Below are 56983 nucleotides of genomic sequence, written 5' to 3'. Positions count from 1 at the left end.
TCATGTCAGCAGAAATTATGTTTTGACATCCTTGCCCTCTGCTTTTGTCATTTGATTGACACTGCACTTTTGGGCAGCTTGTGGTACTTCTAGCCTGCTGACACATTGCCTCAGGCTATAAGCTCATCAGGTGCCTCATGCTAAGAAAAGCATGGCCAGCTCCAAGTTTTGGTGGGGTGCTCTGCAAGGACAGCCCACACACAGCACAACTGTCCATGAAGCCTGTTGCCTTTTCACATCAGCGCTGGATAGTGTCTGGTCCCTCTGCCAAGGATGCAGTCACCTGCCCTCATGGCAAAGACTCAGTCCTTGCTGAAGTAGAGGATGGAGGGATTCCCAGTTTGGGTAACCACAGCACAGTTCCCTACAATTATTCTTTCTGTTGGATACCTGTGTTCCTGACTGTAAGTCACTGTTTTGCCATTTTAAGCAGTTAAACAGTTCCTCTGCAGCAAACTATTGTATTTTAGAGGTGGTTGTATACATACCAACCTTTCCAATTATGACTGATTACTTGGGATAAAAAGAGCTGTAAAAATGTAACATTACAGTGACATTGTATATTGGCTTATTTCTCTGCTCATTCCCAACTCTGTAAACTGGGGTAGAGTTGTGGTTCTGCAGGAACAGCTGTGAGCAGCTCTTTAATTGTCCAGCTGCCGTGACATCCCTTCCCTGTCATACCTGTATATGCACTTATAGAAATCCTTGGGAAGAAAATCTAATGGGGCTTAACAGCTCCAAACAGAATCTTTTGCTCTTAGCCCTGTATTAGTAAAGGAAGGCTGAGCTCGGTGGCAATGTCACAAATTCTCAGCTAAAACTCTTTGATGGCTCTAAAGTATTCTAAATGTAAACAATGAAACCTTCCCATTTTCTTTGCTTAGAGAGCCATTACTTATTATTTGCATGTTATTAAAGAACAGCTGCAATATGAACATGTTTTGAAACATGATTTCCTGTGACAATGTTTAACTATGTCTAACATTCTCAAAAACAAAATATTTAGGGCTTCTCTGGGCTTTGGAAAATCAGATGAGCATCAGCTCTTCCCTGACAATGTTAATGGATGAAGAAAAAGCTCCCTGTTGCCTAAGAACTTTCACAGAGACAAGAAAATCTTACTTAGTGGCTTGTCTATTTTAAGCATGGCTACTTGAAGAAATAATGCCATCTTTAAGGCCTGAGAAGTCCTTGCAGTGAAAGTATAGAACCAACTATGGAATGCAACTCTAAGTAAACTAGTGTAAGGTTGTTCTTACATATTAAGAATCCCTTACAAAAATAAGTGGGTCGTGTTCCTCTTCATATTATAGTGTTAGGCAGTCCTCAAAGCCTGCATGCAAAACCTCTTCATTGGATATCTTCAGAGAATATAGAGTTAAAAAATAAAGAGTCTCAAGTAATAAGGCAGAGGGAAGATATGAGAAAAGACTGTGTGAAATAGCATTTATCTTGTTTAAGAAATAGCCAACTCAAGGGAGACCATCACAGTCTGAAAATACTTGCAAGGAGACAGAATAAATGAATGAGGAGGCTCATTAACTATAAGGAAAGAGCTGGAGGAGAACAGACAGTCCTGGTGTGAAGGAAAGAAAAGCCAAGGTCAGAGATTAGGGCTCCTATCTTTACAACAGTAAGAAGAGAGCAATCAGAGAAAGCAGCCCCAGTGAGAGTGGAAGTGATTTGATGTGGTAAGAATGATGATGCACTGAGATCTGGCAGGTGGTAGGAGTGTGACAGCACAACTCAAGTTATCTTCATTGACTCTTGACTAAAATGACACAGGGAAAGCCCAGACTGGAAAAACACATTACTAATCACTTTCTGGAAGACAAAAATAGAAACCAAACCAAAACAAAACAAAGCTCCAGCAGAGCTGAAGCGGCTTTTCTCACTTGAAAAACAAATGATATTACAAGAAGGAGCTCAGAGCTGAATGGGTAGAAGTCATAAGTAGCAACAGCAGAATCTATATACTAACACTTTTCTCTGAGATTTTTAAAGACTAGCCAGAACTATTGTGGTTGGAATAATGCAGAGATCTACTTGTTCAAATAAATAATGGAGAAGAAAACTTAAAGCATGTATGGAGTCTGCATGCCCTGCTAGATATTTGAATTGATGGAAACACAATGTCAAACAACCTGTATTAACAAAGAGTAGGGTGTTCTCTAATAACTACATGTCCACATGTGGGTTCCCTCTGTTTTTCCAGATCTTTTCCAAAAAGCCAGAGGAATAATGAGCCCTTGGAGCTTGCCCCAAAAGTCAGAAAATATAGAATAATTTGTGCTTCAGGTCTCTTACAGAGCTTTCCAGCCAGCAGCCTCTTCTTCATTACACAGAAGAGGTTTTAGCATCAGCTGTCCTACTGACCCTAGCTGGCAAGTGATGTCAGAGCTCAGACAGGCCAGTCCCATAAGGCTTTGAAAGCCAGCATCTTCCAACCTCCCCAGATGTTTACAAATAAAAAAATACAAGCTCTTAAGTATTAGCGTCATCTGCATTTTGTACAGTGCCTCATTTGACATGTAGGCAGACACCTTAACAGCAGTTCCAGAATTAAAAAAATCAATTGAAGACATGCAGAGCACGCAACTTCAGTTCACTTACAAACTGGCAAAGGAGTGAATGACAGTAGCAAACACTGCATGTGAAAAAGAATTACTTTGAGATCAATGGAGATGGGAAAGTTTCATCCATCTGCTACCAATTTTTTACATGTTGCTGTTTTGACCTTTAACAGTTACCAGCTTAAATTTCCTATGATTACTGTACATCCACAGGCTTAGGGGAGTGCATAGCTTCTGGCACCTTTTTCAGTTGTTTTGCCCAGTGTATCTTTATCACCAGTCCTAGATTATTATCATGCCTGACTGGAAAAATTCCATTAGATGTCAGACCAGCCTTTCAGCTGCTAATGCTGCATAAGCAGAGGTGAAGACATGAACCTGTGTATCATCATTTTCTGAAAATACTATAGTTTGGTGGCCATCACTACACCCTGAAGGGTCTTATACCTGCACTGAGCAATGGGGTTAACACAGTGGACCTCACATGAGAATGCCCTAGGAATTAGCAAGCAACTGCTAAGTGCAGCTTTTTCCTGAAGGCTGTTATTAAGGAATGATATTTTCAGCCAGAACCGCTGGAGATCACAGATGAGCTTTATGGCCAGTGATAGAAAAAAACAGTGGACGCATCCAGCATCATCAGCCAGGACCCTTAATGGTTTGTGACTGCGTGGAGGACACTGTTAACCAGTACAACATGAACAGTTTTTGTAGGTCCAAATGTGATTTGCCAAAGTCAAGCAGATCCAAAAACTCCAGATGCTATGAAAGGTGCTTTGACAAAAATTTCTAAATAACATCAAATTTTCCTAAAGGAGAAAGCATTTCACTAGACAAGAACCAGCTAGCAGTCAATGATAAGATCAATGTTTTGAGCAATGGAAGTTCCTTCAAGGCTTGGAGAAACTGTCCCTCTAATATACTGACAACTTTCATAAGGAGATACCAGTTCTTTATTAGTCTTCACTGAGAGCTTGATTATTCAAGGTTGTCACTAGATCTTCTCCCAAAATCTCCAGTGCCCAGTTAAATAAAAGTGGTTCATACAACTGTGGGTCCTTCCAGCAGCATGTATTGATACTATGAATTTCTTCTCCAGAGAACACCTGTAACACTCAGTGAGAAGGATTTGACTGAGACAGCTTTGATTAAACAAGCTGTTTATTATGCTAAACAAAACTTGATTGAAATTTTGCAAGTGTTATTGTGAGGACAATCAATTTTTCCCTTTTCTTCGTGCAAATCCACACCACAGTGTATAAAAATGTTTTGGATCCATCTATTTATTTCTCTAAACTAGTAAGCACGAGACTGCAATTTTACCAGTGCTCTAGACATCTTCCTTTATATTTAAATTGTCACTAATCATCCAAGAAACAAACCAATCTGTGAATATGAAGCCGTGAAAGAAGGAACAAGGAAACAAAGCGGCTAACTGCAGAAAACAAAAAGTGGTAGCAAAGTACAAAGCCATCAGCCATATGGTTCATGAAGACCTAAAATCTCTTTAAAAACCTCTGGAAACTCCTGAGCCTCCATTAACTTCTGAAGATTAAACAAAAAACTAATATATTTCTCATCCCAAGAGAAAGCTGAACTTTCAAACCAAACTGCAAGATCCAATTGCTGACTCCAAGTATTTGATCTTAGCTCTCAGGTCTGAAGCATATTCTGGGTTATGAATTCAGCCCACAGCCACCTCAGATCACCCCATCGCTTCAGGGTAGTTATGCAATGTGAAACTGTTCAGAAATTTGTCTATATAAACAATGCAACTGGCAAGCAGTCAGCCTAGGCAGAGCCAATGCCCTGCAGCAAGAAATGCCATCAGAGATGCCATCAGGTCAGAAAGGAATTTTACTGTCCAGGCTGTCAACTGCACACTAAAAATCCCTAGCCCAAGCGTGGATCTTATACGTAACAGAAATTTTCTATCAGAGCCAGGTTTGGTGTAGAAGAACTCCTGTAATTAGGTTGGAGGCAAACACCACATCTCTCCCTTGATAATCTCTCTTTGACTGTATGCACTAAGTACTCATTTTGAACCAATTTGGCCAGACGTGGCCCACATCATCCAACCAGCTATTAGCATCTTGTGGGAAAGGACTAATTTAAGAGGAAGGTTTATTAGAGTATAAATTATGTTGAAGGGAGAAGAGTAGAAAAGTGAGTAATATGTGAAGGAGTGTGCCAATCCAGTCTACAAATTAAAGCATGATGTTGGACAAACTAAATACGAGCCTGCAGAAAAAAAAGGCATCACTTCAGACTGCATGTGAAGATGAACTTGGAATAAAAAAATTATAAAACTTTTCTATGGTGCTCTGATGCAATAAAGACATAGAATATTATATTCAGCTCTGCCTTCATTAGTCAAGCAGACTGAGTTCACAGAAAAGCCATAAATTATTAAGAAGCTGAAAAATGGATTTGTAAGAGGAAGAAATGGTTATATTTGCCCAGTTTAGGTAATTACAACCAAAGTGAATGTGAGGAAAATGTGATGACAATCTAATATGTATATATTGGAGGATGGGAGAAATAATTCTCTGGATTGGATAAACAGTCAGTAACTGGAAATAAAGAGTTCAATTTAAGAAAAGGAAATCACAAGTTAAAATTTCAGGAGATACTTCCAAATAGCAGTTCTTTCACTATTAAACTGTAGGATAAGCTTACACTGGAAAAGCTGGAATCTTCATGACTAGCAAGCTGTAAACTGAAGAGAGTAAAATGCAGTGGATAGGGAACAACCTGATATTGCTAGAACAGCGGGAAAAAATAAACTAGAGAAGCTGCCACTTTTTACCAAGACAACTAAAGCCACAGGTAATACCAAGTATATAACTTAAGTCAAGAGGGAGCCAGATACTGATCTTACTCAGCTGGAATTTCTTTATATGGTTATGACACTTTTCTATTCTGAGTTGCACTTCATGCCATCTCAGGTGGGTTGAAAATATTAGTACCATAGGGTTTTATTCAATGGAAGTAAATTGAAATACAAATAATTGGTCAAATAAAATAATTTTATATAGGTGGTATGTGTTGAAAGAGGCATAAAACACAGTGTTTTGGTCTTCTTTTTATAAGCGTGGGATTAGAGCATGATTCCCATATAGCTTCTGTTTGTAAATGCTACAACTACTACTGACAGAAGGCAGAAAACTTAACAATTTTACATTCCTAAAGTATTTTTCCATTCAGTAACAAGTTATAATAATCTTTCTCAGCATTTCAATATGACTAAGAGATATCCAAACTTCTTGTGTTGTTAGCCTCTTTCACCCTTTCAAGCACTTCCAGAATGACCACTGTGTATGTAGGTAGACTGAGGAAAACGTGTCTATATTTCCATCTAATCCGTATTTTCTTTCCCTCAGAATGAACTGTTAGGTATGCTAAGTCCTCATAATACCATTTTGAGACAGTGAGAAACACCACCAATTCAGAATCTCTGGAAATATTGGGGACATTAAAGACAAGTTACATAAATACATGCAAACTGAGATGTAATAATAGATTTAAGACCACTTTCTAATAATTCTGAAATTGTTTTAGGGGGTTCTTTCTTCCCTTCTCTACTCTTGCTCCCTCTCCCTCCAAATCTAAGAGAGGGAAATACTTTTCATAAAACATAACAGGTCATTTGGAAAAAACATAGGTGGAAGAAATGGGACACTATCTCAGTATCTGGAAAACACTAAGGAGGAGAAAGTAGCCATTTCATTAGCTCAGTTATTATTATTCATGAATCAACCAGAATGACTTTTCATGCTTATTTGATAAAATTTACTTACTGAAACCCCAGTGGAAATCTAACCAATACATAATTTATGTTTCCATCCAAGCCCAAAATCAAGGATTACACTGAAGTCAAAGTGTTAAGAGGCTCTATGGATTTTCAATCCCCATAGGCATTAGAAGCATCACTCTGGTGATCAGAAGTTTCTAGTGCTACATCACAAAAAGTAATCCCTTTGCAGTTAAGTAGCTAAATGTCAGATCCTCCTAACAAATGTGAATTTGGGGTGGAATGTTAAATCACTTGGGTAACATAGGTGCATAAGTAGCAAGACTGTGTTCCTGCAGTTTCTTCCAGACATACAAAAATTCCACTCATTAATGCATTATAAATTACAGTGCTATCTGAGAGAATTACAAATATGTAAACTGTCTCAAAAATCAAGTCCTTATAAAAACAAATCCTGTTCCCTGCCCCTTTTCACCTCAGGCTTTGACAAATCCATGCGTTTCTCTAGCAAAATTTTGCAAAGTGTGTAAATACATATAAACAAGCAGGACAGAAAGTACATGGATGAAGAGACAGTAACGAAAATACGTTCAGTCCTGCTAGCTGCAGAGCACTGTAGCTCAATCTAGGAAAAAAGATTTAAACATATGTTTAGCTTCAAGCATAGACATAGTCCCGTTAACTACAGTTGAACTACTCACATGCTTAATTTTAGTCACATGTTTCTGAGCTGTGTTGATTAGGCTACGTTACTCAATGTCTTCCAGGACTGCAATCAGCATATTTTTTTGATTTCAAATATAGTAACTTTTTAGATATGAAAGCATAACACAAGATAAGCCCCACGGCTTTTGACCCCAGTTTCATATGTTGCATTACCACTGTGTCATGAACAGGCTTACAAGCTGAAGAGGAAAGGGACATGTGGGAACATAAAATAATACACGTGTAGGCAAGACAGATGTCTGCTTATACTGCAAAGGTTTTTATGTCTGCAACACAGCCAGCTAACACTCTCTCCATTCCTCTAGCCTTATCAGCCATGAGATATTTACAAAATTTTCCCTGTATAGAGAGAGATGATGAGTTTGAAGTCCCCTATATCTTTTCCTGCCAGTTTCACAAACTGTAAGGAACCTGCATCTATACTAACTTGTGGAATTATACTAGGGGCAATTAACCCAGTGAGTGAACAGCTTCATTTATTCAAATGAAACAAAATGAAAGTTAGTATAACGGCATAGACATTCAACCTTAAGAAAATCCAGCGCCAGACCCATGACAACTCACAGCCATGACTTGTAGTAAATGCCAGTATTGAAATTCTCATGTGAGAAGCTTAAAGTACTTCATAATAGGGAGCAAGTGTTGTTTTTCTCATTTTACAGCTGAGAAGATCAAAGTGTCTTGCCCAAGGTGAGACAAGGAGCAGAGCCTGGGGCCATCTCAATTCCAACCATATGTTATTGTTTAAATTATTACATGCAGCAGCAGCAATGTGGGTGCCAAGTGCTTTTGAGCTGGGTGCAATTTGCAGGATTAAAGCCATGAACATAGACCTAGAGCATATGCTTTGGCCAGAGGGGAACGGGGAAATAGCAAGCACTCAATGAGGGCAGCAAGTCAGTTATCTCTACCATGAAGATACATTTCAGCTTGTACATCTAGATCAAATGGGAAAAAGTAATCATCATAGTTAAAAATACAGTGTTCAGATTTCTAATGAGAAGCCTGGAAAACAGGTTTAGGACATTATGTATGTGGTTAGCTACCTTAAAATGTATTTTCATGCATCTGTGAGAAAATCCTTCATAACATTTCTGTTCAGTATCCTTTTTCTTTCTACCTTTGTTCCTCTTCTCCTTTACTAACAGCTGTCGCCTACTCACATATAAATTTCATGGAATTTTCTTCATCTTTTTTCCACTTTCATCTCCTCAAATTGCTGAGATTTTAGGTGTCAGCCATATGGCCACCAGTTACTCTCTCAAAGTTCTCCTATTTTATCTTCTACCTGATGTGATTGTTTAGGCTAGGAAAAAGGGAGGAAAAATTACAGTGCATTGAGAACAGTGTATGATTTAAAACATACATTTTGTCATGTTAAGAAAATACTGTACATCAATTGCAATTACTAAAACAAGATTGAGAGCAGACATTACACATCAGAAAAAAATCACATGTAAATCAAGATCTTCTATGAGATTAAAGAGACCAGACCAAACCTCAAAAAAATAAAAAAAACCCAAAGCATATGTTAGACATGTCACTGCTAATGATACAACCTGTTGGACATTAAGTGTGAACATAATTGCCAATATCAATTTCATGCAATTACGAGCACTCAGGTTAAAGCAGTTCTGACCTGAAGCTTGGATACCATGGAAATGCATGGGAAGAATTCAGGAAGAGTTGAGTGTTGCTATATTTGGTCTCCTTCCAAATAGAAATAATGTCAGGCAAATAGAGGCTTATTTTTAATCACATTTATATTTTCAAAGGGGCCTAACATGAATGCAGTAGCCCATTTACTCAAAAACGATGCGGAACTGATCTTACATTAAAACAGGATGTGAAAAGGGAATTATCCAAGCATTCCCAAAGTTAAGCTAAGTTTTGGAGAACAAAGGATCATTTTCCTCCCTTCTTCACATTAATGTGAGATGCTGCCAGTGGTCTACAATTATCATCATTATTTTTAAGAAGTAGTAGTGAATCCTTACAGGGTTACTGAATGCTTGGTTGTTACTGCACTAGCTGCCAGTACAGTTAGATGTAGTAATCATACAGGTACTCCCCTAAGGTGTTCATCCATGGGAAAACAGATACTTTAACAGAATGGAACAGGAAAAGTGATACTGAGAAGTAATCTCACCCCCAGTAACTCACGATCTTTATTTTATTGGAGTTCATGTGCTTCCACTCACCCAATTAAGCCCACTGATAAACTAACCATCTTTACATCAGATGGCCTTAGTGTCTCAGATTTATAGGCGTTTAGGTGCTGGAGAAGCAAGGGAACTTGAGGGGGAAAAAAAAAAAAAAAAAAAAGAAAGGCCTTAGTAACTCCAATAATGCTTAATGCTTCCTATAGTGTTACCGGCTCCAGTGTCAGGCAGAGGCGGTACATCATTCTGTTTCCTCTAACACCACTGTTTTAAGCCTCTCTGGGGAAAAAAAAATGAACACGGCAACATTTTTGATGTGCAGGGAAGTCTCATCTCTCTGTATCCCAGCCTTTCAAAGAAATAGATCATTTGGCTTCGGCTGCGTGGCATACGTTCAGAAAGCTAAGCTTTACCTGGAACCATTAGAAACCAGCAAAGGCCATTGGTATATCCATGCACCAACATCTCACTCTGAATGGCATCACCTCTCTGTGACTAATGTGTTGCTGCCACAGACCACATGCACTAGCACGTTAGACCCTCTGGGCAGTTCACCTCTCTGCTTCTGTTCCACCTTGGACTGGCCACGGCTCGTATTATATCTCTGGTAGTTTTTCAGTGTTCAGGTGATAATCTTCAAGCTCAGAGTTGCCTTACTTGTGCAATTAGTGTGGAAATAAATGTTTTCAAACTTTTAGGCTATTTCGCACGCAATTGATGTCAGCAACCCACATTCAGAGTGCTCTCAGAAAGCATTATCCTGTAAGTATGCTGCAAGCTAATTCCACAGTCAGTGATGGGATATTGAACAGTGAGATGGGATAGTGAATTTCAATTTGATGAAAAGATTATCCTTTCCTGAATTCTGACCATATTTGGACATGTTGCATAACACCATCATTTACATGGGTGACAACACTTGAAGAAAATAAAAGGTACAAAAGAAAGCACTTTAAGGATTGGAATGCAAGCAATTAGCTTGGATAGGACACAGATTTTGTGACCCTGCAATATTTCATGTATTGTTATATATGCATCCAGCAGCTAATACTGATAGTCTACTCATCCTCAGATTGGTCCCTTGTTATCTGTAAATTATGTCTTTCACATGAAGGTCACAATCCCTCTTCTCCATGGTAAGCAATGCTCTAATTCTTGCGGTCTGTTTTGGTGTGTCATGGCTGTGACTTCCTCCCTTTCATCCAAGATTCTGCTGTCCTGACCACTCATCCTGAGACTTGGGAACACCATGATCATACCAAAACTGACTCAAGTGAATTTCATTTTGTAGCAAGTAAAGATTCACTTTATTTATTTAAGTACATTTGAAAAACTACTAGTGACACTGCTGTTAGCTTCTGGCTGGAAAGTGATATCAGCATGAAACAATGAATAGGCATTAACATTCACTCTGGGTAAAATGGCTTTCCTAGTGTCTACTCACATTTCACACTCTCCACACTAAACACTGCTCATCTCACAGAATAATCATTCCATTGAGTTCTTTGCCTCTGGCAAATACAGAACAAATTCTATCTGGTACAGCAATACTTTCTACCAAACAACCCCCCCCCTTTTTTTTTTTTTTTTTTAATTAGAAGTTTTAGGGACATCAACATGAAAAAATGGTATTTGCATTTGCTGAGCTAAGTATTCTCTGAGGAGATGCTGTTTCATCTTCACTTACTCAGGAGCTCTCTGTTAGTCTCTTCCTGTATCACAGAAGATGGAGCAGTTCTGGCTGCCTATAGGAGATTCTGCTTCATCAGCATGAGGTGATGGGACCACTCATCAAAGCTGGGGTCCTCCTTCCTGTACAGACAACCCAAAACAATCCAGAACAAGGGGAAGAGGGTAAAGGAAAATATCTTCCCCATCCCCACAGTCCTCAGAATATTTCCACAGTGTTTGAGGCTCACCAAAAAATGAATGCTACGACTAATGCTGTAAAACACTAAGCTTCCAGCCAAAATACATTTTCATTTCCAATAAAAACATGGGAGTTTTCCATTGAAAACATATAAATTTTCCAAACAGTCCTATCTATTAAAAAACAATAAACACTGGTTTTCTGTCCTGGAAGTTGTCTGCTATTGGATTTCTCTGTCCTGGTAAATTTAAGTGTCCTATAAGAAAACTTACTATTGTTATGGAAAAAGGTAAAATTGCCTAAGTGGGCATGGTGAGAGGCATTCCAGCTCCATTAAACTAACTCAGTTAATTTAATCACAATAAAAACAAGAAGAGAACAATCCTCTTTTGGCCCTGAAAAGCCCCACTTCCTCCATTTCTTAGAATTAGTTAGTTGCAAAAGAAATCTTCATGCTGGTACTGCTCTATTACAAGATGGAAATTACAGAGCTGCACTACAGAATGGCAAAAGCATTTCACAAAAATTTCTGTTGAGTGATTAGAAAAAAAGCCAGATGTATTCCTCTCATATCATGATAACAGCTTGATTTCTACTTCAAACAGTAATTTGGGACATTTTAAACAAGTTATTAAACATTCTTAAGTCAGCAAGTCTGAACAAATTGTGTGAAATGCATTAAAACTATGGTTTCTCATTGTATAGAAACCCATCAAATTATCTTCTAGTGTCATCCTAAGATGAGCATAAAATTGGTTCTCGATCTTAACGTTATTTAACATTATTCTTAATAATTGGAATAAAACATAAAATTACTGATAAAAACTACAGGTGACAAAATCTGGAGAGGGGAAGCAGGCCGAAAGGAATCAGTCTGATCACTTATCAAAACCGATTTGTCTTGTTTTCTGGTTGCAAACTGTGTTCAAAAGAGTGTGGAAATATACTTACTGGACAGTGGTCCACTAACCTCAGAAGCAGCAGATCCAAAGATGATTTAGACTTCCAATCTGATGCCAGGGCCAAGATTGCTATAAAAATGAGGCAAGAGTAGCAGTAGGAAGGGTTAGATATTCTAGAGATCTTTTAGCAATCTTGTTTTGCTTTGAGCATTTGTGGTCCAATTAAAAAATGCATTTAAATAATTTAAAAGGATCCAAAGAAGAGTCCTGCAGATGAATAAAGGATGGAAAAGAACTAAGAGCTTAATCAGTTACTTTAACAAAGAAAGCTGAGGAATGACTTGCTCAGTTTATAAATGCCTACAGTGAAAACAGCGATGTCACAGCATGCAATTCAGTTTAGCAGACAAAAGGCAAAAGATCCAACAGCTGGATACTGAAAGCAGACAAATTCAGGCTTAATAGAAGAGGCACATTTTTAACAATTTGGGTGGATTCTTCATCACTAGGAGTTTTCAAATCAAGACTGGGTTTCTTCTAAATACATGCTTTATTTCAAACAAGAATTTGAGGATGTCTCAGAAACTGTGCTCTACGAGAGAGCAGACTAAACACTCAGTGGTTTCTTTCTTCCTTCAGAATCAGATTACAAGAATTTACTTTGGAAAAGTTATGTCTGTCTCATGGACATACCTTAAAGCAGGGATTAGAATCTTCCCTTAAAAAGGGATTAGAATTTACATATGCTTCGAATCATGCAATACAGTTGTGGGCTACACAACTGCATTACATAGCTCAGCATATACCCCTGCCTGAAAGGTGGCATCATCTAGACACAGCCAGAGTGTAACACTGTAGGAACGCCCTCCACCCCATTTCTGTGACAGGAATCATCAGAAAGCAAACTATAGCAGCCAGCTACACTTACCTTAGTGAATGACAAACTTTGCCTGCCAGGAGATGCGTCAGCCCAAGTCTGGGTGGGGTTCTGCTCCCTTTGGGCTGTTCAAGTCACACAAGGAAAGAAAAACATGACAGACAGTGCACCTGAAAGCAGCAATCTGCCTTTTCGGCTTCAGTAAAATAAGGGTGAATAGGCCTGACATCATGCAGACAGACTTCATGAAAGCTAGCCAGAAGACAGTGAGATGATCTTGGTGGAAAATTTCCTTCTGGAATTGTACCCATATCCTTTAGGAATAAAAGATTTACAAACACTGAGATTCCCATTCCAGAATAAAAAGACTTCAACTGAAGGCACTCATTTTGAATGTTAAACAATTAGATTCAAGTTCTTGCTCTGTCTGATTCAAAGAAAGAACTTTAACCAGAATCTCCTGCATCTTAGCATGGGATCTCCATCCACAAGGCTTCTGGGCATTCTGGGAACGACTGACTAGTTCTCACTGTAAATTTGATCTTTAAACAAAGAAAAGACCATGAAGAGACCGAAACATTTTGAAAAATGTGTTTTACTGAGAAGTTGTTATACAGATTTAGTTGAGAATGTCCTCCTTCAAGAGAAAGGGTAGAATTTTTCACTCAGAAATAATTCTTTCAGTAGCCAAGATACCTATATCCTCACCTCACAATGTAAAACTGCATATCTGGCTGACAGGATTAAGATACAGTGTAGGAGTTTACTTTGCACAGACTGTGAGCGTGATGTACAGTCATCACACAAAGATAACAGTTAAGAGATGGAAAAATTCTTCCAGGTTGTCATGACAGATCTATGGCAATGGTCACCCACTATAATTTATTTTTAGTTTTCTGTATAGCCCACCTTTATTTTGTGCTTCTCCTAGAAAACCTTTAATTCATACACAGGTCACTGTTGAAGTTCACTTGACTGTTAAAGCTCACATGACACTCTTCACAGAGTTGTATCATACCATCGCTTTTTCATTTGCAGTCTCCCACTTTTCTCGTGGCGTTGTATGTAAAGCATGCTTTGGGATTGAGGACTCTGCAGTGTAACAACATCAGAATAAGCCACATACTTTTCAAGTATATACTTTATTTCATTCATATTTCATAGTCTATTCCTGTAAAATTTTAGCAAAAAGGTCATGTTCTGTAATGGAGTTCTTAGACTACTGTATTCAGAGTTGGCAATGGACTGAAATGTACAGAAAATGTTTACATTCCAACTAGAGCAGTAGAATTAAAAAAAATACATTGTAAGAGTAATCAAAAATACCAACATCTATTAAAACTTAATAGAAGAACAGGATTCTGTCTGACCCATCAAGCTACCCTGTCTTCTAGTTGTCAGCAGCAACTGAAGCCACAGCATGCAATCTGAAAGACTTTTCAGACCAGTACAGTTGTGTCCAGGCTAGCTTGTTAACGCAAAGGTCAAACAAAAATCTGTAAGTTCAGTGCTTACAGGTTTCCAATCAAAGAGGCTAATGTTTCTCCTCAGCTCTGTTAGGCCACTTCCAGATCCTGTTCAGGGTCAGGATCTATTCTGGTCCTAATCTAGTCAACTAATTCTCTCAACACAGCTCCAAGCTAACCCATTTTATTTATTTGCTGCCAATAAAGCTCTTATTGTTTAAAGCTTTAACAGGGCTTCCAAGAATAAAGGCAGCTAAGAGAAACTGAACAAAAAGGTATTTGAAGACATACCTATCATTAAGGTCCTTCAACATCCTTCATTATAAATGTTGCATCAAGATTTGTAATTACTTAGGGATATGTTCCCTAAGGGGTCCCAGATTTATAATAGCTCTACATTGGATTTTTCTAGTTTGGTAAATACTGGACTGATGCCCAGTAACAGATTTCTAACCCCAGCTGCTGGACTTCATTCACAGTTTTATTGAATATATATTTATACAAATTACACCAGCTGGAAAGGCCCATCAGCTATAAGCTCACCCACTTCAGCCCACCCTTAGTGCTGTCAGGGGAAAGAATACATGTGGGCTATGAGTGATTCCTGTCAGCTAGAGTCCCCATACGTCGGAGAACAGTATAGCCTGCAAGGCCAGCTTTGCTTTCCCTTTGCTTTATCAGAGCAAAGAAAAACAGATACCCTAAATGTTTTTCAACACCTCATCTCTAGGCCTATTGCAGGTATCTGATCAAGGCAACTGTCTCCTACCATTTCCTCTCCTTCCTGTAAGGAGATCAGAAGAAACACTCCTGCCTTTCGGACACCTTTCACTAATAGCCCAAGGTACTGTCACATCTGTCCTGCCAAATGCCATTCAGTGCAGAGACATCACATCCAAAAGAGCAAGATCAGATATGGGCAACATTACACTGTAGTAAGCTGCCTTCTGGCTTCTCTGGTCAGATTTTGATATTGCTGTGCTGTGAATTATGAGATGTCTATAATCCATAATAGTAGCAGGTGTATTTAAAAACTCATGACAGGGCACAGCCCACGAAAAGTTTAACTGAATTCATGTACTGCTCTAATCTTCAGCAGGTGGGCAGGATAGCATGAAAGGCATTGCTATTAGCTTGCTACTGCTCAACTAGGGGTTTAGGGCAAATCCTGCTATGAAATTTCTTAGGCCCACAGCTAGTGCAAATATGACTCACATTTCTCCTCTTCTTGAGGCATGTATGGAACTTCTGTTCATGAGTCTAAAAAGGTGATCAAAAGGGAAATCCCCTTTTACAGTTTCTCTAATGCACATATTTTAGGAAGACTACAAAAACATTCTCAAAGGTCTTTTGCAATATTAATTCCTGACAGCCTCAGAAAAATGAAAGGGTCTAATCACAAATTAGCATGAAGAGATTCATTCTACTTTCAGGTTTCTTAAGAAACTGAAACAAATGATGGAGATGTCAGAGCATCAAAATATTTGGTCACCTAGGCTGCACAATTTTTTGAAAACATTTCAAGCAAAAAGGAACACACTGATCGTATCACCATAAAAAAACAGATTCCTTATCCTTCTTAGAGAAAGACATTCTAAGTCTTCTTACACACACTGCCTCTGAAAAAAAACCTTCAGATTGGAAGGACTGACATATAGTTAAGTGTCTAAATAAACCGAAATGAAATAAATGTCTGTAGAACAGCTTTTGCAACATGACCGCTGTGGATCTCTACTAGTAAGGCCTAACTTCTTATGCACACTGTGGCTATATTTCAAGGCAAGCAGACTATGAATGATATAAATTTAAGTGAAGGAGAATATTTTTGAAAAATTCAAATTCAGATAGATCAAATTTTTAAGAAGATTAACCAAACTGACATTTCTTTCCTTCTTTCTTTTAAAAACAGATGCACTCATCTGATTTCTCTAAATAAAAAAGAGAGGGAAGGGAGATGGGAGAAGGACCTGTTTCACCACAGGCCAGTATACTCCTTTTCTCTTCACCTCTCTCCATTTTTTACACTTAGCAAGCTGATTTCACAGCAAAAAAAGGAGTCTTGTAAGCTAAAGAGACATAGATTAAATAATGTTTAACTAGGCTTGCCAAATTTATCCTGGTGAATGAACACCTTCTTGTACCATATTAAAAACTTACTGCAGTCCTTTAAATAACAACAGTCAATGTTTAATCTATTAGCTACCAAAAAAAAAATCCAAAGCCACTTGCTTAGTGCACTTGCTAGTCATTAATGGGTAGGGCAAATAAAATATGGCTTTGAAACAAACACTTCCAGTGCCAGCCTCATGATTTTCATACACTCCGTTTTACAGATTTAAATCAAAAATAGACTCATAGACACAAGACGTTTCAGATGGGTCCTAAGACACTCATTGCTTTGGTCAAAGTCTGCAATGAATACAGAATGCTGCTTCAGCACAAGCAGATCTCCACTAATTCAAAAGTGTTATAAACCCAAAAGAAAGACTCTCTGCTACAACAAAGGACAGTGAATCAGTCTAAAGGTATCACCCCACCAACCTTTTTCCCCTCCTCACTCCAACTCCCTTCATCTACTTGCAACTGATGATGGCCCAATATTGGGGCCTGTCCTGCTGTCTCATTCTCAAAATCGGTCATCTGAAGACAGGAATGGAAAGATGCTTGCTTGAAGAATATTGCAAATGACTGTCTTTTCACAGCATGAATGGGAACATGCTAGCAGAGCACATCTAAGCTTCCCAAGTCCAAGGAAGTACACAGAGTTAACAAGGAGTTCAAGGTTACACTGAAGCAGTAGTACCCATTCTGTCAAGATCCCACCTGCTATTCCAGTCCCATAACTGACTCTGAAGACAAGCTGTTAATGGCATGTCACTTTGCAAGTTAGTTTTTAAGTCTCAGACTCAGAAAATGCTCAAGTAAAAGCTTGAGACAAGAAATCTGAGGCACAGGAATAACTTGAACAACAGCTATGTACCATTTTACTACATACTGGGATAAGTGGAATCTTCAGTGCTGCTATCAGACTTATCTGATCCTGTCAGAGATGCTTCTAGCTCTGCCCAAGACTGTGGAGCATTGTTCTTTATTGCCTCTATGAAAAGTTGCGTTTGGTGCTTTAGCCGATCCAGCTCAGCTTGAGTGACCTGGTTCTGATGAATGAGCTCCTTGGTTTTTAAGGTAATCTCCAGCAATCCTGACCTACGTAGCACAACCAGTGTATTCTGAAAGCGTCTGCACTTGCTTTGCTGTTGTAAGAGCAGCTCAGGGGTAGTGCAAATCTCCTCTGGTACCAATGGTGGGCTCCACACTGCAGACTGCATCATATGCTGTGCTGTAGTCTCAGGAGGGGTGTACTTTGTTGCCTGCAGGGTTCCAAAAGGCAAAAGGGGAGCCAGACCTGGGACTTTCTGTGTGTCAGTGGAAATACGATGAAAACTGGGAAGACCTGACACTTTTCCATTTGTCATCAGAGTTGAAGAACTTTGCTGGTTAGAATCCTGAGCAGACTTAAAGCTAACTGGTAGGTGGGCAAAAGGACCAGTGGGAAAACCCATGCTCCTTGACAGGGGAGAAGTCTCCATCTTGGCTGCTTCTGTGCAGAGGCGTTTATGGCAATTGGTTTCCTCACCTTCCTCTAGATCCAAGGAGTGATCTCTTTTGCAGGGCTGTGGTGCTATTTTGGGATAAGACTTCAGGATAGGCAGGTAATTAGCAGAGTCACTTCTCTTTTTCCCAATAGGGTGAGGGTTAATGGGAGGTGGGATTGGTGGGTGAAGAAACACTAGCTGAGGCTGAGCTGGAATCACTTCAAAGGATGGCTGGACAGTCCAAGACTGGAGCTGTGATGAACTCCCCTGGAAAGCACAAATGAGGAAACATGGAATTATTTTAACTACATGGTAGAAAAGGAGAAAAAAACCTCAAACAAAACAGATGATCTGTGTCAGTCCTTCACAATATTTGATACACACACTTCATTATAATGCATTTTGAACAGGTTTCCATCAAACTCATCTTTCCTTCCTCTGAAAACAGAATATAGCTCTAGAATCAAGGCCATAATCCATAATCCATTTATTATGTAAAGCAGAAACATTTAAAAACAATTACATTTGAATTTGTACATGTGAGGATTAAAGTGTATGCTTACATTCTACAATGCTGGTGTAGAATTATTACCAGACTTGGGGTAGAACAAGTGCACAGAAACCTTGAAAAATAACCACAACACTCAGTTATGGAATATTTTAATTGACTCAAAGAAATGCTGCACAGACATTTTAAGAACGATTCAAACTTCCTCTCTTTTGAAAGACAGCAACTCTAAACCTGTCATTTCTGTTCTTATAGCAAGCTTTTGAAATTGTTATTTAAAATAGATGACAGCTGCTTAGAAAGTCTTGCAGTCTTAAATACAATACACAGTTTCAATAAATTTAAAAGCATGAAGTTGAAGAAAAATGCTGAATATCAACCAGCCCAAGCAGAGCAGCCTGTTGTAAGCTTAGAGAAATTTAATTTCACACCTTTGGTAATACAGGGTGCATCGATAAGCCTTAAAAGCATTATATTTCAAGAAAAATGACTGAGCTTCTAGTCCTCCCTACGAGTCACATTCTTCAATGTAAGTGGACAGATCAATTTTACAAGATGTTACCTCCTCCTTCAATATATTACTAGGGATTGTCATCAGATTTCCTGGCTGATAAGTATGCCTGCTTTTTTCCAACCATATCAAATGGTCTAGTAAGAGATACTTTCTTCCTGAAAAAAAGTCTTACTTCTTGTATATTTAAGGCATCACCACTACAATTATACTAATAGAATCATAACATACTGTCAGCTGTTTCTCTAATTCCTAAAGCTTACTACTTAGAATGCTGCTGATAGGCTTGATAAAGGTACAGTTTTTAGCTAGCACTGAGACATTTTATTATTTCTGGCACTATACTGACTCATCTAAAACCCATCTCCGTTTCCCCAGTCTTATAGATTTTAAGCTGGCAAATAATAAAATGTTTTGCTGAAGTCCATTCCCCCCAGCAAAGGGCTAAAACTCATCAAAAGTAGATATGATCAACTGATTAACATACTGAGACTTGGAGATGAGATTCAGTTACCTACTCTGACACAGATCTGATTCCTTTGGTTCAGTGGGCAAGATGCTTATGGAATAGGGGTACAGAACAACAACCTGTGAAATGTTAGTATTATTTCCTTCTTTCACAGAAGGAAGGACAAACATATTTAGAAGAACAGTAGCTGGAGACTTTAGGAGTGGTACAGTAAATAAATACTTCAGCTGCGTAAACAGAGAACAGAACATGCAGTCTTAAGGAGAAAACTTTGGATCAGAAGTTCTCGTCTACTGTACATTTGCATGGTACCTAGGCACAGCAGAGCCCCAAACTTGTTGAAAAAGTGTTGTGATAACAGTGTAACCAAGCTGTTTGTCTTGCTCTTGTTTTTCCTTTCTCTGCTATCCATCTTCTTCTCCTTTCCACTCACGTTGTGTTCTGCTCTCTTTCTCCTACCCAGCATCTCATTTGAAGATACATTTATCCTATTAATTCTGCCTTTTTCTTTTTTTTTTTTTTTTTTTTTTTTTTTTTAAAGCTTACAATCTGCGGTTATCAGTGTCACTCGTCTACAATACCTTCCTACATATTAAGGACTTTTACAAGACTAATAGAAACCTTGCAACAAAGTTTATTATGTTTCAGAAAGTTAATCCCAGCTTGCTTTTTATTAACATTGTTGTTAGCTGTTTACACTCTGAAATCAGAGCAGCAAGTAAGCATTATTGTGCTGGATCACCGCGGTTCAGCAACCACTGTCATGCAAAACCAAAACAGAAGGATAATGCTGATTGAAATCGCAACTGGAATGAATAAACAGCAGTAACTGGGAATGTTGCATTATTTTTTGGTGCAGTGAGCCCAACTGAGCACTGTGTTGAAAAGACCATTTTAAAAAGATGTCCAATGTGACTACCTGGGGTAACTACGCCTAATAGAAAAGGGCAGATGCACACTTCATTATCATTCTGATCTAGACTTGCTGCTTTTGTTTACTGCAGTAAACATTCTTCAGTTTAACATGACTGCAACATGATCTACAGTTTAATATCAGACTACCATGGGAATCAGTGTTCCACTTTTAAGCTCCAGTTCGAAGACTATCAGTAGGTGAAGCTTGCCCATTCTCTACCAAATGTACCTTCAGCAGCTGTTTATAGAGTTTGTCCACACATCTGGGGACCTGGCTATAAACAAAATTTGTTTCTTGTCAAGATAAAGCACAACACAAATCAGAACTGTCTCCCCCACACATGCATAATCTGCCACATACTAACAGAAACCCATCTCTCTGTTAGCACTGATGCACTAACCATATTGAGTTCAATCAGTTTTGCCTGTTGTTGTAATAGATTCAAAAAAAAAAAGAATTAGGGCCTATATCCTTCCCACCCCACTGCATTCGCTGAAGTACTCTGGTCAGAAAAAAAGGCTGAAGAACTATTACTTTGCTCACAAAATATGAGCAAGTACAGAGCAAGAGGTCTTAAAATAAGACAATACTTTGGATTTGTACCTCTCTCATCTTCTGTTGAAGCTATTTTAAATGTTTTAAGTGTCTTATAGATATGCTACAGGAGCAACAAACATCATGATGTTAGAAGATCTAGTTAGGGAATACGTAATTGTTACAACATGAGCCATCACATGTAATTAAAAGAAACAACTACTGAAGTAAAAATACTATAGCCAAGTTTAGACAGAGATTTAAATTTTTTCATTTATAATATTTTGGATTAGGGTTTCCCATTGCATATAAAACACTTCTAGGACTTAAGAACTAGCAAGCAAAATGAATCACATGACTTTATTGTTTAAGCTCTCTAGCATCTAAGTACACAAAAAGAAAACACCAGCTTTCAAAAGGAGAAATATATTCATATTAAGTTTTTTGGCTTGATCTCTGGTGCTATTTACACAGCATTCTATAAGATCTATTTTGGGTGGGTCCCTTTGAGACAAAGAGGTTTAGCAGATGTAGTAGAACAACTACATTTCCCATTGTTCCATTTTAGTGATTTTAGCCGCCCTTCAAAAGGGCAGGCTCTCAGTAACAGAACTTTGAGTCACCAGTTACTTTCTGTACTGCAACTGTAACAACTTGCATCATTCTTTCTGAAAGGAAAATAGTAAAAAAAAAAAAAAAGAAAACAAAAAAACAAAAACCCCCACTTCTTTTCTGAAGAACATGTAGTGTTTTCCAATATATTATTTCTTCCCTACCTGTTTAACTAACACATTTTTCATTACGACCATAGGAGAAAGTGCAGGAAAGGAACTGTTTGTAGTCATTGGGCATGGCCAAGGCCCATCCTCTGTGTTCCAACACAGTGTGTTTAGCACGTCCTCCGAGTCCATCTGCTCCATAGCACTTGGGCACTCTGAGCTTCCATCTGCCAGGGGTAGAATGTGACTGTTAGTTGTTTTACACGCAGTATGCCTGCTAACTTCTTTCAGTTCTATTGTTCTGCTCCTGTTCAGTCAAGTCACAAAGAATAATAAAGTCTAATTCTAAAATATCATTAAAATTAGCCACACTATGACAGCTGTCAAATGCCCTTTAATAAAAGACTTTGTATTTCAGGCCAGTTCTTATGCAGATGCTTGCTCCCAAGCAAACTTTCTGTTCCTTTGCATTTAATCTCCAAGGGCCTGCATACTAGCATTAGAACAACTCTACAGCCAGATGCAGGAAAGAATTACAAGATTCTGCATTGCTATAGTCATAGTCTGTGCTGCAGTCATTGTGTCTTAAAATCTCTTGTCTACAAACCCAGGAAGTCAGGTATCTCTCACAAAAGCATTTTTATCTTTTAAAGGCAATCTTTGCATAGTTTTGTTGAGTATTAAGATGGAACACTGCTTCTACATTTTATTGATGTTATAAAAATTACTTTCTAGTTTATCAGGCTCTACTGATGATCTGATTGTATCCTAAGAGACATTAGACAGCATAATGCAGTAGTTCATTCATCACTGCAATGAACTAGAAGTGATCTTTCCACTCCTGCTTCTACACTCTGAAATATGAGATTCATCTATTAATTTCTTTATTAGGCATATTTTAAACTCTCATGCCATTCAAAATTCACAGGATGATCTTTGTAACTACATAAAGCTCCCCTCCAAAAATTTTGATGGTAGGATGATTTTTCAACCTGTACTGTGCACAAACGGGCTTCCAACAAACCAGATACAAGCAGCAAGGGTCTAAAGAGAGACAGACTTGTCAAATGTTACCAACAAAAGCAATCTCTGAGCAAGATAACAGAAAGAAAGGAAACAGTCTTTTTCTAAACCTGAGTATCCGGAGTCCTTGTCAGACTCAGCTGCTGCCATGCTGAAGCGATGGTTCAATCTCTTCATTTGCATCACTTTGCCCAATAGTTCCTTGAGGCTCTCAAGAGGTGACTATTTTCTCTCCATGCCTCCACAATGCTGGAGGCAGTTTTCAACACCTTTTTCATTGAGGAGCTATAAAAATAGTTAGAAACAGGAAGTGACTTCCCCTGAATCCAAAGAAGAAAGTTTCACCAGAATAAGATTACAGAGAAGGTTATGTTTGCCCTCAGAGTAATCTGGTTATCAAAGGTTTGTTAGACTTGATAAGCAATCTGGTTCTATTAAACTCTCAGCTTCACATTTGCTATCTTTATCATACAGTTAGGTTAGCAAGGGGCTGCCAATAAAACCACTGTCTATTCCCTGCAAAACTCTCAATGCATGTTTAATAACCCATTAGAGAGTGGATAAGATAGGCAACAATCCTTTGTATCAACTGATACATTACTACATAAAACTTTCTGCACTGATGCTTTCCATCTGCTCAGGTTGATTTTTTTTTAAGTGTCCAGAAAATTTCTATGATCCAATCTTTCAGTCCCCTGCACCAAGTACAAGGAAAGAATATCATATTAGACACGGATGTTGAGTTTTTAAGGGCAGCTTCAAAGAAAAAACTATGGCATAGGAAGGAAGAAATTAATTGAAGCAGAAATACGGTACAAATCTTCTATAATTCATTTTTACTACTGCTGTGAAAACCAATAAATCAAAGGTATTTTAGAAGTACTAAAGATACGGATGTGGTAGAAGAGCTAGAATTCACCTGCTCGGCTTCTTTCTTCAGTGGCTGAGCAAGTCAGAGCAGACAGCACAGGTCAGCCAATCTTTATGAATTTACCTGAAGTAGAATTGTTCCATACTTAAAATTACTGAGTAGTTTCTGATAGATTCATCCAGAAAGCACACACTGCACAAGTAACTTCTAACTCTATTAAGGATTCTACCAGACAAGCTAAAAATTCCTTATTGTGCACATAAAAGTTGGGAAATAGGAATATAATTTCTTGTATTGAACTGTCAAAAATGTAATGCCTAGTTCTACTTGATTGCTCTGAAGTTCAGGACCATGGGTGACCAAGATAAAATAGCAGTTGTCAAGCATACATTTGTTATCTGTAATTAAATCAATAATCCTTTAAGTGAAGTGGGACAGTTGTGTATTTTAAGGTTTTTTTTACATTGCTAGTGAATTAATTGAAGACCTTTCAGAAGTAGAAGCATCTCAAGTGATTCAAAGAATAAGATGTAGATAAAAAATTAATGCATTAGAGACATTTCTCTATCCAAAAAGGCAAAACAAACTAAAAGCTAAAAGCTATTCATAAAAAAAAATTTGCTCAAGAATTAAGGTTGCTCAGGCCATATCTGTCTTATAAACGTAGCTATCCTGGATAGATACTGCATCCCCAAACAGGTCAGCTGTGCTGGGGAAACCCCATACCATAAATACAGCTGAACCGCAAAGCTCTGCTTTTGCTAGTTTGTTTCACTCTCAGAGTGAGGTATATCTCGAGATCAGAGAACGTGCTGGGGCTAGGGAAATCCTTATTGCTAAATGTGCAACACATACTATACCCGCAAAGCACTCCTAGCTGGAGGTATGGCCTTAGAAATGCCTCTTCTTTCCATACTCTTTCAGAATGAGAATGCTGGAAGGCTAAAAAGCTAAAAGCTATGAAAACCAGAAAAACGTATAGTTACATTATGGCCTTCCATACCACGTACTCTTCACAACCTTCAGCTGCTTCCTAAGGTCTAGGCAGACTCTAACAAGGCAGAATAAAGTTTCTGCTTTTCTTAAAGAAGGTAGCTCAGACTTTGGCTACCTGGTTCATCCTGTCATCTTTCACAGAAATTAGGTCTAATACTATTTGTAGAAATTACTTTCCTCTAAAACAATCCTTTAAAATTGTGGTTCACGTTAGAACTATAAATTTAACTACAGGAACTCTGGAGTCCACATAATAGTCAGACCAGCAGTCCACTAATGGTGGTATCCAGTGCTAGATACTTCAAAGGATATTGCAGCAGACATTCTGGAACAATCTACCCCAAAAGATGAGCTTCTTCTTAAAATTAGAATTGTTAGAATTCTGCTCAAGTTCTTGAGACTTGACACCTCCAGGAATGAAGCCTGCACATTAGGTAACAGTACTAAGATGCTAGTATTACTGTCTGTAAAACTACAAGACAGACAGAATAATGCTCAACAAAAAAGAACTTCTTCAGTATTTCACCTCATTTCTGCTTTTTATCTCCAGTCACATCTGCTGATGTGGTAACAGAGACAGAGCCAACTATACTAGACCAATGTCTGGACTGGGCCAGAGCTATCCTGCTCTGTGTCCCATTAACAGAAGCATTTGATAAAGTCTTATCAAAGAATTTTGATTTCTGATGAGGAAATCCAGTAAGAAAAGTATATATTTGTATCATAGATTAAGTTACTGACACTTATATGTTTTAAGCAGCAAGCATTTTAACTGGATTAAAAAATATAAACCCTGCTTCACCATCTCTTATCACTAACAGAGCAGTTCTAATTGAATACTCATGGTACAGACAGGTTTAAGTGGAAGGTGAGGTTTAAGTCCCTCCCTTAGTTACTTATCCCTCTCCAAAACAAATAGTTTTTTAAAGAAAGGGGTATGTACCGATAATAATCTCTAAAGAGCAGAACTAAAACAGAACGTGGGCTAGAAATAAGCAAAATAAGAACGCACCATTTGTCAGCCTTGCATTTTAGGAAGGATTGGCACAGCTTTTCCCCCTTAAGAAAAAAACGGAACGAACCCCGGAAGGGCCGCCCCGGCGGGGCCGCCGCGGCCGCGGGGCAGCTGCTCGGCCGGCCCGCCCGGCCCGGCCCGGCCCGGCCGCCTCCCCGACTCCGCCTCCCGGCGCTCGCCCGCTGCCGCAGCCGGCGAGGGCCGATCCCCCGGGGCCGCCGGCGGGCAGGCAGGGCCCGCGGGGCGGAGGCGGCCGGCGTCAGCTCAGGGCCCCGCGCAGCCGCCCGGCCGGGGCGGCGCGACGAGCGACCCCGGCCGTCGGGCCCCAGCCGCCGCCCCGCACCACCGCCGCACGGCACGGCACGGCGGGCCGAGCGGCTCTCTAAGCCCCACAGCCCCCGCCGCCCTGCCCCCGGCCGGCCCAGGCCACCCCTCACCTGCGAACAAGCCGCCACAACCAGAGTGCCGCCTGGCCGCACATGCGCGCTGCCGCCACCATGGACACAAACCTACCCTCATCGCCTAGATAAACCCATCCCGGAAGAGGAAGGCTGCCCGACAGGACACCGCCTGTGCGCATGAGCACAGCGAGCTGCCTGCGCTCCGCGGGCGCGCTCGCCACTGGAGCCGGCGTGGCCTCGGCGCGCATGCGCCGCCTCGCGGCCGCCGGTAGACGGGAGAGGTGCCGCAGCTCGTGCCCGCGGCGCGCGCGCAGGCGTCGCTGTGGCGTCGCGCTGCGGCTCGTGGGAGGGAGAGCGGGGCGGGAGCCGTTGCCGCAGGCCTCCCGCGCTGGCGTGAGGCGGGGGCGGGGCGCTGCAGGTGCGCGAGCGGCGCGCGGCCGCCGGGAGGTGCCTGGGGGGACGTGGTGGAAAGGAGCCCCCTCACTGAAAGGCGGCCTGGGCAGCTCCCGCTGGCCTTCCGCCACCTGTTATGGCCTAGCCTGGCCTGCTGAAGGGGTGAGGCAGGGTGATTAAGGCCAGGAGCCTGGATGCTGCTGGCTTTTCCAGATATTGTGCAGAAGAATACAGTTCAACTCCCTCACAAGAGGTTAGGTTTTTCTAGAACCTGTTTGATGCCAAGAATGAGAGATGGCAGCAAAAGCGTTTAGACTGACAGCCACTTACAAAATGAGGAAAGTAGCACTAAAGAGGTCCAAAAGCTTTAGGCTTGTTTTCTCAAAGAGAGAAAGAATAGCAAAAGGAGGAGCTATCATAAGCAAATGAAGAGTAAAAGATACTCTTATTCTTCCATGTGGTTGGTAAATATGAGCTAGTGAAAAAAATGCATGGGTTTGCTTTCCATGAACTGCAGAAAAACAAGGCCCAGTAAGCAGGTGGAACTGGATCTTCTGGATTAATGTGTATGACAGGAATAGCTATTCTTGTTCTGAGAACTCCATAAACACCACCAGCACCCAGAAGTCTGTCAGGATATTTTGCATTTGGTCATGAAAAGCCATTTCATTAGAGGAAACAGGACTGAAGGGTTGAGCAAAGGACACAATGAATTCCCTGAATAGAAATGGATGAAAATAAATACTTTCATTGTTATGATGGTCTTGTTAAAGAACCTGAAGCATGCTTGTTAACAAAGGTCAACATGGTCAAATAAATTCCTGACTGGATAAGAAAAGGACTTTTTAATGTCAGCACAGTCTAGAACAGACCTATCACATGCAAAACAAACAAAAATGGGATTATTTGAAATGATGCTGTCATTTTGAAAATGCGACACAGAATGTGTTCCAGTCCTAATTTAAAGTGCTGTGAGAGAACGCTAGTTACAAATATTCTTAGAATGTAATTTTTGAGTATTTAAATACTAAAGTTGGCTCAGAGTTACATTTAAACAGTACTTTGAGATGTGTGATATCTAGACTGTGGATTTGTATCTCTTACCACTTATGAGGTTTGGGTTCTGAGGAAAAGCATGCTAAGAATGCTGTTGCATCATGATATGTGCTCAGGCATGGTGCTGGTTGCCTTATCCCCAGAAACAACCCTTACAGATCTCCACAGAGACCAAATTTCTAAGGATATGGAGTGCATGTGCGTGTTCACTGAAAACAGTTCATCAGAGACTGATTTGGGAAAGGCAATCTGCCATTCAATTGGGGTGATTCAGAGCAGAATTGGGACTGTATGATACCAGGCCTTCATCCAAGAGACAGCAGGTAGGAAAACTGAAATACTGTATTATAAATAGACACTTTTTCTTTGATAGTCTAGGTTAACCTCTGTTTTAAATAAATTACACCTTATCACCTGAATTCTCCCTGAATTCAGCTGAATTAAACCTTAAATTTAAATGTAACCCCATCATCTGAATTTTCCCTGCTCTTAAAATATGGGTTTTCTGTGTTTTAATAATATTGGTGTCATTTTCCCTCTCTCCCCTTTCCTTACAAGTGTTCTTTTCATTGATAAAAGGTTTCATTTACTGTGTGCTTTCTGTGATTACTGTCAGTGACAACAGTATGTTTTCCTTTTTTTCATATGTTGAGCAGTGGCTTGTTTATCCTGAAGGTGAGTGTTTTGGCAAATGAGTACTAGTTTTTCATTCATTTCCCTGTTTATTTTGGTCATACAAAAGGAGAAGAATTAAAAGAATATGCCTAAAGTATGGCTGTACGTTTACTGAGTTTAGGTGTTTCAGCATTTTTTATTTTAAAAAAAAAGGTGTTGAATCACTTCTTCCGGGAAAAGATGCGGCAATCAGCTTTCTGAGAATGACTTAAGAGGGACAAAAGCAAGTAGTTATCCTATGAGGCTGTTAAATAATAGGTCTTGTGTGGTTACTGAAGAATTAATAAAGGTGATGATGCATGGATGCCATAAACTCTTATAGGACAAAGAATCTTTTGTCCTCACACAACAGCAGAAAGAAATACTTGGCAAACTACAGAAGTAAAGCATAGCCAGGTCAGAGTAAGAACATGATTTCATAATACATTGGCTGAACTGGAGAGTTTAGGTGTTTGTCTGAAAACACTAAGCGCTCAGTCTTATTTCTATCCTGACCTATTTATTTTGCTGTCACTGTCAAAATATACTTCAATATGTACTGTATTACATTAAATTAGTCTGCAAATACATAGTTTTATACATCTCATTTTATTGAAGCAAAAATCTAACTTTTATGATATTTTGATCCTTTTAGTATTAATTTCTATAATTTTAATACATTAATAGAAGAATATTGCTCAAATGATGCCTCTGAGTTTTTGTTGGTCTTAACCAAAGAATGAATAGATGTGGATGAAGTATTTGCTTCACATTTCAGCAGAGGTGCACCAAATCTCAAACATATTTGTTTTTATGTTTGTGTTAGCTTTGTGGTTGTAGATTAAAACAACATTAAAACTCCAAATCTATTTAAAAAGACATTTCATATGTGGGTTTTGTTAGTAATTAATATCTTATTTAATAAATATCAAAGCCTGAAAGGGATACTGTGTGATCATCTGCTGGACCTGAACTATATCACAGGTCATAGAATTTCACCCAAAAGTTCAAGATTTTTTTTCTAGAGAAGATTTTTTAACACTGGCTTGTTCTTCTTCTGCATTTCACCTTTATCTAGTGACATTTTCTTTTCAGTATACACATCTTTCAGATTCATTTATCTATCTGCAAGTACATCTGTGATCTTTACCATAAATGTCTCCAAATTAAGGGAGGGCAGAATAAAGGTCATTTAACAACAAAAAATGATTAGCAGAGATGGCATACTGAGAATAAAACAAGAAACCAGTCTCTCTGATGCTCTTTACTCTTTTCTGTACTGTATTATGTTGAAGGAGAACAAAGGTGGCTGCAATACCATCTTTGCAACTCCTAGACTCTAGGGCCAATTGAAGATTTGGGTAAACTGTGTAAAAGAGCAGCCTCAGATACCGCTTTTAATCTGTGCAGCAACAGACTATTCCAGTAGTCCAGAGTATTTTGGAGGGCAGCATGTCCTTTTGTATGCCGTCGCTTCTCCTGCACAGTCCTCCCCTTATCTATCTGTATCTCCAGTATAGCCTCTGATAAGTGGAAGGCTATGAGGTGTAGAAGTATAGTTTTACTTAGTCAGTGCTATGCAGTCAGGGAGATCTCCTCATGATATTGTTATTTTCTAATGGGGAAATCTACAGGATTTATACTGTTGTCATGAAAGAGCTACTGTTTACCCCAAAGTGGAGTAGATGTCCTATTTTCCTGGAGACCAAAAATTATCTGGGTTTGTATTTTAAATGTTGGTGCCTGGGGTTTTTTTGTGTCACAAATATTGAGTCTGTTAAGGCCATCTTAACTGAGTCTTCAATATGGATTGTAACTTGTCTTCAGTTTTGCAGTTGCATCTTAATTTTGTGAACCTGAGAGTGGTGATCTATATCCTTGCATTATATACGGGTTTATGCATTCTGTATTATTATCTGGAATAGCCACTAGGTGTCGTGTGTCTCTTTGTATTAAGTATTATAGGGAAGGTCAAACTTGGTCCAATCAAGGACTGTCTATGGACATTTTTTCAGGATTAAATGGCTTTATCTAATTTACGTAAAATGACAATAAACAGCCCCAAATCTTACTTTATAACAATGTTATTTATATAGCAAGGGCAGCAAATACGAGGTAAGGGTACTACAAACAATAGCCTAATGCTGTACATGGTTTTGATTTATTACTAATACCATTTACACAGTCTATTGCATGACACATTGTTTAGTGGAAAAAAGCAAGATGTCACTAGGTAATTAAAGATAGGTTCATGACATAAATGCATGAGGTAGCAGAATTAAGGCTGCACTGGCCATCTCAAATCTGTAATTTCCTAATTGTTGAGAACACAAAACTACATTTGAGAATGTTTTTTGATACGATCTTGATCTGTTATTTCCTGTCGCTTTTAAAAGCAAATGAAAAGGCAAGAATTCATTTTTTTTATGTGCAAGGGTGACAAATGTATCTCTTGTGGAAGAGAATTTGAACCTGGAGCCTTCAGTGCAGACCTCTACTAGTGAAGATTAGAGGAATAGCTTCATTATTTTCACATAGAAGGGTGAAATTTTCTACATGCTAGTCAGTAGAGAAGTCATATGATGCAGTAACAATGATATATCCATGTACTATGCCTCATCTTACAGTACAGATAGAGGAGCCAAGGTTATGGACTGGACATAGGCTTTCCGAGAAGCTCAGATGCCACTGTGAGTCAGTTACTTTCCCTGTAGGCTTGTGATGTTAGATGGCAGAATTCGTCTGGGTTCTCTTAGTAGTGGTTGAGGCTTTGCTTAATAATATGATTGTGAAAAGTACAGAATTACTAGACCATTTAAAAGACAAATGTAGAACTGGCTCTTGGTTCCCAGGGCAAAGTATGTTCCCTTATGCCAAAAGACGACAGAAGGATACGTTTTACCTTTAATTTAGAAATCTACTCTGCACAGACTATTGCAGTAAAACACTGAACAATTTGTGTCCAAAGCTAAAGGAACTACGAGAGCTTACAGCAGCAGATCAAGACAAAAGCTGCTTAGTGCTGATTTTTCCAGTGGTTTATAATGTAACCAAATCTGAATGGATTTTTATGAGACCAGCAAAAGGCAATGCCTTGATTACAGTACTATCTTCAGGCCAGCTTTCAAAACTTACTGAGTATAACCTTCAGAAAAGGTTTTGAGCTCTACAGAAAAGGTCTTGTTGTACAGGAAAATGTTGGTATCTACTGGAAAGCAGATCAGTTGATCCGCAGTCAGTTATGTACCTTACTGAGCCTAATGGGTGTGTTTGCCAGCTTCTGTTGAGGGAGAAACTGTAAAATAGTTAGGATCCTTTTTCCAGTGAGATAATGGAATGGATAGAAGATACCACTTAGATCCCTAAACCACATGCAAGGCTGATTTCTGTTGTTGTAACTCAGGAAGAGCTATTGGTAAGTTCAGCACTTTTGAAAATGAGGCCACTTATTTAAAAGTCCTTGCATGTATTTGGGGAAATAAACAAAGATGCTTGAAAATTTTCTGATGATGTTTGTCTTTCAGACTGTTTTGATTTAACAAAAGTAAAACCTTTTAGACTAATGTGTAAGTTTTGCTGAAAGGTTTGCTGAAAAAATAACTGAATGTCTTGTTTTGACTTTTACGGTAGTAAATACAATGTTAATCAATATAAAACAAGAAACAAATAAAGTGGAAAACAAACTTGGTGATCTTCCATTTTGCTTTTTAAAATTGGTTTTAGTTGAAATTTTTAAAACTTGGAATTTCCTGAAATGCGGAAATACTCTTGCTCCTTATTTTACTAAAATTATTGTAGTGCCCTAGATTTCCAATGTTCTGGAACAGTTTTAAAACTTTTATCAAATTTCTCAAATGCTAATGTTATGGTGGTCAGATAAAATGGAGGATTGCATAGTGGGAACAGTAATGCCTGAAGAATGTAAATTTCTGATCCTGAGATAGCTTGCATAATTGGATTTGTGATACCCTTCTGTTACACTGTTTTCCTTTGTATCATTGCTGCATGGAATGAAACAGCATTGATATTAAACGTTTATATGTTCCTGCAGATCATAGAAGGAAACCTGTATTGGAACATCAGAAATGGCAAGCATAACCAAGCTGTCACACTCTTAGCTAGCTCTGCTTTGCCAACAAATACACTGCTTCAGTAGGGGAAAAGCAAAGTATACTGAAGATGGTAGAATATTTAACAGATGTTTATGGCATTTGTGGCTCCAGGACTAGCCCTGCATAGATGTAAGACTGAATTAGATGTTTTCGGTTTGCCAAGAGCAGGAAAAATGATATCCCCGAGCAAGAGTCTGGGAAGATGATTTTACAGTTTTAGGAGAGTCTCCACATGATGGCAGTAAAAAACCTCTGGAATTCAAAGATGGTTTATGTTTCACCTTCAAAAGCCAAAGGGAAAAAACAACCCAAGATGAAGAACTGAAATGTTGTGACTGAGCTTTTAGATTTCCCATTTTTCTCTTGGTAGCCCTTAAATTCCCCAGACAGTTTTCCAGACAACAAGGCTGCATGCAGCCTAGCACAAGGAGAATAGGTCACCCGTCACATTACACTATGGCACAGTGTCATTCATAGGCACAACTTCAAAAGATATTTTTGGTTTCTTATGCTGTGTATGAATGTGCAGAGGGAGAGGATAAGGAGAAAGGAGGTTGTTTTTAATCTTTATCCGAAAACTTGTCCTTACCCAAAGAACTTGGAGACTGTAACTCATCACTTAAAGCCACATAATGGAGGCCGCCAAAGGGCACTTGGATAAGGACCCGGTTTGCCCCAACTGGACATTTGACCAGCTTGGTTTGATTGCTGTAACAATGCCAGACAGAGATTAGTTGTGGAATGAGTTTGCAGTTGAGACTCAGCCTGTCTAGAGCACTTGGATAGCTTGGTGTATGGAAGCACTTAGAGGGGAGTGTATTTAAAGAACTCAGAGGCAGCTGTGTGGCTAAAATTAAAATGCGTTTTTCTTGTATTGTTTTTGCTTGGTTTCCTGTTGCACACTCTGGAACTGCCTTACGAGAGCAAATGGGCAAGGGAACGGGATGAGTCAAAGGGGTGTAACTGATCCTAGAAATTCCTGCTTTGCTTTTTACAGTTTGGCTGTGCCAGATATTTGACATGAAAAGGCCTGTGGCTAAAACAGTCTTTGAAAGTCTCCTCTTCATGATCATATGCCTTTCATTCCTTTCTTCATTCATTCAGGCCATAGATTTTCTTTTTGTGTGTGGGCACAGATTGCCACTGCATACCTTTCTCCCTGACTTTCCTCTCTAGAACCTAGGAGGTCTAATTCTACAATGAAACACACCAAAAGTAGTCATTTATAGCTGATCAAAACATGTGTAAAAACATAAAATATAAGTGGTAGAAAATTACATACATAAGTATCAGACCAAGATCTCTGATAAAGCAGAAAGTTAAAAATATAAATACGATTAGTCTATAGTTAGTCAATGCTAAACTGATGCTTTAGCAAAAAGATATTTTATTAATTAGAAGTCTCAGCATAAAAGACATTTAGCAATGAATTTATACTGGGACACTTCTGACATGGGTAATTATTACTCCAAAACAACACATGGGGAATTAGGAAACAAATTAAAAAATTTGGTCAAGGCCATATAGGAAGTCTGTGGTGGATTCAAAAATGGTAAGAGCAGTTTCTGTCCACAATTTTCTTCTTTGTGTGTGTGTCTACAATCTCTAAATCGTAGATCCTTGCTGTCAGACTAAGAACTGGCTTAATCTGGTGCCCTTTCTAACAGCTGCTTTGGAGGAATGTACAAAACTTTTAAGTTATAGGCAGTTTTGGTTATGATTCTATATGATCTTTTATTAAAAGAAACATTCATTTTTATGTCATGGTGAATGCAAAGGAGCTATTCAAAATACAAAAAAAAAGAAATCAATCAGTGCACTAACACTCCATCTGCTTAAAATGCTCTGTAAATCTTTTCTAATATATTTAAAAAAAAACTTTATGAATATTCATTAAGCCATACAGCTTTCCTATAGAGAAGGAGTATTAGTAAGGGGTGAGATTAAGTGGCTTCCCTAGCAAGCCACTGATAAATGGAAAAGCAAAATTCAGGTACATAACTCTCCAGTTTTTGAAACCGTAGGTTGATCAGAAGTAATAAGCAGAATTATATGTAGGTTATCCTTCCTTGGTTTAACGAACTTTACTTTCAAAAGGGATTACGTTTTGGTGTATATGTAGCATTCCTATTCAGGACAATGAGAGTTATATACCAAGGCCTGAACCTCCAAGTGAGCCGCACTGAAAGTGTCACATTAGCAGTTTGAACTCTGGCCATGTCAAGGGTACTCTAGAAACAATGAAACCAAAAAAGCAGAGGGTAGTCAACAGACTCTGAATAGAACAATAAATCTGAAACTATTACATTTCTAAATCTGCCTTCTTCATCAGCAATAGTTTTGGCCAGTATTTTGGGTGTTCTGCTGAAATCTCTCAGGGATGAAAGATTCAGCAACAGTAGCCTCATTAAACACTACTAAAGACTGAGGCTTTCATAAATGCCAGCTTTTCTTTCTTTTTTCTTTTCTTTTCTTTTCTTTTCTTTTCTTTTCTTTTCTTTTCTTTTTTTTTGTTCTATGAAGAATGCAGTTCTGATATCCTTGTACATTTTATACAAGAAGAAAGGATGGTGATTACATTTTCTGGTTTGTTTTTCTTCTTCAGAACTAGCTCAGTTGTGAATGACCCTGTGTGATGAGTAAGAGAAGTTCAGTATACAGTTTTGGTGCTACAAAAGGGCCTGTTGGTAATTTCAATGCATGTTTCCCAAATCCTCGGAAAGGTCATTGGGGGTCTCCATTACGTGCAGTCTAGAGCCTGCTACAATTTTCTCATACAATTTAATCTGATGCCTGGACGGCCTCCAGTGTACGAGCAACTGACAATCTACAATCTTTGGAATTGATTTCCTGGAATTGTGGAAGGCCTGCTTGGCCTCCAGATGACAGATGTGTGTTTGGAGCTCTCAGTGCAGCAAGATGCTTTACAGAGATGAGAGAAAATTTACCTCATTTCAGCATTTTCTCTAGGCTTTTAAATCTTCTTCTAGTGATTTTAGGGATAAAGTTATCGCCAAGATACTAGCACCATACTGAGTGGACATTATTAATAATAAGTCTTTGCTTTCTGTAGTACTTATCATCTGAGGATCTTAATGGATTTATAAATATTCCTTAATACAAACACCTCACTTATGAAGCAGACAACTTATTATAATCATTTTACAGCTGGGGATCTAAAAACTGAAGGACAGAGAAAAGTTCACACACCAAGGTAGTGTCATCACCAGAAAATAAGGTTTAGTTTTAATCTTAGAGTTTACTTCAACCACTTAACATGGCTTCATGCTATAACTCTCTTGTCTTCACTAGGATTATAGTCATATTAAGACAATACCTGTATAAATGGCAGAGCAGAGAAAATAACCTGAAATTTCTCATTTATTTCCCAACTTTAAGCACTGACATTCCTCCCTTTAATCTTCTGTATATAGCAAACGCTACTAAATCTGGAGTACTGAGGCCACTTCTCCTTGTAGTATATAGCAGCAAAAAATGTATCTCAGACCGACAGTCAGTAGAGGAAACCCTGATAGTGAATGCACAGCAGGAAAAGGCTTGTTTTTCATATGATTTGGATGTTTTATCTAACAGAACTGGGTAAAATTAGATAAAAGCTCTATTTCTATTCCACACAGAAGAAAAATATGAATAAAAACAGTTCCATGAGTGTAGGTGCTAATTTTCTCCCTTGATGTCAAAGCTAAGGAGGGAGTTTGAAGCCTGAATGGTCCGCTGTCTTTTCACATCTAGAAATGTCTCTTCAAAGGTAGGAGTCAGGTATATGAAGAGGGACAGAACAGGTGGAATTCTTAATAGAAAACTCCAACTCAACTGGCATAATAGTAGCTTGTTAGAATGGTTCATGTGACTAAAATATGAGTATAAGGGCATACATGGTGGCTTGTTCAGAAAGAGAAAGATGGCAGGAGACACTGTTTTATATTAAGGACATATGCACCTGTTCTGAGATCGGGGAGAGGGAGGTGGATGTATAGCCGTTGAAATCCCAAACCAGAAATACCTGCTGAATGCAGTTAGGTTTTAGTTTTGCCTTTTTTGTGGGGGTAACTGGTTTTGAACATTTGTGGGGGTTGTCTTCTTTGAGAAACTAACCAAATCCTGTAAGGCCTAGAACTTGGTAATAACTAGAAAAAAAATTAACCTAGACTTCTGTGGGAAAGGAATATAGCAAGTCACAGAGTGTCTAGAATGTCTTGGGATGTTCTGGTGACAGCTTTGGTACGGAAAGTAGAGGAAGTAACTAGAGAAGTTTGAATACAGTCTACAGAATACTTGTGCTAAATAGGATGTGGATGAGAGTACAAAAGGGAAAAAAAAATTGTGTGGGCACGAAATGAATGTGTTCATGATCCTTTTAAAGGAAAGGAGGGAGAGTAGTGAAATAGAAAAAGAGAATTTCAAGACAGCAGACATCAACAAAGTCAGGATACTGGAAGATCAGATCTCATAGAAGAAAAATCTAAAGGAATAATGGAATTAAGCACTTCCTGGTGAAAATCAAGCTATTCAGAGTTTAATGATCCCAAAGCAGGGAAAGAATAGCAAATATAGCAAGAGATCATCTGGCTAAATCATATACATTGACCTCAAGCACGTGAAAGAGGCATACAGGAAATGAAAATTATATGAGATTACTAGGATTAGTATAAAAGAATGCGTAAGTATGTGGGGACAAAAATCAGAAAGAACAAAGCACAGAAGAAGTTTTAATTAAGAAGAACAAGAAATCTTTTATAAGTGACTGGCTTTAAAAATATATTTTTAAAGAACATTAAATTTTATGGTTGTTGGGTTTCTGCTTGAGTTCTGTAAGGAATAAGAGAAAGATTGAGAAACTACTCGGTGCTTAGCTGAGAGAAAAAAATAGTTATGATATTTTAGGCAAAAACATTTAAGCCTTTTTTGTTTCAGTATTCACTAAAAAGGTCTACTGTAATCTGGTGGCTAATACAATTATTATCAAAAGCAAAGGGCTTTGGGTCAGCTAAGGAAAGAAGAGGTTCTAGAGTCTGATAAAATGGGCTATAGCTTACTTACAGAACTAGCCAAAGCTATTTAAAGCTGTTAGCAGGGGTCTCTGAGAACCTGGAGATGCCTGCCAAGGTTCCAAGGGATTGAAAAAGGACAAATGTAATATTTCTTCTTAAAAGAGTAAAAGGAAGACCCAGGGAATTTTACATCAGTCAATTTAACTTCAATTCTACAAAAATAGTAGAATAACAAACAAATAATCTAACAAGTTACTTGTAAACACCTGGAGGACAGCAAAGAGATGGGTAACAGCCAGTATGGGTGTGTCAAAAGCAGCTCATGTCAAACCAATTTTCTTTCTGTGACGAGCTAATAGGGCTGTGAACAAAAGAGTAACAGATATTGTGTATCTTGACTTCAGTAAGGTTTTTGACACTCTTTTTGTGTCATACATATATAACAAATTCTTATAAGCAAAGCAGGGAAATTTGATAAGAACAATGATTGTAAGATGAGTGCAGAGTTATTTGGAAAGCATACTCAGACAGTAGTTACCAGAGATTCACTGCTAAACTGGAAGATTGTATCAACTGGGTTGTACAAATATCTCTTCTGTGTCTAGTACTGTTCAGTATTTTCAGTAGTGACTTGGGGATAAAATACAGGGTATGTTTATTCCATTTACAGATGACACTAGGCTGGTTGCAGCAAGTTGGAGGACACAATTTGAAGTCAAATTGGCCAGATTGGAAAATTGGATGCAGTTCAATATGGAGAAATTAAAAGTTTCATATTTAGGTGGGACTAAGCAATGTTAACAGTACGGAATATGAAAGAACTGGCTAGTCCTTCAGAAAAGGTTTTGGGAGTAAAGTGGGTCTCACCTGGGTGCAAAACCAGAAATGTAACCTGTAAGACATAGGAAATTATAGCTCTGCAGTACTCAACATTGGTAAGGTCTCACCTAGATTATTGTAGTTAGCGTTTAGCATTACATTTCACAAAACATGTGAGTTAACTGGAGTGAGTCCAAAGGAGAGCAATGAGTGATCAGGACCAAAAACATGACTTATGAGGAATGTTTGAGGAATTGGTGTTGTTTAGTCTATAGGAAAAAAGTCTGAGGGGAAACATGTCTTCAAATACATAAAAGGCTACCCTGGAAAGGAAGGGAATCATTTTTCTCCACATTCAGCATGGATAGGGTGAGAAACAAGAGCTTTAAAATGCAGCAAGAGAAATTTGGATTTGATATTGGAAGGAATTTTCTAAAAGTAGAAATGGTGAAGTACAGGTATACTTTGCCAAGAGAAGATGTCAGATCTTGGTTATTAGAGATCTTTATGTTCACATTACCTGTTCTCAGAAATATTGCTGATATTTCTTATCCTGCATTTGGACAGTAGATAGATGAGATGAGCTTTCAAAGTCCTTTCCAGTGTGATCTTATGTCAACCTGCATCAGAAGTTTGCCCTTCTCCAACCTGGGCTGCCTCATTCTTGTGGCTATATCAAACACTTTAGACAACAGAGATGGCAACCAAGCACTTTTCAGCAATGTTCAGGTCAATAAAACTTTCTAAAAAGGAAACAAGAATCCTGATTTGCATAATGCAAATGTTAGATGGTTTTTCTCCGTGTCCCTTAAGTATCATGAAGAGCTGGGGACAGATCCTGTTCGACTTACATGTAGTAGATATTAAAACCAAAAACAACTTCCAGGTTTTCACTGTACAGGTTACCATCATCTGTAATCTGCCCTCATTTTGCCTTTACCCATGCTTTTCCTACACAAGCTTTTTAAAATACTGAATTGGGACCTTAAAACCAGCTTCTAATTTAGTAAGAAATTCTTGGCTCCACCTAACAAACTTCTGAACGTCATATCTGTAGTCCAGGGAGAAATTGCAATTTCAGTGTGAAGCATTACTTGCAGAAGTGCTAGCAAAAATAAAAGAATTTTAGAGTTCGTCTTCTCACCAAAGGAGACCACATGGCCTTAGCAGTACTCTACTTAAAAAATGACAGCTCAGAGCATTATTCTCATAGCTCAGTAACATGGTGATAAGTCACGATGCAGAGATGTTAGACTGGTTAATAGAAAACTAGTTCTGGACCGTCAGTGAAAAAATCAGGATTTTTTTCCAGAAGAGAAACCCCCTAAAATATACTTTTTTTCAGAAGTTAAATCTCATTTCACTTCATGTCTATCTCCTTTTCTGTACATGAGATCTTTGCCAAATACATATTATAGCAGTATAAAATACTTTTTTTTTTTTGGTACTAAACATTAGCATAGTTACAGAACTAGAAGCCTAGTCATGGGAGAACAGGAATGGAGTTAAATATTAGATATTATGAAGGAGAGAATAGATAAGAGTATTATGCAATCAGGAATAGATTTGAATGGAATATAAAGTATTAGAGAACATGATTAGCATATCTGGTAAAGTTTTTATGTTTATTTTAGTAAATATGAAAGCTGCTTATTGATATAACAAACAGATGATTTAGATGTAGTTATTATTAATTTTCTGTGTATATTAACCTGGTTTGAGAAAGTTAATGCTAAAAGACTTAGTGGCAAAAAATGATTGGAAGGACTGAAGTTATGAAAACAGCTAATTTTTCTGAAGTAGAATGTAAGCATTGTCAGGAGTTGTTAAATCCTAAGATAAAAAGAATTCACACTTATTTCGAAAAGAAAATTAGTTTCTTCAGATTCTCCAGATCAAATGAATGAAGCTTTGTCTGTTGAAGTGGAAGAGAAAACATAGGTTTGATGATCTTCCAAGTGAGACATCTTCAGTGTCATTGAAAGTTAGCCACAATGAAAATGTAATTCCCTACTCTAGGTCTTACAGCAGCTCTTCAACAGCAGCCTCTTTTCAGAACATTCTCAGTTCATCTTTGAAAACCACAACATGACAGATCAATTGGTGACTGCACCTTAAAAAAAAAAAGGAAGAAAAGAAAGAAATGAAGGCAAAGGCTTGAACTTGATAGAAAGTTGCAACCTTCTTTTCTTCTAAAAACATCACCTTCAGTGTAGCACAAAATGAGCAATTTAAAAGTGATTGAAGCACTTTGCCCTGAATATACTCATTCAGACAGATTTAAATTTGTGGTTTCATATTAGATACTGCAAGTGAAGAGACAGAAGAAAAAAATTAAAGGAACAACTAAAAGAATCAACTTTGACATTAAAGCAGATGGTTGGTTGCACATGAGAAATGATCCAATAATGGATACGAGTATCCACAGAGAAAAATGAGTTCCTACTTAATGCTATCGATTTTATGTCTGAAAAGAAAAGCAAAGAATACTGTGTCTAGGTTACTGTAGCTGTTGCCCACTAGTACAAAAGAAAAGCATGAAAAGGGATCTTTTCATTTGTTCCAGTGATGGCAATAAAAAGATTAAAGCTATTTACATTAAAAATCATTTTAAACTTTTGTAGTGTAGATGGTCAATATACTTTGAAAATATAATTGTGAGATAATGTAGCATCTGATGCTGTCATATGGCACACTGCAGAATTTCAGATACTCTCCTGCAACCATCAGTCTCATGTTTGGTTGATTAAAAGAAGATTGATGCTCCATCTTCCCGATAGCATTCAGAGGAACTCTATGCAAAATTGTTGGCCTTATTTTCCTTTACAGTAAGGTGATGGCTTTCATAGCATAAAGCAGCCTAAATACACCTGTAAGTCCATTTTACACCATCAAAGCCATGTAATATCATCTTTATGTCAAGAGAAATCAGATCTAAAAAGTCTCTATAATTTCATCAGAAATAGCATCAGCATTCAGATTTGTGCTGAGCCCGAAGTGAACTGTGATCGAAACAAAACAGACATTTCTGGTTTTGCTTTACAGAGGTACTGCATTTACAAAAGCTATTAAATAGCATTTCTGAGAGATAGAAATATAGAAATATAAGTCTACTGTCACAATCACAGCAGAAAACTAGCTTGATCTAATTAACAGCTAGAACCACACAGGGAAAAAAGCGTTCTTTGATTGTTGTTTTTTTTTTTTTTTTTGTAATTAGAAAAGTTATTTAGCCAGCATCACTGATCATTAATACAAATGTCAGATTTTGAGTCTAAATTAGGAAAAGGTAGCCCAAGTGTGTTAGGTAGGTTCTAAGCCCACTTTTCTTCCTCCTTTTAAGAAGTCCAGATTTTCTATCTGGCATATTTGGGAAGAAGTTATATCACAATTTGGGTCAGAGTAGTAAAATATGGGGGTGGAATCGCAGTGGCTAGATACTTAAATTCTGAAAGATGTCAGTTTTGTAAAGTATCTACAGTTCTGTTCAGCGAGCTTAGTATGGTAATTCAAATGAATTTGGTTGAACTGTTAATCTTGGAAAATCACTGTTTTTACATAGTCAGGAAAGGCTTGTCAGATTCTGGCAGCCAAATCCACTGAACATTGTCTATCTGTTCTGATCTTCCTTTCCCCTTAGGGGACTCTGTGCTAAAAGAAGTAAGAATGGTCTGTTTCCAAAGACCCTCTGAGCAGAGTCCAGTACAGACCATGGCTTTTCTAGACATTGTTCTTCAGGAGTGCCATGACACCAGAGAGTAAACTGGGAAGACCTCTTCCTTTATCCCTTAAAGCTGCTCCTTCTCACTTAGATGTAGAATGGTGAAGGGAGAAAGAAGTTTACCTGGAATACAAAGGAAAGGATGGTCCTGGGCCACATAGAGGTACAATATTTATCAAACATGAGAAGAACAGAACAAGCCAGGATGTGGAGGCAGAAATTGAATGGACAAACGAAAAAGTATAAAAAGAAATTCCTTAATTAACAGAACATGAAATTAAACCTGAGTCCTAGTATTCTTTTGTTATCATAAAATGTATCTGAAATCTACTAGGAAGTGTATCTCATTGCCCTCTACTGTCTGGCCTATATTGCAGTTTATCGTTATTGCCAGTGATTTTGTTAGTGCAGCCTGACTTTGACAGAGGCATGCGCTATGAATTTAAAGGTTAGAACCCTATTATTATAGGGATCAACACAGATTCATATGATGGAATTTGCATTCATCCTTAATTTATTATTTATTCCATGAAACTGGAAGAGTAATAAGGTTGTGCTAACATTCTAGAAGGTAACCAGACTGACCCAAGTAATTATAGATCTGTTAGCCTGGCATCAATCCATGCCAAAATAATGGAAAGCTGACACAGGATTTATTAAAAGAGAATTAAAGAATGGAAATATAATGAATGACAGTCAAAGCAGATATACAGAAAATCAGACTAGTCAAAGAAATCTTATTAACATTTATATGTTTACTAATTTATAGAAGTAATGTATACAGATTCTTATAAAGCATTTAAATTGGTACTAAACAACATTTCAATTTAAGAATGAACCCTGGAGAGTGTCAACAAGGCACATGTTGTTCTGGTTTAACTCAGAACTCAGAAAAGTACTTGTCAATAGTTGAACTGTTACCAACAGAAGAGCTGTCATTAAATGGAGTGAGCCTAAGACAGAAATTAATACTAATGCTGTCAGTAGACTAATGGCAGTCTAATGCTATTCAGTATTTTTGTCTATACTTTGTAAATAAATGTAAATACTTGTAAAATTTGTGGTTGACATAAAGTCTGGAGAAATAGTAAATACTGATGAAGCCAAGTCTTATAGGACCACCTGGACTGTTTAATTTATGCCCATTCAAATAAATTTATATTTTAATACAATTGCAAGATCATATATCTAAAGACAAAGAACATAGATCAGTCTACTGGAACAGGAATTGTTTCCTGGAAAAGAGTGATTCTGAAGAGATTTCAAGATTGGAGTGAACAAATGATTCAACATGAGTCTGCAGTATAATAGTGTGGCAAAAATACGTCATTTGAATAGGGAAATAGACCACTTTAGAAGTCATTTAAATTTTGAATATGGAATTGGCACTGGAATCCTGAATAAGTTTCTGGGGCTTGCGTTTTAAAAAGAACAGTGAGCATTTTGAGTGGCTACAGAGCCACAGAAAGGATTCTGGAGAAATGCTTTATATTTTGAAAACTGAAGAGCTCAGACTGCTTAGTTCATCAGAAAAAAAAATAAAAGATTTGGAGGTGATTTGATTACAATGTACAGATACTTTCCTGTAGAGAAAACACTGCATTCTAAAGGGCTCTTCATTTTAGGGGAGGTAAGCATAGCACAAAAGCATCCTTTTGTGCTGGAACCCGAATCCATACAACTTCACATTAGAAACAAGACTCAAATTTTTTAACAGTGAGGGAATAAACTACGGAGGAAGATGTGGATTCTTCATCTCCTAAGATGAAGGTTTAAAAGTTTCTCTGAAGAAATATGAATAGCCTTCAAATCAAAACTAGATTCATTTTTTAGATATGCTTCAGTAAAAAATAAGTTAGTAACTTTAGTATAGAGTGAAATTTAATACATTGTGATATGCAAGAGGTCCAACTAAATGATTTGAAAGTCTTTTCTAGCCTGTGAATCTATGAAAAAAATATATTTTACATATGAAAATGTCCTAAAAGAATTTCAAAGTTCTAAGTTATGTATTCAAAAAAAGGGAATAACAGAATATAAGCTTCCTGAGCAAACTTGACTCTAAATTATTTTATCTGTGCATTAGGAGATAGTCCAGTACATATTCATAGATGTTGGAAGGTATGTAGAAAATGGATAAGGTACAAAGGAAGGAGAAAGACACTGTCGTGGCTAGAGTAGCAGAATAGTACCTTGGAAATACTATGTGATCATGCAATTATAAATTTATTCTAATGAAAAAACCTACTGCTGGCATTTACCAGCTTGTGAAAGCTTGTCTCTGCAACATTCATGATCTTTTAATGGTAGAAGGCAGGTTGAAGAGGGATGAGAAAGAGGCTAAGGCAGTCAAATAGTATGCTAAAATCAGACCTCTTTGAGAAAGCTGTATAGTGCTTTAAAAATATTGTAAAAGAAAAGTATCTGCTTTAGGGATTGTTTCTGTTTTCAAAAGAATTATATACACCTGCTTCTTCAGTTACTTTGTCCTGTCATAGATAACTTAGGACAAACCTTAAAGGCTGTTATATTTAACTAATTGCCAGACTGATCAATTACATTGTTTGCCCAAGCATACTAGGTTGCCTGAGCAGAGCTTGGTGGAAGTCTGGGGCTGTTGGAATAAAAGGAAAGAGAAGGCATTTCTGTAAATAATGTACATGGTTCTCTAGTCTTATGAATGACTGAAAACTACTCCAAGCCCATAGATAAGAATGGTGAGAACTTTGTATTTTATTTCACATATCTGTGGGCCAAAAAGGGCAGGTGCAAGAATGTCATAACACTGAACAAAAATAGAACAAGTATCACAATTTCAGTGATTGCTCCTTGTTCTCAGTGGCCCATAATGGCATAGGAATGGCTTTTCCTGCCCATGTACCACGTGAAAAAGAACTTAATGCGCCTCTTCCATAGAATAGTAATAGTAAAAAGCAAACAATGTGAAATAGTAAGAAGCAAATATAGCAAGCCAGTGAACCTGTAGGTTCTTCTAATATGTTTACTGTTACTGTAGACTATAAACTTGTGTTTTAGAAAACATGCACTTTTTTGTTTGAAGACTAAGTACTCCTAGAGAAGCAATCAGGTGGACTGTTTAATGTTTCATCGCATAAAACTTAGCTGATTTTTCCTTCTTTGTTTTCCTCTACCACACCTTTCTTCTCAACATTTTTTCCTGAAAAAAAAAAATTAATAGCTTTTTCTTCAGATGAAGGGGAAAAATTGCAACAACCTTGGCACACCAGGAGAAGGTACTAGTGGAAGTTATACCCTGTTGTGATTTTTTTGGATTCAGTGATATTCTTCAAATGTTGAGTAGTGAGCCGAACAAGGTCCATGGAGTTTCCTTTATACTGCTTTGTATCATGTAGCCTGTTCCTTATCACATTAACCATACCACTAATATAAGACATATACTTCTGTTAGTTTGGATCTGTGACCTACTATATTTATATATGAAAAGAGATTTTATGAGGAAGAAGTGAAATCTTCGTGCTTTGAGAATTAGATGCAGAATAAGGATGATGACACATGAAGGACAATGATAGTATACCCAGTGGGAATAATGATAAGTTAATAAAAATTACTGTCACCAATATGGAAGAAAAATGGAGACTTCCTACTCTAATGCAACTGGAGACCCATATTATCTTCTCAAAACACTGAATGAACTGAACATGAAATTGCAACTCCGCTAGCAAAAATTTTCAATTAATCCTTCAATCCTGGGATGGTACCCTATGATTGGCAAGTATCAAATATTGTTTGTGTTTCTAAAAAGAGGGGGGAGAATTACAGGATTGTTATTTTGACCTAGATACTGTGCAAGGTCTTAGAAAAGATTTGAAAGGAAGGAGTAATCAAGATCATGTAAATGGAGGTAAATAGAAAATGGAATAAAATGTAAGATGGTTTCATCAAAGGTAGATCATGTCAGAATAACTTAATGTCTTAATGTCTTTCTTTGATAAGATATCAGACTTCTTGAAAAAGGGCAATGCAATGGACCTAATCTATCTAGATTTAAGCAAAACATTTGAAACTGCTTCATGGAAATCTTTATTTAAAAGGGACAGGATAGGAATTGGAATAAGAAACTGGCTAAAGACTTGAAATGGGTTATTTTGAAAGAGATTATAAAAAAAATTTTTTACAACAAAAGAAGAGTTTGCAAAATGGGTGTTTATTTATGCTATTTTTCAAAGATTGATCTTGGGACGAATTCTGTTTAATATTTCCAGTTAGTGACCTTAGTTCAAAAACTAGGTTTGTGTATATGAAATTTGCAGATATCCTGTAGTTGGGAGGTATTGCTAATATTGAAGAGAATCTGCCTTTCAGATAGGAAGAATGAGATGACTATGTCAATGGGGATCATCAAATCCTAAGAAATTTGATAGTACAAAATCATGCATTTAGGGATTAAAAGCAAAAACTTCTGCTATGAGCTGGAGGCTCACTGTTTGACAATGATGCAGGAAGTTAGACCTCTGGGTTTATTAAGATAAATGCATCGATAGTATTTTTCAGCCATGAAGAAGGCTCCTTTAATTTTAGAGTATGTCAGCAAGGAATTTTCTGTGGACATTGGAAAATATTGATATGATTAGGACAAAACACTTTTAAGACCTCATCTGGATTACTGGTATCAGTCTGACCATCGGTGTTTGAAAAAGCATGAATTTAAACTGGAACAAATGCAGAAACTGTCTCCAAGGATCATTAATGGAATGGTAAAAAAGTCTTTTGAGAGGGGATTAAAAGAACATGGCTTGCTTTGGCTGACCAAAATGAAGATTCAGAGAGGATATGATTACTCTCTAGAAATACTTTTGGGAGTAAATAGCAAGGAGGGAGAAGAACAATTAAAGTTAAAAGATAAGATCAAATGGATATGAATTGATCAATAACACATTTAGAGAGGAAGTTAAAAGAAGTTCTCTAGTCATCAGAGAAATGAACTTCTGGAACTGTCTTCCAAACAGAGTAATGGGTGCAAGGAATCTGAATGGCTTACAAGGCAAAGCTTGATAAGTTAATGGCAGGCAAAGGATGATCATGAAGTTGGAAAATACAGCTTGTGAACTGAGGTTTTCAGCATTTGATTTGCTGTTATTCTTGTAAGAGCATTGAAGGAAAATTTGATTGCCACATGTAACTGGTTGGATGTCAGGAAATGGTTGGTGGCATGTAAAGCAATAAGTGGAAGAGACTGAAACTAGACAAGTTGGTAACGAGGTACAATACCATGGATAAAAGCAGAGATTATGTACTGCAGTGTTTTTTGTCCTGTAGATAGTAGGCGTGTCCACAAGACATGTAAGGCATGTTCTGTAGATAGTAGGCATGTCCACAAAAGCAAATTGACTCAAGAGAGACATGGAACTACTGGAGAGAGTCCAGCGTAGGGCTGTGGAGATGATTAGGGGACTGGAGCATCTCCCCTGTGAGGAAAGGCTGAAAGAGCTGAGCCTGTTTAGCCTGGAGAAGAGAAGACTGAGAGGGGATCTTATCAATGTATACAAATATCTTAAGGGAGGGTGTCAAGAGGATGGGGCCAGACTCTTCTCAGTGGTGCCTAGAAACAGGACGCGAGGCAATGGGCACAAACTGAAACACAAGAAGTTCCATCTGAATATGAGGAAAAACTTTACTGTGAGGGTGACAGAGCACTGGAACAGGTTGCCCAGAGAGGTTGTGGAGTCTCCTTCTCTGGAGATATTCAAAACCCGCCTGGATGCGATCCTGTGCAACGTGCTCTAGGTGACCCTGCCTGAGCAGGGGGGGTTGGACTAGATGATCTTCAGAGGTCCCTTCCAACCTCGACCATTCTGTGGTTCTGTGACTGTCTTTTCAAGAACATGTTTTAGCATAGGATCCAAGTGATTCTATGGCTGACACGAGCAAGAATGGAAGATTGTGCCAACCCAGCCCAGCAAATTAGGTTCTTCATCTCTTTCTGGTTCAGGATCCTTCTTCTCTTCATCTCTCCCATGAGCTTTGAATAGTAATTGTTGTACTTAATTGTGGCATTTAATTAATGTATCACATGCTTCAGAAATGCCATTAGTTACCTACAGGGGAGAATAAAAATTTTATCGCTTTCTTCTCTCCTTTTCTGGTAGCATAATTTCACTTCTGAGTTGTTTTTGACTCCCCCATTGTTCTCTGATGAGATTGGCCACAGGTCTGATGGGATTTCAGATTTGGTGCGCTGGCAGTCAGTCTGGTGTCCTGCATGTCTTGCTCTGAAGCTCAAGATTAAATTGATTATCGTATTCCAGGTCAGAAAGAAAATTTTTTTACTGGTCTTGACTTTCTCTGTAGTTTGGGAAATGTTTCACTTTAGGATCATTTGGGTTAATTTCACCTAACAAATCCCCTGTCATTATAGGGACATTATAGACCCATGGCATTACAAGCATGTGAAATCTTTTTTCATATCTTTCTGTGATACTGTAGTTTTTGAGTAACAAAAGTACCTTGCTGTTCTTTTAAGATATTGGGGAGTGACTTTGGGAAAAAGGAAAGAAGTGTGGATGTTCTTATGGACCCTGTTGGACTGTATTACAAGGTTACTTGTGATATCCTTCTTAGTTCTGTGTTCCAGTATTGAGCCTTATCCTGATGTGACAGTTATTATGATTCAGAAAGTATTGTTTTATTGATGAAGAATAAATCTGAGTTCCTTGCTATTTGATTTTGTTAAAGATCAGTAGCATCTTTCTCGAGATTGAGGAGCTAACTATAGCCTTGTGATTAGTTTCCAGCTGACTGACTACATTCACTCTGAAGTTTGAACTATGCATGATATCCTTCATACCTTCCTGAACTGGTGTGCTTTTGAGCATTTGAAAGTTGAGGTGCATTTAAATTATGGGACAGTTGATATTTATAATCATCATCATGCTATCTTGCAGTGAACAGTTTCTAAGACGCATTGTGCTAAGACACACCTTTTATGTTGTTATTAAATTATTATGACTGGTATTTATATTTCTTTACCATTACATATGAGCTAAAGTATAAAATCATCCCCTACCTTAAAAGGGATTGTAATAATTAAATCCCAAACCAGACATGTGGAAAAGGATAACATTAAGTGAAGGAGTTCAAGTGGTAATTCAAGACAAATAAGTATTTTTAATTCCAGAAAAGAGAAATACAGACCAAATTAAGCTAGTAAGATATAAGGAAGAATTTTAAAGACACATGAGGAGTTCTAATGGAAAGAAATATCATTATGTTGTATCCCTTTTTAAATTCTTTCAGAGTTCTTGAAATAGCTGAGCTGCTAATAAAACATTCAGTCTACTTTTAAAAATCAGAAATAAGTTACCAGGATCTTTCAAATATTTATGTAGAGGTAAATGTTGTACCTGTTTTTTAATGCCGTTGGGAGGAATTCTGAATTTACTAAACTCAGTGAAACTAATGAGTTTATCAGGACTATTTTTTCAAAAGACTGTATTAGAGATTGGTAGTCAGAACAACCTCTTTCTCTCTCATGGAAGAGAAAAAATTGTAAAATTATAAGCTATTTAAAAACTTTTAGGGGTAGTTTTGTGAGATTTCTTTTAAAAAGTTATTTTTTTCAGTTTTTGGGAGGTTGTCAAATTTCAGAAATTCTTAGGCTCCTTAGACCTTGCTCAAGATGGCAGATCCATTCCTGCTGTTTGTCATTCCAGGGCACAAAAATTGCCTTTGATTCCATTGAGAAACACACTGTCACAGGATATGGTGTTGAAGCCTTTGCCTAAAGGGTCCAGAAGGGACATAGTCCCTAACTCTAGAACTTGCTCCTCCAAGCTTTTCCGCTAAAATCTAATAAACTAGACCTTCTCATAAAAGGTCATCCTAGGTGTGACCAGTACAGCTGCTTTTTATTTCATGTTTCAAAAAAGAAAACCTCTTATAAAGGCAGACTAAAAGAAGCTGTAAGGATACCATGGTAGCCTCCTCAGCTCATAGTTGTTGTAGTTTTTTTTAATTTAAGATTAGTTTCTTCTTCCCCTCCATGGAAAAACATACCTTCTCCAATAAGTCTGTGCTTTTTTATTTTATAGTCTTCCCTACTAAGGAGAGATTTTCATCTTTCTAGCAGTCTAACAAGTCACAGCAGTCAGTTCAAGCAGTGTGTAGGAGCTACTTTCCTGTTTTCACACAGTGGAAGGATTTATATACAGAGTGAACCAGGAAGGGGTTTGTGTTTGTTATTCCTGACACAGAGCTGCTAAATGGTTTGCACTGGGTAAAAGTTTAGAGTTCCTCAGATGAAGTCAAGGAAAGCAACTCCTGTAATATGAGCAAAGAAAGGAAGAGAAGGTGCTCCAGCAGTGAACACATCTGTTTAAACCTACATGTGATCAACCTCCTTGGATCCTGTCTAAAGAATGAAGGCTTCTTGTTTCTAGACTGACTGGATCGTTCATCTATAGCAATGTGCCTCTTAAGTTTGTCTGGCCAACATGCCGTCTGTCAACATCCGTGGAGGTGCTTATGAAGGAAATGTCAAAAGATTGAGCAGTTATTGATGTCACAGCATCTTTAGGATGCATTTTCTTAGAAGTAAATGGGAGGCCAGGAAGTTAGGTTAAATGAGTCCTTTGTGTAAGGGGAGTCAAAGTTCAAAGGCAACTTTGTGTCACCAGATTTGTGAAATCTGTAGATCCCATGTTGTTGCCATAGGCCTCTCAGAGTCAAGGAACAGTTTTCATTGTATTCTTTTGAAACTCCACTTTATAGAAATAATTTTTAAGTAAGAGAACACCTTTGAAGCCATTTCTACTAGTTTAGATAGCTCTAGAACTCACCTTCTTACTTGAATTTTCTTGTAGGTATTCTGTAGTGAGGGCTGTTGGTGCTGAGGCTCTACTCATCTGTCACCAGTCTCTTCAGCAAGAAGCAGTTTTCCTATACCTCTCAGCAAAATATTCAGAGAATACTTCTTTAGATGGTTTCAGAGTGCCTTGTTGCATACCTTGTAGGTGCATTTACATCCAGGTATACTCCCCTTGCTAATGACCACTTTTAAAACCTTTTCATATTTCCTTAGATACAGAAAGAGGGAGAAAGGGTTTTGAAACTAAAAAAAAAAAAAAAGCTAAGTTAGATCTTCATTTTATCGTCCTGTTATGCAGACTTAGGTTTGATAATTCTATAGAAAGTGTGAAAAGATGGTATTAAGTGTCTTCACTATAAAAAAAAAAGTGGAGGAGTAGAGAGAGGAGGAGGAGTATAGTTTATATAGCATTAAACTGCTAGTGTTGGATGCCAGTCCTGGGTTGTTGGTTGCTTTTCTTTTTATATGAGAAAAAGGAAGATACACAGAAAGAAAAAATTACAGGGTGAATGTAGCTTTCATTTTGTCATAGCATACATTAACTACTGGGAAATGGCAAGTCAAGCATTCTTTTTAGACGCTTGAAGACTTTTCAGTTTTGGTTTGTTTAAGGCACTACTTTCTGGTCATTGGCTTACAGAGAATTGTGCAAATCTGGGGTTGTCTTGGCTGCCTGCATCAAACCCTTGTTAGACAGAAAGCAAACATAAGGAAGATAGGAAGGAGCAGAGAAGAGTTTGTGAGAGAGCTAGGCACACCACCGCTTTGGGGAAGGAAATGTTATTAAAAATCTTAAGTTCACGTTCCAGACATTAAAGATTCATCTGAACATGGTGGTACAAATATCATCCAGTCCTGTCTCATCACCCAATCTTTTACTTAGCTTTTCAGAGACAATTAAAAAAAGCCCTGAAGGAGAGATAATAGATACTAGGCTGGGTGGGATAATAGGGGTGGGAAGGGGCAGCAACTCTGATGATGAAACTTGTTCCTTTCCCTGTCTCTTAAGTTTTTCACTCTGACAACCTTCTGGTCCACAAGCCTAAGAATGTTGCCAAGTGGCTGCAGAATAATAATTTCCAGAAAAGGGTGGCATCTGATTTATTTCCTACATCCTATCCTGTCTTGTTGTGGTTTTGGCTGCAAGATTACAAGTCTAAAACTGAGAGAAGTGTCATCAGCCCCTAGGGACAGTGTCCAAACAATTGAACATGTTCAAAGGAAAGGTTTATTCTTTGGCTTTCTCAGTACTTGTAGCTGCCAATTATTGAGTAGTTATGGTCAGACACTGACTCTCTGTGGTTCATGGTTGGCTCTTGGGTTCAGAAGTATCTGGAATTGTTCAAGGAAAGCTAAGGAGGTGTCCAAAACTTTCCTCAAGATTTCTTTGATATTTTGTGCTGCTGGAGGTCTTTAGGCATCATGGTTTCCCTTGAGAGATATTACTGACTCATATCTCAGTGATGGGGCTAGTATAAGAACTTAAATAGAATGATGAGAGTTTCTTTTCTGATCATCTGAAAAACTGGACTCATTCAAATCTCTTCAGCTCAAGGCAGACAAGAAAGAGCTGAAAGCAACAGAGTTCACAGCCAGTTTTCAGGGCTTGAATCAAACTGTTTTTGCAAGAAATCTTTTCAGTTCTGTAAGTGACAACTGTAGCAGTCCTCTTTTAGAAACTGATTACCTGCAAAGAACCCAAGAAGCCGCCAATCCTAATCAAAGGAGAACACAAAAACCTACACCCTTCTTTCCCTTCTCCTTCCCTGACCCCTCCAAAAAGAAATCAAAATTGCTCCTGAAATCCAAAGTTAAAGCCAAAGTTGAATATAGATATCAAATATGAATATGACTGAGAGAATCTAAAGCCAGACAGCAGGTCCTTGTCTTTCTCTTTTTATGGTGCTTCTTTGTTCTGCCTTTTCTTTGGATCGTTAGGTTTGAAAGGCTCAAAAGGATGGTAACTCTGACTAGAAGCAACACCAAAGCATATGCATCTTGTCCCCTTCCATTCCAGGTATCTTGCTTGTGATAAACCCCTTGAAGATATGACTTGGCCCTAGTGAAAATGTGTATCATAGAAGACGTTACCAGAAGGAAGAGTTTCAATTTCTGTATTCTTTTTCCAAAACACATCCCATACATCCTGGTTTTGGATTTCTGCAAATTGAACAAATACCTCAGCAAAAGGAAATTCTACATAAATTCACCTTTGCTTGGGGAGCATAATCTATCCAGGATGTATCTGGGGCCCTTGGCCTTTGAATTATTTTCACCTACATCTCAATAAGACAAGAAAGTACATTTATCTTCTTGATGGGCTGTGACCATTGCCTTTCAAGTTGCTATCCTTCAGATCTTCATTAGTCCTTAGGCTATCATTAAATGCTTGGCAATGGTGGAATCTTATCTTGTTGTTAATGTCTGCAGGTGCGTTAGTTATCTAAAGAACTTACTCATAGACATCATTTTTACAGCAGGGTAATTTATGCCTTCTGGGAAACTTACTACTTGAAGAATTCCTGTCAGAATAAGGTTTTATTTTGTCCCATTTCAGGTTCTTACCTTGATAGAGGCTACCTGGGATCCCAAAAGGGCTTTGTTTTACATATTCTTGGACAGCTTCTAACATTTAATGTGGACAAGAGATCAAGTTGCATCCACGATAGAATACTCAGGATATGTTATTTTGTTAATTTTATACTGGTAGATGGTATGCAGTTTGGATGTGATCTGTACGGAAGCAAGAGTATATAATGCACAAAATAAACATTTGCAGTTTGGACTTGGTGCATTTTCCATCAGCACATGAAACTCATGATCCAGTACTGATCAGACATAGTTCCATGAAGATAGTTTTCTCTCAACCTGCTCCAACAATCTGCAATCCAAATAATGCAGCACTTCTTAAATGTTTTTCTGGAGACAAATGCTAACACAGCGACAACTTTGCAATCAGTACACCATGGCCTACCATTTCCTTTTACCAGCTCCCTTTTTTAGTATCCATGCTGTAAGGTTCCTCTTTATGCACCAGTCAAAGCTTGTTATAGTATTAGTATCAGAGTGAAATGAGCTTGTTCCAGCAGAGTTTCTCACTTTAAAGAAGATTTGGGGGACATCTGATCCTGGGCTTTAGGAATCAAGAAATGTCAGGATGAGCTTATCCAGAAAGGATCCTTAGGCTCCAGAGCAGTCTGCTTGCAAAGCTCATCCCTGGAAGAGCCCCTAGAAGTTGTGAGATCCCTGGAAGCTTTTCAGCAGAGGTGGAAACAAGGTACTACCTTGCGTCTGGCTCATCAAAAGAGATATGTTTCCTCTTCTGGATCTGAGGTAAACATGCATATTAACAGAGCTCTTCCACATTCCTTGTCTGAAGGGGAAAAATGTCATCTTCTTTTTCTTCCAGAGAGAAAAGCCTTGAACCCAAGCTACTTCTGCTCAGATATCGGGGCAGCTAGAGCTTGTTCTCCTGGAGAAAGAGACAGAAACAACTGAAATAAAATGTAAATAAACAAGATCTCTGGCTTCTTCTTCTCAGGTTCTAAACAATGAAACATACTCACTCCTAATAACCAAGTCGGACAGTGTTTGAGGTCTGTGCCTTACCTTTACAAATCTGCATGCTTACTCAGCTCATCCCAGCCTTCAGCCTTAATTTCCCTTACCTGTGTCTGAGCTTCCTTGCATTGAACTCTCACAGAAAACCCCTGGCTGCCTGGTGTTATCCACCTTCCCATTGGCTCTGTCTTTATTGAAAATATGAAGGGGTGTTATAGAGGAAAGGAGACACACCTTCATTAATCATTAATCTCACAGGCAAAACCTCAGATGAAACTATTAAAGTTGCCAGTGTCACAGATCTGAGGTAATACTTTCATGAATTAGATACAGTTTAAAAGGCAGAACTGTTAGATTTTCCACACGGCAAAAGGTTAATAGTGGGGTTCCACAAAGTACAGTACTAGCTACTATGTTGTGTAATATATTGAGCAATTATCTAAAAAGGGGGATTAACAATGAGATGCAAATATTGCAGATGACATGAGAGTAGATCAGTAGCTGGAATTCAGACCCAGACCTAACTCTCCTAAGAAATCCCTCTGATCTGTTCCATTTCCTGTCACAGCAGATTCTTTTAGTCTTTTTCACTGTATTCATGAATGTAACTTGCACAATACAATATCCCAGCCACCTTACGCTTTCCGTTTTGCTGAGTGAGGTTTACAGCTTTGCATTTTCATCCTTGGGCTGACTTGAAAGACTGAGTCCATGTCCCAGCCTGCAGAGTGGAAGCAGTTAATTAGTATGCAGGACAGGTACTGAGGGAGGCTGTCTCTATGCGACAGCTCCCAGTCCACTCCTCTGATTAATATGGCTTATAGAAGAGAAAGCGCAAGTGAAACTGAAAAGAGTCAAAGAAAAAAAGATTTTGCAACCTTTTTAAATTAAAAAGCAGTGTTGGTATAAGGTGGGTCTGGAAATATTAGCCAAGATATAGTATCCTTTTCTGTATTAGCAGCCAGTCATTCCTTCAGTAAATTTAAAAACAACTATCTGTTGAGATAGTCACAAGAAAAGAAAGCCAAACCTGTGCTAATTACCTGTTGAATTTATTATTTCTAGATTTTTTTAAGGAATAGCTTGTGACTTTAATATGAAAAGTATCATAGCATCAAATAACAATACACTCTGCTGCTAATTTTTTTGTTTTTCTGCTTGGGCAGATGGCTCCCTATCAAGATTGTAAAGCTAAGCCCATTGTAAATGTGTGCACTTGCAGTCAGGGGAAACAGCAAGGAAGATGGGGAAATATAGGATATTATTATGATTTCTCTGTTTTGTTTTAGCAAGGTATGAAACTATGGAGAAAAAAATCCTACATTTGTATGTTGTCATTCATCCTCAAGGATAGGAAATTGTATCATAGATAATAAGATCCTCTCTTTTTTTCCAGTTATGTATCCCAGGTGCTATTCATTCATGGCTAAAATACTGCCACTCCTGGGTTGGAATATAGCAGCTATTTAACAGTGCATTGTTATACTATGCAAACGTTTTAGGACAGAAAATTAAATAAGGAATCGTAGTTAATTTCTTTTTAAAATGAGTGATCAGGGGTCACCTTCTGTATAGCGGTTACCTTACCTTACACTAGAGCTCTTGCCTTACCCTCTAAGCCAGTGGTTAGAGCACTTAAAAGAATGTCCTTGGGGTCCTGAATTTAGTTTAGTTAAGGAGGTCTAATTATGCCATCTTCTTCCTTTCCAGAAGGCTGCCCTAACAGTTAGCAATCTGGGTGAGGCAGGGGCAGCTTTTTTCTTCTTTTTGGCTCTGAGCTGAAAGGAACTCAAGATTTACAGTTCCAGAAGAAGGGCAGACAGGAGGGAACATGACTTGCTAGCCTGGTACTTCGAGTTCTCACCTCGAAGATAGGTTTCCTGGGTTCAACAGCATTTCATGTTCTTTTCCTTTATGTAGCTCTGTGCAGCTCACCACTCATCCTTTTTGATTATCTCATTGGGGCATCTAATTTTCTCCCAGCACTGCATAGACAGCCAAGATCCCTTTCCTCTATGAGGGTTAGGCACCTAAAGTGAGCTGTTGCAGTGCCTACATTTTTTTATTAGCAGCAGACAGGTTATTTCAAACAGTGCCCATCTTATTAGAAGCAGAACCCAGCATTTTAATCTCGGAAAGTTTACTAGGATGTTCAAGGAATAGCTAGTTCTGTTCAATAAAGAGTAAGGAGAAAACAATGTTGAGGAAATGAGGGAATTAAACTTCAAATGACCAATTAAAGATCAATTGTAATGTCACTAACATTTCCAAGGTTCTGAAGGTGTTGGGTTTTCCTGTTGATCAATCATATATAATCCAGAATTATCAGCTTAATTATTTGCATATAGACTTATGTGTAAACAATAATCACCACTATAATTGAAAGCTATAATTCCATCAAGGAGGAGCAGTGACACTATGAATGGTGGAAATGAAGCCCAAGTGGCTAGAAGTCAGACCTGGGATTTCCTGGGATTAAGCCGCTGCATATTTGTAAACTAGAATCTGCCTTTTTTCCGTTGTGAGTTTACAGTGTATTTTGCAGTCTACCTTCTGGTTGGAGAGGAACCTGATTATTTACATAACACAATAATTATAACTTACTATTAATTTTGTTGGGGCTGAAACACTCCTGAAAACATGAACTCATTTTCTATCTCTTTGAGATAAACACAGATGAGAAAGAGGCCTAAATTTGCCCATCATGAAGCCCCTTTGATGATGAGAAGATTTGCATCACTCATGAAACTAAGCTTAATTTTTCCAAATATTTACATGGTAAGTGGATGGCTGATAAAACATCATTGATAAAAGATCAATGTCATTGTCTGCATTTTTTAGTTTCAGGGACCTCTTCAGCAAAACAACTAAGTATGCGCTTTCTGCTAAGTATTGGGTAATGCCACTAATTTCCTGGAGCC

At 38.2% G+C, this 56983-nt stretch overlaps 1 protein-coding gene and 1 long non-coding RNA gene across 7 annotated transcripts; both read right to left on the bottom strand.

Annotated features, from left to right (window-relative positions):
• Positions 1-10518: 10518 nt before the first annotated feature.
• Positions 10519-13311, bottom strand: LOC106483153 (uncharacterized). Its single transcript, XR_001292304.2, has 3 exons — positions 12919-13311; positions 12059-12119; positions 10519-11030 (listed from the first exon to the last, which is right to left on the bottom strand). It is a non-coding gene; the product is annotated as an uncharacterized lncRNA (long non-coding RNA).
• Positions 13312-13408: 97 nt separating this feature from the next.
• Positions 13409-53086, bottom strand: CIPC (CLOCK interacting pacemaker). 6 transcript variants are annotated; one of them, XR_010884199.1, is made up of 6 exons: positions 25926-26039; positions 23526-23600; positions 22717-22891; positions 21641-21810; positions 16875-18193; positions 13409-13959 (listed from the first exon to the last, which is right to left on the bottom strand). XR_010884199.1 is itself a non-coding variant. In XM_067296859.1 (5 exons), exons 3-5 carry the CDS (start codon positions 22787-22789, stop codon positions 17321-17323), a joined length of 1116 nt encoding a protein of 371 aa, XP_067152960.1. In that variant the 5' UTR covers positions 22790-22891; positions 23526-23600; positions 26002-26027; the 3' UTR covers positions 13991-17320. The 6 variants fall into 6 exon arrangements, 5 of the variants coding, with proteins under 5 accessions (XP_067152960.1, XP_013796036.1, XP_067152959.1 ...); XM_067296859.1 differs by lacking the exon at positions 13409-13959 and having other exon boundaries at positions 13991-18193; positions 26002-26027; XM_013940582.2 differs by lacking the exons at positions 13409-13959; positions 23526-23600; positions 25926-26039 and adding an exon at positions 53067-53086 and having other exon boundaries at positions 13991-18193.
• Between the last annotated feature and the right edge of the window lie 3897 nt (positions 53087-56983).

The sequence above is a fragment of the Apteryx mantelli genome, chromosome 4 (genome assembly GCF_036417845.1).
Source record: "Apteryx mantelli isolate bAptMan1 chromosome 4, bAptMan1.hap1, whole genome shotgun sequence".
Classification (NCBI taxonomy): domain Eukaryota; kingdom Metazoa; phylum Chordata; class Aves; order Apterygiformes; family Apterygidae; genus Apteryx; species Apteryx mantelli.
This window is presented reverse-complemented; position numbering and strand designations above follow the sequence as displayed.

Excerpts from the sequence above, each read along its gene's own strand:
- CIPC (XM_013940582.2), bottom strand. The coding sequence starts at position 22,789 with ATGCAAATGAAGAGATTGAACCATCGCTTCAGCATGGCAGCAGCTGAG. Across the intron at positions 21,811-22,716 it reads CAAGGACTCCGGATACTCAG|ATGGAAGCTCAGAGTGCCCA; the intron begins GTTTAGAAAAAG and ends TACCCCTGGCAG. Across the intron at positions 18,194-21,640 it reads AAAATGTGTTAGTTAAACAG|GGGAGTTCATCACAGCTCCA; the intron begins GTAGGGAAGAAA and ends TGTGCTTTCCAG.